We start from the raw sequence: 72,089 nt of genomic DNA, 5'->3' as shown, positions 1-72,089 counted from the left end.
GCAGTGAGTTATGTTTGTGCCACAGTACTCCAGTCTGGGTTGACAGAGTGATACTTTAATCTCTAAAAAATTTTTGAAAAATACATGAAGAATGAGAAAGGTGATATCTATGCAGGTTTTGCAAATATTAAAGGGATATTACAAACAACTTTATTACAAAAATTCGACAATTTAAACAAAATATATCACTTTTTTTGAAAGACACACACACACACACACACACACAAAAAAAAAAGATTAAGGAAAAGAACATAACCAGAATGCTCCTATTTCTGTTAACTACAGTGATTTTGTAGCAAAAAAAGAAAAAAAGGCTTTCAGGCAAGGAAAATTTCAAGTTCAACTGGCTTCACTGGTGAATTGTATAAATTATTTAAGAATGAAATGACAATGATTCTACACAAGCACTTCTGAAAACTTGAAGAAGAGCAAATACTTAAACATTTTCCATATCCTGAGACCAGAATTACCCTAATATCAAAGCCATTGCAGCCGATTATTAAAGACATCACAATAAAATAAAACTATAGATGAATATCATTCATCATCAAAGGTGCAATTTTAAACTAGATAACCAAATTAAAGAATATAAAGAAAGATAATAATACACATAACTAAAAATGAGGTATGCAAAGTCATTTTAATATTTGTAAATCAACTGATAAAATTTATCATATTAATTGACTAAAATAATAGAAAATCATGTGATAGATCTTAATGAAGAAAAATAATTAGACAAAATTCAAGGCATACAGGCTGTTTTAAAATTAAAAAGTCAGACTGGGTGCAGTGGCTCACGCCTGTAATCCCAGCACTGACCAATATGGTGAAACCCTGTCTCTACTAAAAAGAATACAAAACTTAGCCAGAGATGGTGGTGTGCATTACTAGGGAAGCTGAAACAGGAGTATTGCTTGAACCTGGGAGACAGAAGTTGCAGTGAGCCAAGATCATGTCACTGCACTCCAGCCTGGGCAACAGAACGAGGCTCCAACTCAAAAAAAATAAAAATCAATTAATGTAATTTATCATATTAAAAGACAAAAATGATGCTAAATCATATAATGGATCTTAATAGACACATAGACTAAATCCAGGATACATACCAAATAAAAACTTAGGAAAAGAATTTCCCCAGCCAAATAAAAGCATCTACAAAAATAAAATGGGCATGGTGGTTCACGCCTTTAATCCCAAAACTTTGGGAGGCCCAGGTGGGCAGATCACAATGTCAAGAGATCAAGACCATCCTGGCCAAAAGGGTGAAACCCCGTCTCTACTAAAAATGCAAAAATTAACTGGGCATGGTGGCACTAGCCTGTAGTCCTAGCTACTTGGGTGGCTGAGGCAGGAGAATCACTTGAACCCGTGAAGGGGAGGTTGGAGTGAGCTGGGATTGCACCATTGCACTCCAGCCTGGTGACAGAGTAATACTCTACCTCAAAAATTAAATTAATTAATTAATTAATTAAAATAACAAATAATACCATCATACTTTACAGTGAAATACTGAATGCACTTTTCCTAAGATCAAGAGCAAGACAAGATGTCTGCCCTCACTGCTCCTATTTAACATTATAGTAGAGGTCCTATCCAGTTTATTAAGGCAAGAAAAAGAAGGGAAATGTACCCGGATTAGGCAAAAGAAAGTGAGAATATGTTTATTTGCTGTCAGCAGGATCATATATATAAAAAATTAAATGGAATTTATAAAAAAGCTACTAAATCTGTTAAATAAGTTTAACAAGCTTTTAGAAGAAAGTATCATGTATAAATATTACTTTTATGTCTATATGTTACTGTGAAATTGAACTAAGCTTGAACTAAAGCTGCTTCCATACATAGCAAACTGTAACCTCACTTAATGCATACACTGCAACCTAACCTGAGTGTATACTCTCCTAACAAGCTGTTGAGTTTCAATCAAACGTAGCAGTCAAATGTTAGCCAATCATAGGCTGAAAGCTACAAACTATCACCAGATAAGACAAGTCCCAAACTGCAGCCTATTAAGCTGTTTCTGTATCCCATTTCCATTGTTTTAGCTGCAAAATTGTCTGCTCACTTTGTGGGGCAGAGCCTTTGAACAGCTTTTGATCCCAAATTCTATCTGGTTCACAAATTTTTTTCTGCTCAATTAAAATCTGTTAAATTTAACTTGTCTCAGATTTTTTTCTTTTACACTAGCAGAAAGCATTTGGAAAATAATGTGGGTATGTGCGTGTGTGTGAGGGAGAAAGAGAGAGACAGATAATTACTATTTTGTCAGACATTTTTTTAAAAAGACCATCACTACTTATAAATATTAAACAGATATTTGGCTCTAAATGTATAACTGAAAGAATAATGCCCCTAGAAATAAACAGAATGGAGAATATCTTCATGATTTTGGGTAAGCATTTTTTAAAACGAATAAAAATCCCTAACCATAAAGAAAAAAACTTATATATTGGTCACAAAAAGAAAAGTGAAAATAAAAAATAAAACAGTAAGTTAAAATATAAAGAAATAGAGTCATCTCATCAAAGGATTTGCATTCAGAATATATAGAGAATTTCTTCCTTAAAAATAAAATGAAGGGAGCCCCTCCCTGCAGGAAAAGAGGCAAAAGACTTAAACTGGTATCTCAAAAAAGCCATCTGAATGGTCAATAAGCCATGTAAAAGGGCTTCATCTAATAATTCATTAGGGAAATACAAAGTGAAGCAACAGCATGGTGCCACCAGACATTTACTAATATAACTACAATTAAATATAGCTATATTCTATGTTGGTCAGGTTGTGGCATAACTTCAAATGTTACACAATGCTGATCAAAGTGAAAACTAGTGCATATGCTTTGAAAAGAAATTGAAAATATTGCCTGTTTGATAAACGCATAACCTAAGATCCAGCAGTTTTATCCCAAAATATATAACCAACAGAAATCTGTAAGTATATATGAAATAAAAGGCTTGTATAAAAATGAGAATAGCAACACTGTTTTAATTACTGAAAACTGGGAACAATCCAACTTCACATCAATAGTACCATGATGATATGGTTTGGGCTGTGTCCTTACCCAAATCTCATCTTGAATTGTAGCTCCCATAATTCCCACATGTTGTGGGAGGGACCTGATTGGGGGTAATTGAATTATGGGAATGGGTCTTTCCTGTGCTGTTCTCATGATAGTGAATACATCTCACAAGATATGATGGTTTTATAAATGGGAGTTTTCCTATACAAGCTTTCTCATTGTCTCTTGTCTGGCACCATGTAAGATGTATCTTTCACCTTCTGACATGATTGTGAGGCCTCTCCAATCACATGGAGCTGTGAGTCCATTAAAGCCCTTTTTCCTTATAAATTACCCAGTCCTGCATATGTCTTTATGAGCAGTGAGAAAGCAGATTAATACAGTAAATTGGTACCAGTAGAGTGGGGTATTGCTGTGAAGATACCCAAAAATGTGGAGGCAACTTTGGAACTAGATAAGAGGCAGAAGTTAGAAAAGTTTGGAGGGCTCAGAGGAAGACAGGAAAATGAAAAAGTTTGGAATCTCCTAGAGCGTGGTTGAATGGTGTTGACGAAAATGCTGATAATGATATAGACTATGAAATCCTGGCTGAGGTGGTCTCAGATGAAGATGAGAACTTACTGGGAACTGGAGTAAAGGTGATGCTTCCTACCTTTTAACAAAGAGACTGGCAGCATTTTGCCTCTGCCCTAGAGATTTGTAACTTTGAACTTGGGAAAGATGATTTAGTGTATCTGGGGGAAGAAATTTCTAAGCAACAAAGCATTCAAGAGGTGACTAGGGCACATTAAGTTTTAAAAGCAAAATAGAGAATAAAAGAAAAATTTGCAGCCTGATGATGCAATAGAAAAAAGAAAAACACATTTTCTAAAGAGAAATTCAGCCAGTGGCAGAAATTTGCATACATAATGAGGAGCCAAACGTTAATCACCAAGACAATGGGAAAAACATCTCCAGGGCATGTTATAGAGACCTTTGTGGCAGCCCCTCCCATCACAGGTCCAGAGGCCTAGGAAGAAAAAATGGTTTCATCAGCCAGGCTCAGCACCCCCTACTGTGTGCAGCCTTGGGATTTGATGCCCTGCATCCCAGCTGCTCTGGCCATGGCTAAAGGAATCAAGGTACAGCTTGGGCTCTAGCTTCAGTGGGTGCAATCCCCAAGCTTTGATAGCTTCCATGTGGTGTTGAGCCTGTAGAAGCACAGAAGTCAAGAATTGAGGTTTGGGAACCTTTGCTTTGATTTCAGAAAATGTAGGGAATGCCTGGATGTCCAGGAATAAGTTTGTTTCAGGGGCAGGGCCTTCATGAAGAACCTCTGCTAGAGCAGTGTGAAAGAGAAATGTGGCATGTAAGTGCCCACACTGAGTCCCCACTGGAGCACTGCCTAGTGGAACTGTGAGAAGAGGGCCACCATCCTCCAGACCCATCCTCCAGAATGATAGATCCACTGACAGCTTGCACTGTGTACTTGGAAGAGCCACAGACACTCAAAACCAGACCATGAAAGCAACTGAGAGGGAGGCTCCACCCTGCCAACTCACAGAAACAGAGATGCCCAAGACCATGGGATCCCACCTCTTGCATCACCATGACTTGGATATGTGACATAAAATCAAAGGAGGTCGTTTTGGAGCTGTAATATTTGACTGTCCCACTAAATTTTGAACTTGAATGGGGCCTGTAGCCCCTTTGTTTGGTCAATTTCTCCCATTTGGGATGGCTATAGTTACCCAATGCCTGTACTCCCATTCTAAGAAGTAACTAACTTAGTTTTGATTTTACAGGCTCATAGGTGAAAGGAACTTTCCTTGTTTCAGATCAGACTTTAGACTGTGTATTTTAAGTTAATACTGAAATGAGTTAAGACTTTGGGGAACTGTTAGGAAGGCATGATTGATTTTGAAATGTGAGTACATGAGATTTGGGAGGGGTAGACACAGAATGATATGATAGACTTTGGGGAGGGTGTCCCCAGCCAAAGCTTATCTTGAATTGTAGCTCCTATAATTCTCACATGCTGTGGGAGATACCCAGTGGGAGGTAATTGAATCATGGGGTCATGTCTTTTCCGTGCTGTTTGCATGATAGTGACTAAGTCTCACAAGACCTAATGGTTTTATAAAGGGGAGATTCCCTACACAAGCTCTCTCATTCTCTCTTGTCTACCACCATGTATGATGTGTCTTTTACCTTCTGTGATAATCATGAGGCATCCCTAGTCACGTGGAACTATGAGTCCATTAAACCATTTTTTCTTTGTAAATTACCCGGTCTGTGGTATGTCTTTATCAGCAGCATGAAAACAGACTAATACACATGGACAAGTAAGTTGTGGAATATTCACATACACATAATGGAATGCTTTCAGTCAATCATAGATTTTCAAATGTTATAATGAATCAAATTCACATGGAGGTCTTGTTAAAACTCACATTTCTGAATCCCATCTCCATAATCTTTGACTCAGTAGGTCTGGAATAGGGCCTAAGATTTTGCATATCTAACTAGCAGCTTTTGCTCTGATCTTGGGATCCGACAGGCTTCATCAAAGAAAACAAAACAAAAATAAAAGAGCAAGCATGACAGTGATAGATCTCACAAATATTATGTTGAATGGAAGAGGCCAAATATTCGAGAGTATATACTTTATAATTACAGACAAAAAAGGCAAAGTAATTTATGAAAACATTCAGGATAGTGATTATCTTTGAATATAAGGGACACTGACTAGAAGTATGCAGGAACAGAGCTTCTGGGTGCTAGTAATATTCTATTTTGTATCTGTGTGCTGATTTCATGGGTACACTCACATTGTTAAAATTCATCAAGATTCATACATAGGATTTATGGGCTTTTCCATCTAAATATTACACTTGAATTAAAATTTTACTTTAAAAATTAAAAATAAATTTTTAATATATAATCATATGCAATTTATAACCTGTACCCAATTATAAATTTATATTGTAAACTACAATTAGGCTAAATGATGAAGAAGCAGTTCAGGAGTTATTTGATTATCTGCTGTCTAAAAGCAGCTAACAAAAGTCAAAGGATTTAGAGGATGACAGGCATATCTGAGAAAAGTAGACAGGTTCTCAGTGCTTGGGCATTGAGTGTAACCCCTAGCTACAACATTGGTGTCCACTGGTGTTACTTTGATCTGTGGGATATAGAAGTCACATTATTTTGCAATAACTTGTCTAAAGGTTGCAAGCCCTTACCTTGTGTTTCTGCATAATTGTTAAAAAAAAAAACATTACAACACAAATAAGAATTATTTCTCTTTAAAATTTTCTACCTTACAGGTATTCTTCCAAAATGAAGAAGGGAGAAGTTGAACAGGCAGGTGTGTTTTCACTAATCGAGGAGACTGTGTGTTTTTCAACTGCTCAATACCTACAATCACAAAAAAAAAAAAAACAAATTACCATATAAATGTGGAATTATAAATGTGATTTACACTATAATCTAAGACTTTCTAAACCCCAATATATGGGTTAAATGGCTATATGGCTTTATATATTCTTCAAATCTACACTGAGATAAAAAATAATAAACTCTGGTAAGGCTATTTTTTTTTTGCCTGTGAGTAACATAAGACTATTATCTTCATAAGTGCCTATAATATCCTCAGATCTAACACCTTCATGAGGCAGAAAAAGCTACAGGTCAAGGGTCATAACATCTAGAATTTTTCTTCATTTATATTCTTCTGTTTCTCATTTACAATATGAGAAAATTGCACTAGAGGATTTCAAAATCCCTTTCCATGTCTCCCATATTTGAATTCTAACATTGAACTAGGCCATAAATCTGATGGCTATTTTTTTTTAATTTAATAATGCAAGACCATATATCTGTGACTCTTTTCCTTGAGTTTGTAAATATGAAATAACTTATAGTATATATGATTTGATACTGAATCAAACATTGAAGTTTGTCTATATAATAATCACTTAATATTTAAACATTGAAAACTTCCACCTGTCTTTTAAAGAAAACATGCTACATGCATTAAAATCTTCTCATGCATATACTACCCTTGGATGGAGAAAGAGTATAATATGCTTATTGGCATAGTCAGATTCTGACTCGTCCATTATAGATGCTTATGATTCAGTTGTCCAAGCTGGCTCTATATCATTTTCTATCATTACTCTCCAGGCATCATAAAAAGATAGGAGAATTTACTCCTATAGTGAAAAGAAACATTAAAAATAATATTTGTGAGTCCAGGAATTATAAGTTCCATGAAAGACACTCACTTGTATATTGCATCCCATTTACATTTCTCTGCATCCCCATTGTTAAAGATCAAATCCAATATTTCACTGATCCATGTTGTCCCTAAGGGAAGAAAAAATTAACAAAACTCTCAACTTTTCTGTCAAAAAGAATATAAGAGAATCAATGGACGTAGAGAAGATGTGTAACAATATCTAAAACAAAAATGTGCTCTTTATTTCTACTTCCGTTCTCTCTTCTCCTCTTTCCTAGGAACAATCCTTATCTATCTTTTGTTTCTATTTTTGTTTTTTGAGATAGAATCTTACTCTGTTGCCCAGGCTGCAGTGCAGTGTCACAATCATGGCTCACTGTAGCCTCAGCCTCCTGGTCTCAAGCAATTCTCCCATCTCAGCCTTCTGAGTAGTTGAGACTACAGTTGTGCACCATCACTCCCAGGTAAATTTTAAATTTTTTGGGGCAACTCATTATGTTGCCCAAGCTCTTATTTATCTTGAACATGTACAGATGTTTTGTGTGTAAAATCTGATTAAAATATCATACAAATAAGACCCAAAATAAAATAGAAAGTGTTAAACAGGTCCTAAGTAATGATAACACACTCTCCTGGGTAAAACGGGTGGAGGAATAGCCAACTTCAATGAGTCTATCAATTGTAAATTTCCTATTAATATCAAAAAGTTTATTGGAATTGAATTGCATTTCAGGTAAAAATGCTCTAGATTTGGTGAAATGGTGAAGAAGGAAAAGAAAAAGAACTTGGCAATTTTCCATGCAATGACCAGTGTGCCACTCACAAACAAAAGACAATAGATTCTAATTGAGTAGAGTGGATCAAGCTACTCAGACCATTATGATATTGTATCTCACCAGTCATTTGAGAAATGTATCTAAATCATATGTGCCTATGGTGTACTTAATTGTACATTCAACAATCAGGTTATTGAGACATTGCCAAAAAAAGAATTATAAGACATAGGAAATAGCTGTCTCCTTAACTGTTCCCATTTTCTTCAACCTTACTGAAGATATAATGATAAATTAAATAATAGGAGGCAGTAACTAAAATATTAAGTTAATTCGTTAATCATTTGATTAAGCCATTCACACAGCAGCATTTTTAAAGCACGATCTATATGTGGATACATATTTGGATTAGACCCAGATACTAGAGCATATTAGGCCCCCTTTATGATCTTTGCTTGTGGTCAACTCTTTCTTCTTCTTCTCCCTAAATCATGAGTACCTGTACTAGGCAATCTCCTCAATCCTATCACAGACAGATTTCGCACTAAAAAAACAGAAGAGCCAAATCAGTACCAAACTTGAACATTTTGCTGCTTGATCTGGTTTAGGCTTAAGCAATGATTCATGAATTAAAAGACAGAGAGAAAGAGAGAGAGAGAAAGAGAGAGAGACCTAAATTTCAAAGTACAATGTAACACATTTTGTCTCTTATTAGGGAGTGGTTTAAATTATGGCCCTTGAAGTCTGATTGAAATAACTAACAATTTAGCAATTTTGTATGTTTTGTAATGGAAAAGTTTGTAGACTTTGGGAGAAAAAAAGAGCGCATGGTTTAGCCCGTCTAAGGAGACGTTAACTTGTATCTGTTTTAATAAAATTAATAAGGCACTTTTATATTACTAATTTTAAAACTTTAAGACATGTTGACAATAGTGTGTAAAGGGAACAACAATGACAACTTATCAAAAAGAATGTCAAACTCTATGTATACTTCTCTGGAGAATTCACAGAGAAAAAGAAAATTAAAATTAAAAATAACCCATATGTAGCCATTTAGCCCGTACTATATTAGAAAAAGTTCAGCTTCAATGAGCATCTTTGTAGATGAGCTATTTGTATAATGGTATCTTTAAAAGTTATCTTAATGGTTTTCTTCTTTTGAATATATCCCAAAATAGCAAAAATAAAAGGGCATAAACATTCTCGGTGACTGCCTTCCCTCTCTAAACACTCCTTTCAACAATGAAATGAAATGTGGTTTTGGTCTTAAACAATTTGGGTTTTAACTACTCAGAAAGCAATGTAAAGTAGTAAGAAAATAAAGATGCTTTATCAAATCAAGCTTGTTTTTTACATGTATAGAAGTCTGTATTGTACATTTGTTTATTTCCTAGCAGAAGCTCTTTGTTCTCGTACAGGTTTTTAATTTTGGCAGATTAACATCCCTCAAATTCAGGGCTTTCTTCCTGAGACTTGTTACACATTACTTTAAATAATTTTGATATACCTAATATAAAATAATTAGTACTCAATATATTTAATAAAAATGTATTTCTTTAAGAAATGAAATAGAAATATTAAGAGAAGTTGACTTTAGAGAGTTTGGTAATTATGAAATAGTTCATTAATTATAAGTTCAAGTAATTTAACAGAACAAAAGGCTAGAGAGAGCCTCATCTGTTATATTTCTCTGTACGACTATCACTGGGTAAATCAGAAGATTTTGTCATGGTGGATATGGAGAAATAAAAATTGTTGACTCTTAGTGAATCATCTTAAGTTTTCATAAGATTGTATACTGAAGTCAGCAGTTGTTTAAATGTATAAACAAAATACTGTATTTAAATGTCAAAATGTATAGAAGATATATATTCTAATATGTCATATATGTGTGTGTGTGTATATATATATATGAATATATATATTCTAATGTATCTAAATCACATCAATATATAGTTTTAATAATTTGCATTTGAATTTAAAAAGAAAAGAAAACTATTAATTTTTTTCTCAGATGTATTCTCTATTTAGTTTCTAGCCTTTCAGAATAGAAAGTAAATTAGTATAATTTAAGACATAACTCTCCCAGCAACCACCAGAGGGTTTTCTCAAAAAACGTTTGATAATTTCAGGTTAGACTTAATAATCTGCAGGTCAGTGGGTTTACACATATGGATCACTATCAAATCATTGAGTAAAAATAAAATGAACATGTTTTACCAGATTTGGGACAGGTAAAGATCAGAATATCATCTGATCAGGCCTCAAATTATTCTACTTGAAACCACTCTTCAGCAATGCTCCAGAAAAGAGGAATCCCCGAAACGTTCACTAACTCCCTTCTGAAGACACTCTGCTCATTGTCCATTTTGACAAAACTAGACTTTGACCAAAGTGTAGTATCAAGCAAATCAAACAATAGTTTAATATTTTAATAGTATTATTACTCTAGATCCAGCAGTATTAAATTTTAATACTATATTTTTTGTGCTATTCATTTATTACATAAAGCTAGCATTTTTATTGGTGAAAATGCTTTTATAGCATTTCCTCAGGCAAAATTTTCTGGGATACACAATAAATTTACTGAATTTTAGAGTCAGGAGAAAAGTGTCTTTATATATATATATATATATATATATATATGGTTTTTTTTGGTTTTTTTTATTGCGTTTTAGGTCTTGGGGTGCATGTGAAGAACATGCAGGATTGTTGCACAGGTACATACATGGCAATGTGGTTTGCTGCCTTCCTCCCCATCACTTATATCTGGCATTTCTCCCCATCTTATCCCTCCCCAACTGCCCACACCCCACTGCCCCTCCCCTAGTTCCCCCCCACAGAAGTCAGTGTGTGATGCTTCCCTCGTTGTGTCCATGTGTTCTGATTGTTCAACACCCGCCTATGATTGAGAACATGCAGTTTTTGATTTTCTGTTCTTGTGTCAGTTTTCTGACAGTGATGGTTTCCAGGTTCATCCATGTCCCTGCAAAGGATACGAATTCATCATTTTTTATGGCTGCGTAGTATTCTATGGTGTATATGTGCCACATTTTCCCTGTCCAGTCTATCGCCGATGGGCATTTGGGTTGGTTCCAAGTTTTTGCTATTGTAAACGGTGCTGCAATGAACATTGGTGTGCATATGTCCTTATAGTAGAATGATTTATAATCCTTTGGATATATACCCAGTAATGGGATTGCTGGTACAAATGGGATTTCTATTTCTAGGTCCTTGAGGAATTGCCACACTGTCTTACACAATGGTTGAATTAATTTACACTCCCATCAACAGTGTAAAAGTGTTCCTATTTCTCCACATCCTCTCCAGCATCTGTTGTCTCCAGATTTTTTAATGATTGTCTTTCTAACTGGCATGAGATGGTATCTCAATGTAGTTTTGATCTGCATTTCTCTAATGACCAGTGATAATGAGCATTTTTTCATATGTTTGTTGGCCTCACATATGTCTTTTGAAAAATGTCTGTTCATATCCTTTGCCCACTTTTGAATGGGCTTGTTCATTTTTTCCTTGTAAATCTGTTTTAGTTCTTTGTAGATTCTGGATATTAGCCCTTTGTCAGATGGGTAGATTGCAAAAATTTTTTCCCATTCTTTTGGTTGCTGATTCACTCTAATGATTGTTTCTTTTGCTGTGCAGAAGCTCTGAAGTTTAATTAGGTCCCATTTGTGTATTTTGGCTTTTATTGCCATTGCTTTTAGTGTTTTAGTCATGAAGTCCTTGCCTATGCCTATGGGCAAGGTTTTGCCTAGATTTTCTTCTAGAGTTTTTATGTTGTCAGGTGTAATGTTTACGTGTTTAATCCATCTGGATTAAATATTAGTGTAAGGTGTCAGGAAGGGGTCCAGATTCTGCTTTCTTCTCATGGCTAGCCAGTTTTCCCAACACCATTTATTAAATAGGGAATCTTTCCACATTGCTTGTTTTTTTGAGGTTTGTCAAAGATCAGATGGTTGTAGATGTGCAGCATTGCCTCCAAGGCCTCTGTTCTGTTCCATTGGTCTATACTGATTGGGCAAAAACTGGAAACATTCCCTCTGAAATCTGGCACTAGACAAGGATGCCCTCTCTCACCACTCCTATTCAATATGGTATCGGAAGTTCTAGCAAGAGCAATCAGGCAAAAAAAAAAAGAAATAAAGGGTATTCAGTTAGGAAAGGAGGAAGTCAAATTGTCTCTATTTGCAGATGACATGATTGTATATTTAGAAGACCCCATCGTCTAAGCCCAAAATCTCCTGAAACTGATAAGCAGCTTCAGCAAAGTCTCAGGATACAAAACCAATATGCAAAAATCACAAACATTCCTATACACCAATAATAGACTTAAAGAGAGCCAAATCAAGAATGAACTGCCATTCACAATTGCTACAAAGAGAGTAAAATACATAGGAATACAACTAACAAAGAATATAAAGGACTTCTTCAAGAATAACTACAACCCACTGCTCAGTGAAATAAGAGAGGACACAAACAGATGGAGAAACATTCCATGCTCATGATTAGGAAGAATCAATATTGTGAAAATGGCCATACTGCCCAAAATAATTTGTAGATTCAATGCTATTCCCATCAAGCTACCAATGACCTTCTTCACAGAACTGGAAAAACCCACCTTAAACTTCATATGGAACTAAAAGAGAGCCCACATAGCCAAGTCAATTCTGAACAAAAGGAACAAAGCTGGAGGCATCACACTACCTGACTTCAAACTCTACTGCAAGGCTACAGTAATCAAAACAGCATGGTACTGGTACCAAAACAGAGAAAAGTATCTTAATTGCAGTGCCATTGTGGCAGGAAGGTCTTTCTAACACAGGCCTCCATAACAACTGCTTCAGCACTAAATGGTTAATTTAGATGTTAAAAGCTGATAGACCCAATGTCCTTATACAAAGGTTGGAATGTAACAAAAGCCCACCAAGAGTTTTGCCTCGGTCTTTCCTTGACCTTGAAGCATGAGAAGATAGCAAAAGAATTCTTAACAGGACTCATTTAAGATTAAAAAAGCTTTACTGGGGTTCTGAAGAAACTCCTAGGCCTCCACAAACAAGTTTACTGGGGGTCTGAAGGAACTCCCCAAACCTTGATGATTACCCTTACTTAACAAGGTAAGGGTAATCGCCCCCAGCACCAGGACCCATTTAGATTAAATAAATTTACTGAGCCTGCAGAGGAAAGTCTTCAGGATTCAGATCTTGGACATAGATTAAAAGAAGTTAGTCACTTATCTCTTTAGATCAATGCACACTTACATGTAGACATACAGCTTAGAAAGTGTATAAGCTCTGGAAAAACTGAGGTTTTGAGTTGGTCTGGCAATAATTTCCAGGCCTTCTCCCTATAACTGGTTACCTGAATAAAAACTATTTCTCTCCAAGTTTATATGTATCTCCTTATTGGACCATAAGAATAAGCAGTCCAAACCTCAGTTTGGTCTGGGAATACCATCAATTCATCGCAGTGGGAACTTAAGTTCTGTAACTGAATGGATCTTCTTAACTATAAAATCAAGGGCGGCCTAATCAATACTTCCCTCCTTTAAATTATAGATGGACCAGTGAATTATTCTATCTGAATTATCCATAACAGACCACAAGTGTGAGAGAAAATGTTCATTGGGTTGGGGCAGGGTCTAGCAAACAAATTAATGACAAAAGGACAAAGTTAAAAAACAAGTCTGAGGTAAGTGAAATCTTGGAGAGATAATGAATACCTTGCTAAGGGTTAAAGAAAGAGGAAAGAAACATGAAAGGTGGCTCAACAGTCAGACAGGTTTATTTTGAAGGAATAAATCTAGAAGGGTTTCTGGCCAATTTCTGTCAGGAGTCCTCTTTCTCACAGACCAAGAGTATTTTGTAGGGGTTCAGTCAGGGTGATGGGAAGAGTTTTAAGAGTAATTATGAAGATAAAGTTATAGGAAATAGTCACAAACCTTCTTGGAAGGCCGGGAGGTTTGCATAGCCTCAGTATAAAGGAGGATTGCCCTTTACCTTGAGTTAAGAGCAGAAAAGCAAATAACAAGGGAATGTGGGAGAGTTTATCTAAATCACTTGTTTACTCATGGTGGTCCTAAAACTAACCTTTGATCATTCCCAGGCAGGATGGCTCTTTCAGCAGAGGGTGACCAGGTTAATTATCCTCTAGCGGTGTTGACTCAAAGCCTTTGTCATTTATTGTGTGTTGAATAAATGCTGACGAGGCCAGCTAGTCAGGGCCACTGCAAGTGCTACACCACTTTTGGCCAGTGGCCTGGCCCCTTGGTCTGCTCTTTCACTGAATATCAGTGTCTGAGTACATTATTCATCTATCGTGCAGCTGGAGTCTGCCAGATGGACCCCAGCAATATTTACTGATAATAGAGCTTGGAATTTTTCTGTGTAGGGGAAAAGTTTATGGCAGGGTTGGAATGTCTCTGGTCAGAGGAGAGGTTATCTTGGGGTTGACATTTCTCTGGCCAGAGGAGAGGTTATCTCAGAACTGGCAGATCTCTGGTTAAGGATGGGTTTGGAAGATTTCTGGTTGGAGATGTCATTTGTGGTTTATGGTCATGCTGACCTTCACCATTAGGCTGATGTCTTTTGGGTTTACGCAGTTTTTGATCAAAAAGAACTTTCAAACGACAGTGCTTGTCCAAGATAGTGATAGTTCTGCTCTGTCACCTTGCTCTGACAAACTTTTTAGCAATAATTCATGATTACCTGATGCCATCTAATATTTTTAGCAGTGCTCTAAATGAAAACATTTTTCTATGCCTTTTAACTCATATGTATAAAAAGTGAAAGAACTTGAAATGTAGCCTAAATATTACCTCAAAACATGTCCTTTGCCCCCAGTTTAGCGTGGGCTAAGTTTTTTTTTCCTCTCCTCCAAAGTTCTAGCAAATAGAGGCTAGGCTGGGAATTGTGGCTCATGCCTATAATCCCAGCATTTTAGGAAAACCAAGGCCAAGGAATCACTAGAGGCCAAGAGTTTGATGACCAGCCTGGGAAATATTGTGAGGTTCCATCTCTATTAAAATAAATAAATTTGAAAATACATTAAAAAAAAAACCAGAAACCTTGTAACAAGCTCAGTTATAAGACTTTCTGAGGCCCTGTGTGTACATTGCACGTGGTAGGTGCTTCTGTAACTATTGACCATAATACATAGAAATTATATTTAAGGCTTTCAATAAAGTAAATATACTAATCAGTGTGTCTTGTGTTTGTATATATATATATGCACGCTTTAATATGTAATTACAATATAAATGTACTGCAATATGATCTCTTGAAATCATCTGATATAGTTGACTATATTTCATCTGCTGGGTTTAGATTTTTTAGCACCATATGTAGGTCATAACCAGACTTTGATTCTGGCTAATCCATGATTTAGAATTCAAAAATAATCACAAATTCATAGAAAAATAGATTTGGAAGGGCTCTCAGACAGAATGTATTTCAATTTCTCATTTTATAAACAAAGAAACTGAGAAGCAAGAGGTAAACTGAAATAGTTTGCAGAGGTGAGAATGCTTTTTACCCTACAGGCAAATGAATTTCTTTTTTAAGAGATGAAGGGTCTCACAGTGTTGCCTGGCCTGGACTCAAATTCCTGGGCCTAAGTGATCCCTCTTCTCAGCGTTCTGAGTAGCAGGGACTACAGGCATGCGCCATTACACCTGGCCAAGAATGGCAGTTTTTCTACTAAGTCTTTGCAAACATTTCACTCAATGCAGATATAAAATGTGTCGCATAAACATTTTGAGATATGTGTGACATGAAATCATACCTACTATTTGGAAGAGCAGATTACACATCAGAAAGTTGCATTTCCATTTTTTTATAGACATGCAAAAACTCAAAAGGAATGGTTTCATGTTGTTGCTAGTGAATTTTCTACAAAAGTTTACAGTTAAGTTAGTAACTATAAAATATGCACGTAAATCAAGATGATCTATATATTTGTTCATTTATTTTTCAGTATTTATAAAGCATCTAATATGATGAGGCATTCTGTGCCTTCTGAGCATCAAAGATGATCTTAATATGTTCTATTTCCTCCTTCTGGAAATTTACAATTTTGTAGGAATGACAAATTTGTATACAAATACTGTAGTTTTCAATAAATTCCGTAGTGAAAGTACTTCTGATATGCTATGAGAACTCAAACTGGAATGGGTCAAACGATGAAAACCTATAACTGTCTCAGGATTGAATATTTAACTAGTTCAAATGTTTAGTTATTATTTGTGTGTTTTATTTTCCCTGATATTTGATTTAGTGCCTCTAACATTAGATTCTCACCCTATCATTCACTATATAATAAAGCAATTAATGTCAATTATAATTAAGCAAGCAAATGCCAAATGACTTCCCCCCCAAAAAATCACAATGGCATTATTTAGTTTATTTGGACCTAAGCATTTTTGACAGATCATTAAGATCCCTATTCAAATCTAGTATTCTCAAACCTCTAAATTATAAAAATCCATATATCTTAATTTACACTTTAATTCTGTCTATTCTTTATTGCTCAGCTTTTTCAAGCATGGAAATTTACCCCCAAAATGTAACTTTTGTTATTGCATAATATGAATTTTAATTACAAAAAAATACATAAATAAAAATGTTAGAATAAAAATGTTTTTAACATTATTACTACAGAAATAATACATAAATAAAAATGTTCTAATAAAAATGTTTTTAACATTTTTATTTATGTATTATTTGACATACAGTCTACATAACAGTCACAATGCTTGTTACATAGTCTCTCAAATCAACGTTACAGAAACAATGTTATATTATCCCATTTTAATAAGTGCTAGCCCAAAGTAGGCCACAAATCTAGTATTCACACCCAAATCTGTCTAATTCCGAAAGAAAAACTGGACAGTTGATGAGAAGATGGAGCAGTGAATCGACATAAACAGAGGTAACAATTAGTTCAAAGATAAATTGTCCAACTTAGGAAAGGGGTTAAGAAACTTTCATTTTATTCTGCTGGCATTTGAAGCATGAGTAAAGGTTTTTAAGCAGTAAGCTAGGCCACTAGAGGCTGCATGGAGGATAGATGTGAGGGTAATGATTAGAAGCACAAGCAAAATAGGTAATTGCTACAGTATTACATGTAATAAATGATAAGGTCTTCAAGAAGGGTAGTGGTAATAGAACAAAAAGGCAGGTGTGTTTTAGAGAGATATTTTAATTTAATTAAATTTATTTATTTATTTATTTGAGACAGGGTCTTGCTCTTTCACCCAGGCTGGATTGCAGTGGCACGATCTGATCTCACTGAAACCTCTGCCTCCTAGGTTCAATCAATTTCAATTCTCCTGCATCATCCCCCCATAGTAGCTGGGATTACAGGCATCTGCCACCACATCTGGCTAATCTCTGCGTCTTTATAGAGGTGAGACTTCACCATGTTGGCCAACCTGGTCTTGAATTCCTGACCGTACGTGATCCGCCTTGGCCTCCCAAAGTGCTGGATTAAAGGTATTAGCCATCATACTTGGCTCAAAGAAATATTTTTAAAATACAACTGGTGGACCTGGTGATCAATGCAATGCAGAATGGGGAAAAAGGGAGGAGAAATAAGTCCCCAGTTTGTTGATTGGTTGTATGTGTAAATGAAAGTTTCATTAATCTAGATAACACAGTACGAATTACATGGATAAATCAGCATATGCAATTTTCTGATGTGCAATCTACTCTTCTAAATGTCTCACATACCTCAGACATATCTGTGACACACTTTACATCTGCATTGGGTGATATATTTTCAAAGACTTGGTAGAAAAAAATGCCATTTTTGGCCAGATGTACTGGTGTATGCCTGTATTTCCTGCTACTCAGAAGGCTAAGAAGAGGGATCACTTAGGCCCAGGAATTCGAATCCAGCCCAGGCAAAATTCTTGGGCAACAACATCCATCTGTTAAAAAAGAAGTCATTTGCCTGCATGGTAAAAACTGTCCTCACATCTGAATACTATTTCAGTTGACCTCTAGCTTCTCAATTTCTTCATGTCTAAAGTGAGAGACTGAAATATATTCCATCTGAGACCACTTCCAAATCTAATTTTCTATGAATTTGTGACTATTTTTGAATTAAAAATCATGGATTAGCCAGAGTGAAAGTCTCGTTGTGATCTACATTACGATGCTAAAAATTTAAACACAGCAGATGAAATATAGTCAAATAGGTCACATGATTTTTCAAGAGATCATATCACAGTACATTTATGTAGCAATTACATAAGAAGGTGTACAAGACACACTGATTTGTACATTTACTTTATTGAAAGCCTTAAATATAATTTTCTACGTATTATGGTCAATAGCTATTGAAGCACCTACCGTATGCCATGCAAACACAGCTATTGCTTAGTTTTGTAAGCTCCGATCTCAACAAATGTGCAATTCTTACAAATAAAAATGTTTGTATGCCAAAGATAAATGGATTTATGCCTCACAAAATAGAACAATACAATTATAAAAATTCGAAGAAGAAAAGCATCTAATTGGGGACATATAAGAAACCTGAAAAATTGTGATAGCATTTGAAATCAGGTGTCAGCGATTGCTAAAAAGTTACTAAGCGTAGACACTGATTATTCCTGTAAGTGTGCAATACATGAACAAAGGTAAAGGAGAACAAAAGTGTGAAAAAAATGTGGGGTGTAGAATGAGTAGATCATATTGACTAGAGCTTACTACTTGTTTAGAAGTGGAGCTCATTCATTCATTGTTAACCTCAATAATATCTGTAAGTGCCAACTATGTGTCAACTATTATTCCAGCATAAGACAGAAAGATTCTGACTACATAAAGTTTGCTTTCTAGTGGGTGATCAAATATATGACTAAAAAATTGTGCCCATCGTGGACAGTTGTGAACGTTGTGCTTCGAAGGGCTACTTAAGATTTTTGAACAGACAAACAATATGATTTAACTAGTAAGGAAATGTGAGAAAGGGTTAAGAAGGGATGAATGTAAATAAAGAAACATGAATATCCTCATAAATTCTCAATGCCCTTGCAATGTTAAAACAATGTAAACAGTAAAATCCATATTTGTCTCTATATTTATATAGTATTTGACATTTTTGACCATGTATTTTCCTTGGAACTCTCTTCTCCTGATTTTCATGTTAGTACATTCTCAATTTCCCAAAGGACTATTTCTAATTATTTAGGCCAGAAATGTTATTTTTCCTTGGAGCTCCAACTTGGCTCTTCTAGCTTACTCTACATACTTCCCCATGGTTTTAACAACCATCTAGAAGCTGGTGTCTCAAGAATGTAGATGTATCTTTAGTTTTATTTTACAGTCTGAGTTCTAGACCTATGGAGCCAGATACTCTTGCCCATTTTCCCTAGAAATTCCCTGGGCATTTCAAACTCAGTAACACAAATGTAATCCATTAGCCTTACTCGCCACTGAACCAGACCTTGTCCCAGTTTTCTGTGTACTTAATATTTTAGTGACACCATATTTACCAAGTCATAAATATATAAATATTTTTAGAATCTTCCACATTCAACTGAATCACAAATTTAATTGTTTTTATCTTCTAAGTATGCTTCAGAATAGCAATGTTTCTTAGTGAACTGGCTTAGTGGTTAAGACTATAAGGTCTGTAGATTCCGAGTTTGCATGTTAGGTCTGCCAACCAATGTGATTCTAGACAAATTATGAACCTAGGTTTCAATTTCCTAATCTTAAAACGGAAGTAATTATTCACTTTATAGAGCTCTTCTGATAGAAAAATAAGACAATGGGTTCAGTGTGTATGTTGATAAAACATGATAAATGACAGCCATTATTAACATTACCATTATTGTTATTGCCAAAATTAATCTGCCTTAACTGATTTCCTTACTATCATCTATCGTGTACTATGGCAAAGGTCTTAAAATTAGTCCTCCTATTCTCAAGCTTAGTTCCTCCCCTTTCCCATTGATTGGGGTCAATGAGACCTTCTTAAAACCTGATCACAACACCATAATCTAAATGATAAAATTTACAGATCTTTACCATGGATTTTACATTTAAACTTCTCTGACTTTCTCTCTATTTGTCTCTAGCACACCTAGACATTAGCCTCCAGCAAAAAGGTAACATTTTTTTTTTAAGAAAAGCATAGCCACCTCTGTGACATTGAGCTGTTGCACTCGCATGTCTTGTGTTCAAGCTAATACCCTTACTTCTTTTGTCTATCTAGAAAATTATTCATTCTTTAAAAATCTTTTACAAGTCACATCCTCTGAATAGTATTCCCAATGGTCCACAGGCAAAATTAGTTATTCTCTTTTCTCCATTTGCATATCTTGAATATGATGCTATTCTTTTATGTATTTCACTGTGTTGTTATTACTTATTTAATCTGCTTTTCCAATTAGAGTTTAGATTTCTTGTCCTAGAATTGGGACATATATTTGACTTTCTAATCCAAGACCTATACTTAAGATAAATAAATGTATATTGAAATGAAGTTAAACTTCTCTAATACACTAGATGGAACAATCAGGAATTAAGTTATTTATGTTTACCATTGTATAACAATTTTGATCATCAGGCTACCATTTTAGAATATACTGGGAAGTATTAGTAAGCGCAGTGAATTCTTATAATTTTATGTTGCCTCTGCATCCATTTTGAATATAAGCCGTACTTTCTCATACCAGAAGCAGTAGGCACCTTTGACAGTTTCCAGTTCTCTGTCCCCTTTCAGTCCCTCAGTGTGGTTGATCAGATAACTGCTTGTACAACCACTTCCTGGTGACCACCTCCCTATGGGGCAGCAAGAGACAAACTACTTACTCACCCCACTAATGTCCACATCCTGCATAGACTGCACAGATTAGCTGCAGGAACCATCTCTTAGTCACAATGTGCACAAGGAACTTGCTCTTGCTTGCCATGAATCCACCAATTAAAACTTCCTGTGGGAAACCTGCTTGGGTAAATCCCTGAATCCCAGTAAAGGATTTGGCCCACACCTCCCTCCCTCTCTCTCTCTTGCTCCCCACCTGCAGATTGAGCACAAGTGTCCTGGACAGCTCCCTCCTTCCCTTAGGCCCTGTGTGGCATACTGCCTTCTTCTCTCTGAGTTTGTAAGTGATACACTATTTCAGTTATGTGTTTTGTTGAGTTGCCCCCTCCACGTCTATCTTACTGAAACACCCAAGTCTAACTTCTTTCCTAGTTAGAGCTCTCACAGATAATAGTTACCTTGGTAGGAAAAAATTAGGCATTGATCAGATAAGAGGCACGAGGTTGTCTGCCGGTATAAACAAATTTCCTATGAGCGAGACACCTGGTCTCAGGTCATATCCTTAAGCATTAGATTGTCCACCATAATAAAAAACTATCCTGTGAAAATCACATTGTAAACATCCACATCCAAATGCTCTGGAGTCCCATCAGGGCATGGCTAAAATTTACAGCCATTCTCCTGAGAGAAACCTCAAGACCAAATTAAAAAAATAAATAAATAGACATAGTCCCACTCAAAAAGAAGTTTATGATATTTGAAATGATTATTCAAAACACACACAAAGGTGCATATATTATGTTTTTAATTCTCATTTAAAATTATACTAGGTTTAGTTTTATTTTTCCATTTTAAGGCTATTCTGTCAACAAGTGGCAGAGTGAATTGGATTTGAAACAAGATAGTTTGATGCTAAGACCTGCAATCTTAATCACTATTCTACACTGTCTTATAAACATTGAAAAGATAAAGAGAAAATATATGACATTACATAAGAGAAGTGCCAAACTATGGTGTAGTGGTTGGGAGAGGTATAATATAGGCTTTGACCATGAAGTTTGGTTAAATGAAGATAGAGAAGAATATTCTAGATTGAAAAGATAGAAAAACAGTATCATATTTTGCTCAATATCACATACAGTGAAATGCATTATAAATATATGAGAGTGTATACTCATATGCAAGGGATATACTACAGAGCGTACTAAATAACTTAGAAAAGCTGAATCACACTAATCGTTTGCTTTAATAATATTTGTCTTCCTTTAGTAGTCACATATTTTATCTGATTATATAAAATATAAAATTTAATTTGGAATCATTCTGATGGGAATAATTGTACATTTTGAATCTTGTTTTGTGTGTGAAAACCATTGATTTTAATTGATTTATCTACAGTTATTTATAACTTTATTTGTTACGAATAAAGTTATTTGTAATTTTATATATACAGTTATAAAACCATTATTTTAATTAATTTATATACAGTTATTTGTAACTTCTAAAATATATATTTTTGTCAACTTATGGTGATTATGGAGCACCCCTGGAAAGGGAAAAATCAAATCTACATCTTTTAATATTTCCTGAATCTGATCTAATTTTTGTATATGAGTTCAATATTCTAGATTAGCATGATTACCCCTAAAAGACCCACAACCAAAGCATGTATGGAAAAAATGTAGTCAAATTAAACTTACCTTAAATTCCTGAGAGCTTCAAATGAATATTCTCAGATGAAGAATCAAAGCCAAAAATTCATTAAAATGATAGGGTCCTTGAGTGGTATGTAACAAATATGTGAAAGAAATTGAGTTGTTGAAAGCTCAGAAAATATTGAAAGAAGATTATTGTTTCCCTTGGGCCTCTTATTTGTTTACTTCTCTGAACATGTCCCATGAAATATAATGTCCTCTGGAGGATAATTATAAGACCTTGGGAACAATATAATACCGCATATGTTGATAACAGTCAGTATTAGTCTATGTTAACCTGAATAAAACTACTGACATGCATATCCATTAGTGAGTTAAAATAAGCCATCGTGCATAAAGATATTATGTTCATTAACTATAAAAAGTGAATGCTAAAGTGAAAATAGTCAATTTTATTCTCCTAAAAATGATATTTTGATATTCAACAGATCCTTGACATAGACAGGACAGGTTTTATTAACTCCTTTTTAAATATGTAAAAACTAAAATATTTTAGTAGGAATGCTGTTGATTTCTGAGGTTCCTCTAGGCATAACATTGAGAGCCCGAAAAGTTGCATTTGGGTCTAGCTCTTCCAAAAACCAGCAGTGTGACCCTAAGCTAGGTATCTCATATTACTGAGCCATATTTTACTTGTCAAAAATAATATGAGAAATGTATAAAATGAGCACTTCAGCTTGTTTTATTTCTAACATTATATGAATTTAGGTAAAATGAATTTTCTTTGATTACTATATTATATGCTTTAATAAATCACAACAGCAGAAATAAGAAACAAAGAAAAAGTTAAACAGAACACCCCTTTAATGCTGGAAAATTCCAACAGGATATCATCAGTTAAAACACTGTTTTGTAAAAACTCAAAGTTTCCATAATTTATAAAAACTTAAAAGTAATGCAAATACTATCCTATGTTTTTCACACAACCTTCAGCAGTTTGTCACTGTTAATAAGTAACCCAATTTCATATCTGATGATTCCTGTTTGTTTGATAGTTTGTTGATACCTAAGAATAAGGCTGTATTATTTTCCATATACTATACCTTATAAATAATCTTAGTTCACATTAAGATTATCAGATTTGATTGGCATAAAACAACATGAAGCAATATTAAGACATACATACAATGGGGCTAGATATGAAGGCAGGACTATTCCTCCCTTATGCAGCCAAATTACCTATCATTTAGATATCCTTCACTTTTCTTCACTTTTCTTCTGTCATTTAATGCTGGAGACAGTTTCTCTGTGAAGATCTGTGACCATCACAGCTAGATTGTTCCATCCTGACAGATACCTTCATTCATGTGTCTTTGATCTCAAGGCCTCAGCAGGTTGCTCTCCTTCCTAGCATGGGAACCTCAGGCTACCCAGCTGTCACCGACTACTTTTAAGTGCATTAAACAATGTTACCATGGATATATTACAGCTATGACAGGAAAGTATGCTTTAATTCTAATCTCTTGGTTTTCATTTCATATTTTCTGTCATATCAAACAAACATAATTTAAATCTTGGGGGATAAATGGGAAAGAAATGTGAAAAGCTCATCACCATTTCATTGAGGTTTGATAATTAAATCCTGAGAAATCATAACTGACATATCAGAACTATATAGTTGTAATAGGCTGTTAATAATGTATAGTTGTTCACTAGTGAACTATTCAGCTTGAATAATTTGGAAATGCCAGAATGGTCCTTCTATGCTCTGGATCAATATTAATCTAGCCATAGCAATGGAAAATAACTAACATTTACATATTACTTTTTATTAAATTAATATCAATTCGATCTTTTGTAATTACTATGATGTTGTTGGTAGACAACAAAGCAAATAAGGGTAACTCATTCATTTATTCTAGCAGTGACTTTTAAGGTAGGTACTATTGTTACCATTTCACAGTTAAAGATATTGAGGCTCTATGTTAAAACTTCCCTAGTCTTCAGGAACAGTAAATAAAGGAGCCAATGGTGGCTCACACCTGTAATCTCAGCACTTTGGGAGGTCAACGCAGGATGGCTTGAGGCCAGGAGTTCTACACCTATCTAAGTGTGCTAGATGAAAACAGAAGGAAAGTCAGAATTTTAAATGTAAAGTTCATGGTAAACGTCTTTAAACATTATCATTTAGATTATGGTGTTGTGATCAAGTTTTAGGAAGATCTCATTGACCTCAATCAATGGGGAAGGGGAAGAACTAAGCTTGAGAATAGAAGGACTAATTTTAAGACCTTTGCCATAGCACACGATAGATAATAGTAAGGAAATAAATTAAGGCAGGTTAATTTTGGCAATAATAATAATGGTAGCATTAATAATGGCTAACATTTGTTGTATTTTATCAGCATACACACTGAACACATTATCTTATTTCCCTACTACAAGAGCTCTATAAAGTAAATCATTACTTCCATTTTAAGATTAGGAAATTGAAAACTAGATTCATAATTTGTCTAGAATAACATTGGTTGGCAGACCTAACATATGACCTCGGAATCTAGAGACCTTATAGTCTTAACCACTAAGCCAGTTCACGAAGAAACATTGCTATTCTGAAGCATACTTAGAAGATAAAAAACAATTAAATTTGTGATTCAATTGAATGTAGAAGATTCTAAAAATATTTCTGTATTCATGACTTGGTAAATATGGTATCACTAAAATATTAAGTACACAGAAAACTGGGACAAGATCTGGTTCAGTGGCGAGTAAGGCTAATGGATTACATTTGTGTTACTGAATTTGAAATGCCCAGGGAATTTCTAGGAAAAATGGGCAAGAGTATCTGGCTCCATAGGTCTAGAACTCAGACTGTAAAATAAAACTGAAGATACATCTACATTCTTGAGACACCAGCTTCTAGATGGCTGTTAAAACCATGGGGAAGTATGTAGAGTAAGCTAGAAGGGCCAAGTTGGAGCTCCAAGGAAAAATAACATTTCTGGCCTAAATAATTAGAAATAGTCCTTTGGGAAATTGAGAATGTACTAACATGAAAATCAGGAGAAGAGAGTTCCAAGGAAAACACATGGTCAAAAATATCAAATACTATATAAAAATAGAGACAAATATGGATTTTACTGTTTACATTGTTTTAACATTGCAAGGGCATTGAGAATTTATGAGGAAATTCATGTTTCTTTATTTACATTCATCCCTTCTTAACCCTTTCTCACATAGCCTTACTAGTTAAATCATATTGTTTGTCTGTTCAAAAATCTTAAGGAGCCCTTCGAAGAACAACATTCACAACTGTCCACGATGGACACAATTTTTTAGTCATATATTTGATCACCCACTAGAAAGCCAATTTTATGTAGGCAAAATCTTTCTGTCTTTTGCCGGAACAATCATCGGCACATAGTTGGCACTTACACATATTATTGAGGTTATCAATGAATGAATGAGCTTCACTTCTAAACAAGTAGTAAGCTCTAGTCAATATGGTCTACTCTTTCTACACCGGACATTTTTTTCACACTTTTGTTCTCCTTTACCTTTGTTCAGGCATTGTACACTTACACGAATAATCATATTGTCTGTGCTTGGATACTTCTTACCAATCTCTGACACCTGATCTCAAATGCTATCACAATTTTTCAGGTTTCTTGTATGTCCCCAGTTAGACACTTTCCTTCTTTGGAATTTTATCATTGTATTGTTCTATTTTGTGATAATCCATTTAGTTTTAGCATATAAATATTTTTATTTTTAAGAATTGCACATTTGTTGAGATCAGAGCTTACAAAAATAAGGAATAGTTATGTGTGCATTGCACATGGTAGATGCTTCAATAGTTATTGACCATAATGCATAGAAAATTATATTTAAGGCTTTCAATAAAGTAAATGTACTGATCAGTGTGTCTCATATATACATATGCACACTTTCTTATGTAATTGCCATATAAATGTACTGTGATATAATCTCTTGAAAAATCATATGATCTATTTGACTATATTTCATCTGTTGGGTTTATATTTTTAGCATCATAATGTAGATCACAACCAGACTTTCATTCTGGCTAATCCATGATTTAGAATTCAAAAATAGTCACATATTCATAGAAAAATAGATTTGAAAGGGGTCCATCTCCATCTCTATACAAAATACTAAAAGTTAGCTGAGTGTGATGGTATGCACCAGCAGTCCCTGCTGCTCAGGAGACAGAGGGGATGAGGTAGGAAGATCATTTCAAACAGGAGTTTCAGGTTACAATGAACTGTTACCATGCCAACCTGGACCCTGTCTGGAGGGAAAAAGAGGAGTCAAGAATTACTCTAGTCTCTGTACTGTGAGCTATTGACAACAGTGTTACGGTGTTTACTGTCTACAATCACTTTTATTCATCCCCACCTTGTTTTCTGGTAACTTAATTACATAGGCTTTATTCTTTCTAGACCCTAAGTTATTTGAATGTGGGATCCATTTCTGATTTAGCTTACTGCCCCCCGACCATTGTATCTGTCATAGAGAACTGCTCGACATGGGAGATGTTCAGAAGAATATGTATTGCACAAATAAAGGCAAAAGTGAAAAGAATGGTCCTACAAAATTAACGTAGAGCAGAGGATAATGTTTATTTTACTTTTTGACAATTAAGTGGCCCCAAAAGGCCATGTTGAGTATATCCATAATTCCTTGTGGAATTGTGATGTTGTATGAGGAAATACAGCAGTTGCTTTGATGCTATATGTGCCTAGGTACAAATTATGGTTCGGCAATTTATGTGGAACCCTAGGCATAATACTTGGGTTTCCTCAGTGAAAACATTGTATTATGTTTTAGATGAGGGCTATGATACCAGTGAACATTGTTGATATGAGGATTAAATGTAATAATACGTAAAATACCTAGTTTCATGTTGCTGCATGGTGTACACTCAACATCTTGGTATGAAAATTGTTTTCAAGCCTAGGCAGTATCTCCAGTATTACAACAGAGTGGTCAGAAAAGGTGTGCTTTTGGAATACAATGTAACTTCCTAATAACAGACATCTTACTTATGCAGATAACTCAGGTAGAATTTCCATGCATGATTGAAGTTGCTAAGGAACTTACTGTTTGGTTCCTTCCTAAACAATTGAAGGCAACTATCAATCTGAAATTCTGTAGTTTCTTATGCAATTTACACAATGCCAAGAGGTAAGACGAGAAGCTTTGCCAACAGGCAAAGGAACAGTGGAGATCAAAGTAGATTATAAGCTTAAGTAACACTTGGCTTCTCTTGCCACTTTTCCACTAATAATTTACTGAATATTAACCATAGGCAATGTATGACCAGTTCTCTCCACTCTTTCACAGTCGACCTACTTGTAGGAATTTATATTCCTGCTTCCATATCACTTTCCCTAAGAAGTTTTCCGTTAATTTGGGTATGTATCTTTTATGTGTTTCCAAAGCATCCCATTGCCATGCTCAATGCATATGACTAATATTAAAGTTAATTATTTAATTTATGTGGGATTACATTACACATTCCATAAACGTGGAACTGTGCATGTCTTATTGTCCTTGCATGCTCAGTACTGAATACTTTGGTACAACTGGACTTAAATAGGGAGGGTAATTTGAACTGTTCTGAAAGTGTTAGAAACAGAGAAAGATAGACAATGCATCTATTTGGAGAACTGGAAGACTCAAACTCAATTTATGATAAGTGGTAATAAAGGCTATGATTGGGAATGTAAGGGAGATAAAGTCGAAATAATAATAAGGAATAGTGACCAAGGTACATTATTAAAGAAAATAAATGGGTCAGGCGCCGTGGCTCATGCCTGTAACCACAGCACTTTGGGAGGCTAAGGCGGGTGGATCATCTGAGGTCAGGAGTTCTAAATCAGCCTGGCCAACATGAAAAAACTCCGTCTCTACTAAAAATACAAAATTAACTGGGCATGGTGGCACATACCTGTAATCCCAAGTACTTGGGAAGTTGAGGCAGGAGAATCCCTTGAACCTGGGAGGCAGAGGTTGCAGTGAAGGGAGATCACGCCTCTAGCCTGGGCAACAAGAGCAAAACTTTATCTAAAAAAAAAAAAAGAAAAGAAAAGAAAAGAAAAGAAAAGAAACATAGAAGATAAATATTTACTGAATATCGATTGCTAGATATGATTTCCTTATCATATACTAACATTTCAACCTAATAATAGTTTTGAAATTCATATTATCATTAGAAATGTTCAGTTACCAAATATGTATCTTTGGGCAAATGAACTTTGTTAATGAGTAGAGGATTCTTCATTTTTTGTACATTTTTTAAAATTATTTTTTATTGCATTTTAGGTTTTGGGGTACATGTGAAGAACATGTAAGATTGTTGCATAGGTACACACATGGCAGTGTGGTTTGCTGCCTTCCTCCCTATCACATATATCTGGCAATTCTCTCCATATTATCCCTCCCCAACTCCCCACCCCCTCGCTGTCCCTCCTCTATTCCCCCTGCACAGGCCCCAGCATGTGATGCTCCCCTCCCTGTGTCCATGTGTTCTCATTGTTCAACACCCGCCTTTGAGTGAGAACATTCAGTGTTTGATTTTCTGTTCTTGTGTCAGCTTGCTGAGAATGATGGTTTCCAGGTTATTTTACTTTTATTTATTTATTTTTGCATTGACTGGGTTGTTTTATAGAAACTAGGCTGTGTTGCCCAGGCTGGTCTTGAATTCCTGGCCTCAAGCTATTTTTCCTCCTTGGCTTCCCAGTGTGTTCAGGTTACAGACATGAGCCACTGTTCCTGGCCTAGGATTCTTTATCCTAGTAGATTCTTCATGGAATCATTGCTATTGTGTCATCGTCATTGTTAAAATTTTATTAAAAAATGATTTAACGTGTAAATATGCAGTATGCTGTTTGCCCTGTAAAAATTACCCAATATAGCTTAATTATTACTAAAATTATTACATTATCACCATGTATACTATCAAAATCTAAACGTTCACTCCTTTTTAATTTCAATACCGCCTTAAAACAAAAGATAAAAGCCATTCTCAATCCTCCACTTAGTACCATGTAAAAAAAGAGACATACTCCCACCAACAGTGTAAAAGCATTCCTGGTGGGGGAGAAGGGGAGGAATAACATTAGGAGAAATGTCTAATATACACGACAAATTGATGGGTTCAGCAAACCACCATGGCACATGTATAACTGTGTAAACAAAACTGCACGTTCAGCACATGTACCCCAGAACTTAAAGTGTAGAAGCTTTTTAAGTAAAAAAAGAGATAATGAGTTTAAATTTTTATACAAAAACCTAGTCAGTCTTGAGCAAGTCATTTATCTTATAAGTGTTTGCCAACTTTAGACTTTAAGTGGAAATAATTGCACTTGCTTGTTTTCATTATATAGAGATATTCTAAGTTAAAATACACCTTGTCCTTTTGTGTCCTCAGGTGCAAGTGTAGTCAAGAAGTAGGATACCATTTGCTACTAGGCAATCTTTTATTCTCAAGGTCTCCTAACATAGGTATTTGATGGTGAAGAGTCAATTATACTCTTTTCCACCTGGAATCCAAGGGGCCTTATAATATTCAGAAAACAGCTCCCAATGAAAGAGATTGGTTAGATCATTACCTTCCTTCCTGAGAGCATATAAAACTGATTCATAATAGACCTTCTCGCTTCGTTTTGCAGTCAAAATGAAACATGCTTCAAAAGAAAAGCATATATGTTTATTAAAAATATAATTTTGTATATATGTGTTTGTGTATCTGTATTAATTTATTTTGTCTCTGTTTCCTTAATAATGTTGTTTTCCCGTCATCATGCTCTTATCATGATGATATTGTTTTATCTGAAATTTTAAGTTGGAGATTGAAATATCAACAATATCAAACTGTCGGTTATAAAACAATTAGCCAAAAGTTTCCTATTTTGTAAATAAAAACTAGGTCAAGGTTGAGCAAAGCATGGTAGCATGTATCTACAGTCTCAGCTACTTGGTAGGCGGAGGTGAGAAGATGACATAAGCCCAGGAGTTTGAGGTTGCAGTGAGCTATGATTGTGCCACTGTATTGTAGCCTGCATGACAGAGTGAGACCCTCCATGTCTCCAAATAAAAGTAGGTAGGGGTTAGACAGATGCAGAAATTGCCATTTATGGAGCATCTACTATGGGTCTGGGACCAGCTTTGCACAAGGACTTTTCCTGTGTGATTTTTGGATAATTTATGTAAATTGTATAGGTTTTCTTTGCCATAATGTCATTATTATTAAAATGGGAATAATTTTACGTTCTATTGTATTGAAGAGTTGTGGCAATGAAATGAGTAAAGCATTTGGACAATCCCTGACACAAAGCAATGATCGATAAAGTATTAACAATAATTAAGTTTTTTTGGCTTTTTCCCTGAAGCAGATGATAAGAAAAAAATATTAATCAATATCTTTTTATGGAGTCAAAGAAAGTATTTAGGATATTCAAGAAGTATTGGAAAGACCCGCTCCCAATATATCAATGTGGATTCAAGGTCTCTCAAAGTAATCAAGTGGTTGGTGAAAAAGGAATAACAGACAAAGAAACAGTTTTTCTTAAAGCTGGGCCCAGGGGAGAAACCACATAATGCTGCTCCGTGGATGTCTAAAGTTCCCCTGAAAACCACAGTTTTTTATTAGACTCTTTCAGTAGGGGAGGGGGAGTGAGGCTACACAACAGTGTGGAAATGATCATACAAAAGAATACATTTGCAAATAGTGGTGCACAAAAATCACAACTTGATATTATAAAAGCAGGACAATGTAAAGATAACTTTTCTGTGTGTCAGCATAGAAATCATACACCTTAGCAAGAACAGAGGTTAAACATAAACTTATGATTATCAGCAAGAACACATTGGGCTCACAGCTGCAAGGGGAACAGGATCTGACACAGGACAACCAGCCTGACCACAAAGCTGCAGGAGAAGGGGGCCTCCATGCAGGCCTGGAGGAGCAGTGGGAGAAGAAAGACTTTTATATTCTTTTCTCAACTACAGAGGTTTTTCCTCATGACAGATGCCCCTAATGCATCTGTTTATAGGCTCTCCATAGGGGTGGCATTCCCTTTCCAGGGCCATAATCAGTATGCCTTTCCTGGGAAAGGAATCTAGGTAATAAGCCTCTCCATTACATGTCTGTTTATAGGCTCTCTGCAATGAGAAACTTATTACATACTGTCATCTCTCTCTGGCAGTCAAGCTAAGCAGTTTGTTCCTTACACAGGGTTTCTATTTTTACAAAAACAGCTCAGCAGAGCCAAAGTTACAAGTTACAACTTCAGCAGAGCCAAAGTTACAAGTTACAGCTCAGCTTTTCACATTATTCTTCATTTTCTCAAATATAATCGATACAGTAAGTAACAAGCATCAGAAAGCAAATAACTCATTTCAGGGAAAGCAAATTCTAAGAGAATTTACAGGTTAAAAATCAACAACAATTTCTTCTTATTTCAGATAGGTAGGGTTTTGCCAATTCTTCCAGAAGCTTGGGGTTGCTCAGTCACCACCAAGGGGTCCACAAGGTTTCCAGCAAGGAAGAATGAAGATACAACTATATCTTCATATTTTGTTAAATGAGAGTTTTCAACTTCAACTTCAAATTCATTATTGTACAGATTGATAAACTTGAAAATTTAAAAACATTGCCACTTGTCAGCATCGTAATTCAAAACCTAAAGACAAAAAGTAACCACATAATAGAAAATATATTGGTTATATGAAAAATTATAAGAATCTCAAACCAGTTATACATATATAGTAGAGGTGGGCTATCACTATGTAGCTCAGGCTAGTTTTAAACTCCTGGGTTTAAGTGAATCTCCCACCTAGACTTCCCAAAGTGCTGGGATTACAAGTGTAAGCCACTGCTTCTGGCCTGTTTTTAATATTTTAAGACAGGTAACATTACCATTACTAGGTGACTTTTCTTTTTTAATGTTTCATAAAATTCACTGAAGTCATCTAGGCTTTGGGAATTCTTTTCCAAGAGAATTTTATTATATGTGTAATGGTTATAGGACTATTCAGGTTATCTATTTCATCTTATAAGAATTAGGTAGTATACGGTTTTTGAGGAATTGGTCCATTCTTTCTAAATTGTCAAACTTACTACCATGAATTTTTTTTAAAGGCATTTATTCAACGTCACAATCAGACTATTACATTTAGCAATAAACAGCATGGGTGCAAAAAAAAAAAGAAAAAAATCTATATTACAACCCTATGTTGGAATGCTTTACACTTTCCACAGAATAGAAACTAAAATAACCTGTCATACAATTAGTCACAAATGCAGTCCTCGAGTTTTTTGCCCACACATATTAGTATTTGTCTAAATCATGTCTTCTTTGTAGCAGCTAGGCCCTGCCACCACTGTGCTTGGCTGAGTTCACAAATCTGTTGTAACCTGTAGCTTCCCTGTCACTTCTCTGGCTCTCCTCTCCTGCTAAGCTTTGTTTCCTAATTAAAATCTTCTGCCACTGCCATAGCTACTGCTGCTACTGGAACCACCATAGCCACCTTGTTTTCGTGGTTTGGCAAAGTATTGGCTGCCACCACCATGGGGGCTAACCAGGGCCACCTCCTCTATAACCACCATCATTACCAAATCCATTATAGCCATCCCCACTGCCACCATATCCACCACCACCACAGCTGCCACCAAAGCCACCACCACCACTAAAGTTTTCTCTACGACCAAAGTTGTCATTCCCACATAAACCACCTCCACGACCACCACCAAATTTTCCAGAACCACTTCAACCTCTTTGGCTGGATGAAGCACTCGCCATCTCTTGCTTTGAAAGGGCTTTCCTAACTCACAGTTTTGGTCATTCACAGTATGGTATTTCTGAATGACAATCTTATCCTGGGAGTCACGGTCATCAAAGGTTACAAAGGCAAAGCCCCTTTTCTTGCCACTGCCTCTGTCAGTCATGATTTCTATCACTTCAATTTTTCCATACTGTTCAAAATAATCTCTTAGGTGATGTTTTTCAGTGTCTTCTTTAATGCCACCAACAAATATTTTTTTCACAGTTAAGTAGGCACCTGGTCTTAGACTTTTCTTATTATCCTTTCACTGGTTGTAGAATCTGTGGTTCTATTTCTTATTTATTGCAGACTTTAGTGATTTGTGTTCTTTGTCTTTCCATCTTAGTCAGTCTTTGTAGAAGTTTATTAATGTTATTAATCTTTTTTTTTGAGAACTAGCTTTTGCTTTCATTGATTTTCTCCATTGTTTTCCTTTATCGAGTTTATTTCTGTTTTTATTTTTAACTTTATTCTGCTTACTTTAAGCTTATTTCATTTTGGTGAACTGAGAAGAAAATTTTTAAATATTGGGCCAAAATCCTGAAAGAATTCCAGCGAGTTAAATCTTACTATTCCAATGAAGATATTTTTTGATTTCTCAGAAGTTTCCTGAGAAGTGGAGCAGAACTTTTCAGAATCACTGGCTTATGAAGATAAAAGTTAAACTCTAGACGCCAGCAAAGGGAGAAGGAGGAGGTCTTTTATGACGCTGTACTTTTTATTGAAGCCTGAAGACATCAGACCTAAAAATAAGTGAAAATTCCTTTTTTCTTTTCTTTTTCTTTCCCTTTGTTCCCTTGAAAATGGTAGCATGACAAGGGGCTAAGGAGTTTCGGGGCCTAGCAGACAGAAGCATGCCTGGAGAATGTGAAAGTGGCAGTGAGACCAGAGGTCTGATAGGGAGCAGGGTGCAGAAGGTGATCAGTTATATACAAAAGGGGAATTACCTGACTGAGGCAGGTTTCTCCACTCTAAAGTTACTCTTCCTCTCATACAGCACCCTTCCTCCTTTATAAGAAAGTCCCTATATAAATCTCACACTTAAGGAATTGCACGGGAAACTGTACACAAATAGGTGAAATTCTTCTGTATGGGATATTTATTTACTGCATTTAATTATTTAACTAATCATTTATTTATATCAACATATACTCTTGTATATTTATTTTATGCTGTGGGAACGTCCCATACTATAAAGTTTTTATTAAAGTGTTTATTATATTAAAGTATAATAAAGTAGAAAAAAATAGTAGAAGAAAATAATATAGTTACGTCCCCAATTTGTAAATCTTTCTTTCTTCCAGTCTTCAAAGTTTATGTAACATATATATATAATTATATATAATATATAATTATATATTAATATTAATTATATTAATTATATAATTATATAATTATATAATATATTATTATATTATATAATTATATATATATTATATGATTATAGATATATAAAATACTTATGTCATACTAAATGGAAAAATCAATCACAAAAATAATTTAAAATGCTTGTTTATTTTTAATACAGCTCTAACAAGATGAATCATCTGTGTTACAACATTATTCTTATAGGTTATAGTTGTGCATAATATTTATAAAAAGTAGAAAAGAAGAGGAAGCAAAAGAAAAAGAAATAAAACAAAATTTAAGAGATGATAGTAGGAAAAAAATTTTCTTATTTTTTGTATATACGTACAGCTCAATAATCATGTAACCTGGGCCAGGCATGATGGATCATGCCTGTAATCCCAATATTTTGGGTGGCTTATGTGGGAGGATCACTTGAGCTCAAGGGTTTGAGACCAGCCTGGGCAATATAACAAGCCCCTATCTATACAAAAATAACAATAAATAAAAATTAGTTGAGCATGGGACTGTGGGCCTGATGCTGCAGCTACTTGGGAGGCTTGAGCCCGGGAATTCAAGACCAGCCTGAACAAAATAGTAAGACCTCATTTCTAGAAAAAAACTTAAAAAAAATAGATAAGCATGCATATACATGCCTGTAGTTCTACCTACTTGGGAGGCTGAGGTGGGAGGATCATTTGAGTCAAGGAGATCCAGGCTGCAATGATCCGTGATTGTGCCACTGTACTCTAGCCTGGGCAACAGCATGAGACTCTGTCTCAAAAAAAAAAAAAAAAAAAAATCCTTAAACAAAAATTTAAGAAGAAAATGTCAACCTAACTCTTGATTATGTATTTTATAGCAATCCAAAATAAGAAAAAGTGAAGAATAATAAAATGAAATACTTAATCAGATATATTAAGAAAGGCCTTCTTAGATCTCAGTTCGAAATTTCAGTGTAGATTCCTTCATTTGCTGATCATAATTTTTATCAAATTTTTCATTCAAGGCTACCGTAAAGTGATTTTTCCAGTCCCCTATAATTCCTGTAACAAAAAAGAAAGTACAATAAATATTAGGTCTTCACAAAGGAATCATTAGTTTTGCTAATCTCATCAGTTTCATTAACACCTAATCAAATATTATACTTGTAATTCTCAATTTTAGGAATCAAATGTACACCATTATTAATATACTTATTTGATCTTACAAAGATGGATTTGTCTTAATTGGTTTAAAAATAGCAAATTTAATTCTCTGATTCTTTCTTCTTATGCCACTTACTTTATCATTCTTCTCAAGTGTCACCTCAATTGTTGGGGCTCCCAGGATAAGGTCCATATTTTACCCACTCTTAAGGTGTTAAATATCATCTTAATGCTGATAGCACTCAAATCCAGACTTATGCTTTATATACAACTGCCTACATGACTTAGCCACCTGGAAGTTGTCCAAGTTTTCCAAATTAAATTAGTTCAAAAATAAATTCATCTTATGCCTTATCATATTGTAGTTTCTCCAATTACTTTTTAATGACCTGTGTAGCGGCAACAACAGGTATCCAAACATAATCTTGGATGTTATTCCCTTAACCATAACATCTAATTTATTATTTATATTCAGGCTATCTTTGTATCTACTGCCTCTTAACCACTTTTCCTGCTACTGCCAGCTTTAGAATGTTCCCCATCTGGGTAATTACGGTAGCCCAGAAAGGTTCACCTGTTTTGCTTTCCATCACACTTCCAACACTCACCTTGCAGAAGGGAGCCACCTTCTTTTTTAGACTAGTCAAGAGTTCACTTGCCCTGTAGCTCAAGGAGCTCTAAACTTTCTCACTGAAATAACCCAAAACCAGAAGAAAATGTGTATCCTAAAACATCAGATAGGGTCTGAGAGCATAGCAGCAAGCCACTGTTTGCAAGTATGACAACTGTTTTAAGTCCTCTGTAATATTTATATGTAGAATTTTGAAAAAGGAAATAATCAAAAGAATACATAATTAAAATATAATTTGAGAATTGATTCCCTTTCCAGTGCCAGGTTTGCTATTTCTGTTATTTTAGAATTTTCCTGACTCTCTCACTGACGATATGGTTCAAAGAGTAAGATTTGTTTCTATTCTGTTGGTTTTTGCTTCCTCACAGTAAACATCTAAGTGTCTTACATGCCTTTAAATTTGTTAACTGGCTGTGTCTCACCGGGCTGTGCCTCCTTCCAAACAGATTTTTTTTCTCCTTATATGTTGATATTTTTGCTAAACAGAGCTATATTTAAATTTCTATTTTTTGCCACTTACTCTTGAAAGGTGTTTGCCACTTGCTAAAAAAAAATGTTGACAAACTATTCTAATCTTATTTCTTCAAATCAAAAAGAGAAAGAAATAAAATCTTTCTGTGGAATTTCTGGTTAGAACTTAAAGGAACTATACAATATATGTTTTAGCACTGAGGCACACAGTCTTGGTAAATGACAGCTAATAGGGTATGGTATTATTTCCGGCACTGAGATTGAGGTGTCTGCTGGTTATTTTTAATACAATATGATGCACATACTAAATAATCAATAGGTAATTGCAGTATAGTAGAAGTGTAACTTAAAGAGGGTATTCAAATGTAAGAGACTGCTGAAGGAAACTTAAGCTGGGTCCAAAGGCATTAAAATACCTCACTAGATTTTTGCCTATAACTGTATCACCTTGTGCCTTCCTCTAGCATCCAGGCAAACTGCATGACTTTCTCACCCTTTCTCATGAAGGGCGACACTTTCTGGTTCATTATTTCATCTGGAAGAGTTGTGTAATTTGTGGATGGATTGTTCTTCATCTCCTGGAATGAAGTATGATGTATAATCTTGTCCACAAGCTCCTCTGATGGCTTCCTCTCCAGGAAATGTATCAATTTTATCACCTCTTTTCTGATATCCTAGGGAGAGAAAATGTTCTGAGAAGTAAATTGCTAAAATTGCTAAAGCAGAATAAATTGATATCAAAATGAAAGAGAGAAAATAACCCTTTCTCTGTTCTCCTACTGATATTAGAATTAGATTTATAATGAAGAAAAAAAACACAGTCTTTGGGGAATTTTATAAAAGCCATTTTAAAACTGAAAAAAATAAAAAAAAACTCTGCTAATTTCAAATTATCTGCTCTACCTTATAGTTTTCAAAGTTAGGTATGTATCCCTAGACAACATATAATTTGGTTTTACCTAACTGATGTATGTTTTTGAAGTGTATTCCCTTTCATTACAATATAATATATAATTGTAATACAATAAAATAGATTATATGTTGATTCTTAGGTATATGTATATCTGGGTTGTTTTCGATTTTTGTGGTTATGAAGAATGCTACTATGAAAATTGTTGTATATAAAACCTAATGTACATAAGCCAGAGTTTTTCTAGAGTGTATATTTAAGAGTAAAATTTCAGGGTCTTAAACTTCAGGTATGTTTGCTTTTGCTAGATAATGACAAGTTGTTTCTGTTTATGGTGCTATCAACAGTGGGTTACTTTTCACTGATTCACATCCTAATATTTCTTACTGTCAGATTTTTGAACTGTTATCAATGTAGTGGGTGTAAAATGGGTGTCGCATAGTGATTTTTATTTTGAATTACACTAACAAAGAAAAATTCTATTATGAGAAAATTTTAAGTCCATAAAAAATGTGTGTATTGATATCTCAGCATTCTCTTTATATTCGTCTTCTGGAAGTTTAAGTTGATGTATGTGAGACCTTATCACTGTATCTTATATACCAATCACTTTCTTAATTTTTAAATGCTAATACTTAGTAAGAACCATTACTTGTCATCATATAGTCTATTTATCTCACTGTTCTACCTTCTACGGAATTTCCTTAGCTCCATCTTTTACTTCAATAATTCTCTAGGTAGCCATGTCTAATCTATTATTAAACTCATATCTTAATTTTCCATATTTATTTTTTAAATATTTTGAGAAATTCTATTTGGCTATTTTTTCAAATCCACTCTGTCTATTTTAACAGCTTTTGTTTCTTTGTAATTTTTAAAATGTCATCCTTTATTTATTTAAACATATTAAACATGGCTATTTTATAGTACCTATCTAACAATTGCAACATCTTTACATTTGAATACCTGTTAATTACTTGCCCATGTTGATTCCTCATGTGTGAATGTGTGGTGTCTGTGTGTGGGTGTTGTTATTGCTTAACGAACTCAAGTTCTTTCAAGTTTTGCCTTTGAAATTTTTGAGGCTTGTGGTTTAAAATGTATTCACTTTTGGAATATTTTTATTTGCTAGCTTCAAATCTATGTTAAAGTATCTGGATTATTTTGGTCCTTTTCTTTTAAAAATTTAGATGGCTATCAACATTTATTTAAAGGAAGATTTTTGTACCCCAAATATTTTCAAATGCTAACATCTTAGAAATTGCCAAGTTGCTTATACATTTCCAGTTCCTCACCTCTTTCAGGTCTTCATAAAAAAGAAATAGTACACGTGGACTCTTTCCCTTTTCCCACCAAGATTTTACATGTTTATACCAGGAACCATAAGGAACTAAAATTAAAGAGAAAAACAATGTAAAAGTGGTATCATCTCTATAACTGCTTGAAAACTAATGTCCAAGAAAAAAAGCAACAAATAAATATAAATAGGTGATCACAAAATAAAAAATAGATAAGCTGTGTATCTTAAGCAAAGTTCTCTGCAGCAAGAGAGGCAAAGTATGTTAAATAATCTATGTATGCAAAAATAATGTGAATTTTATCATGGACATAGTTTATGACAGAACAGAGTAGTGAAAGTTCTGTCAACAATGTGATTTAAAACTTATGAGAAAATTGTTGAAACTGATGTGTAGGTATGTGTGTGTATGTGTAAAATCAAGTTGTTAGTGAAGGGAGTTAACTTAGTGAAACAATCAGTGGTCTGAGAGAAAAGTATAGTTCTGGTCTCCAATTTATCATTTACAAACTAGACTGGCAACTGAAAATAGTAACCATGTATTTATTACACTATTAGTTTACATGTTAAGGCGTGTTCTCCTAGGCACTCTTATATCATTCTCACCCCAGGAAATTAGATTTTAGAAATGATGTGATATAACCAAATGCTATCTCTTACTTTTTCTCTTCCCTCACTCATACTAAAAATGTTTCACAAAATATAAAGCTGACAAAATAATATAATGTTGTATGAGTCAAAACATTCTGCTTTGCCTTAAATCATTGTGTACCTCCTCTGTTCTTGGACTCCATTAGGGAATTTTTTGTTTAAAGAAAAAGTTCTACAATGAAATTTGTAGTGATCTCATTTATCCCTTTGTAGTGATGCAAAATTATGTTTCTCTGCCATACAGTGAAGGTCTTGACAATCTTAAGAAATATATTTTATTCATTATGCTTTAGTAAAAATTTTCCCAAAATGTAGCAGCAAATACAAAGCACACATATACCCTACTTTATGGAGTCAATATTATCATCTGTGGCTATAAAAACACATTATTATTTTTCTTTATAATGGTTACTACATAATCAGAATGACTTTTTTTTTTCTATTTTCTTTGCTGCCCCAGAAAACTATCACCAATATGAAAGAATGGCCTTCTTTAGTGAATACTAGACAAGCACATATATACCTTACTTTACTGAGTCAATATTATCATCTGTGGATATAAAAACACATTATTATTTTTCTTTATAATGGTTACTACATGATCAGAATGGCCTTCTTTAGTGAATACTAAACTATCCTGCACCCTTTCTTCCTCAAATCTAAACACTTTAGTCACAGTGTTTAATAAAAAGAAAAAATTTCCCAGAATATCTGCTCAAGTAATTCTTGACAAACTTGAGAAATCTGGCTAAAATATTCAGATTGCACACTGCATTGAATGAGGAAGAGTTTTTGTAAATAGTCAAACTTCTTTGTGAATTCCAGATTCATATAGAACCTGACAATTTTATTGGAAACAAATGAACATTCTCTCTTCTCTAATCTTTCCCTGACCCCTTGTTCAATAGAGCTGTAATAACTTGATGTAAAATACTTTTTTTCTACTAAAAATAGACAAGACAGAAAATCAGACAGTGAGTCTCAATCGTGGAGAGTAAAATTGCTAACCCCTGCCCCAAAACATACTTCCATACATTTATTTTTATGTGTTGAACCAGAGTGCTCAGATTCTGCAATTTGCCATCTACATCTGGACACCTTATGCTTGCTCTAAATCTCAAGGCGCCTTTAGAATTTCTGTGTTTTAAGTATGAATCATGGAAGAAAACATACCAGAACAAACAAAAACTTTTACCCAGAGATGGCATTTGTCTTGTAGCATCTTGAAAAAAAAATTCAGAGTAAAGAAGCTGTTCATACCCTGTCCTTGCATGAATTTCTCCACAAACTCTGGAAAGGATCCAGGATTTGGATGACCAGCCACCATTAGAAAAAAATAATAAAAGGAAACAGCCACATCCTTTGCATTCCGGCAAAGGTAGATCATCTGAGAGGATGAAATTGTATATTAAACCACTTAATATTTTTTCAAACACACTCATCAAGATTTTTAACAAAAAGATTTATATTTTCAACTATAAACATAGTACACATTCATTTTACAAAATGTATAAAGCACATAAAATTATGTATGAAGACATCTTCAGTAACCTGAGGTGACAGTGGTTTTAGTAGTGTTGTGTTCTGTTTGTTCTCAAGTTTTGTCTTTATGCCATTTTCACAAATAATACCTCATTTGAGTGTAGTAAAATTCATCAATATTAATTAAGCCAGTTAGATTATTTGTTATTCCCAATTTATAAGTGAAGAGACTGAGCTGAAGTTTAATAACAATACAGCATTGAGACTAAATCAATGAGAATAAAGCATTTGGTTTATCAGTCAATCAACTATACAGTGCTCTGGTCTTTATACGACCACCACTCTGCATAATTAAAAAAATAGTTCTGAGGTCTCTTCACTTTCAATATTGCAGGAAAAAAATGTTTATGAAGTTTTATTTATATGCACACTGAATTCAGTGAAAATATAATCTCTGCCAACACCTTGTTAGTTTCCATTTTACATGCAGAATAAATACCAACAAATTAGTTATCAGAAAGAAATGGTTTTAGTTTCCAGTTTTGGCACTAAGAATACAAAGTACCAGCAATTTTGGACCTAAATATTTTCTTTACTGAACAAATGATTTGGGTCACATTACCTGTGGTCTACTCTAGGTCTGATACTGAATGCTGCATGAAAAGATCTGCAAAAGTAAAATCCAGTAACCATGTGGTCTCCTACTTAGGCCCTCAGGCACCTAAATAATGTCATGAAAGACTACTGTTGAGTCTCCACTGTTTATGGAATGTGATTAAACCTACTAAATTGTCTTACTGAAGATATCTTCTAACAGTTTTATAGAAATCTAGCTTATTCTTAAATGTATGGCTCTCATTTTTATGGCCCTCTTTTAAAAGCCTCTAAATACTAGAGAATAAAAGTGAAATTTTTTCATATAAAATTCATCATTAGTGAATTTGAACTTTTCCAATCTTAATTATAACTCTTCCTAGTTCTTTTCATTTATTGGCTGAATGGAACCCTTTGCCAATATATGCATTAATTTACTTCAGAATTTTCGTCCCTTCTTCTTTGTTCTATTCTCTTATTCTTGAATGTTTTCTGTTTCTCAAAATGAGATTTATATTTTATAGCTTCCTTCCACTTCCTCCATGAGGCTTTTTATTTTCCCAGATAGAAAGAAGTGATCTCTCTTTCCCTAACATCCTATTAGTTTATAGTATTTCTTTTGGCAGATCTTATTCAATACCCCAAACTTTTTACTGTACATACTCATTTTTCTGTCCTCAAGGGAAATCTAGCTCTTTTCTGAAGATAAGACTTGCACTACATCCCTCTTGAGTCAAAGTTACTAGCTTGCCAATGATTCACTTGTGATTATAATCTATCTTAAAAATTCTGCACTTTAAAGTCCCCTATTCCTATGATACTTTCTATACCTCTTCAATATGATGCCATTTCTAAGCTTGCAGACATTCCCTTGCTTTAACTGAAAATTTGAACACCTGTCTCATGGTTTCATGCTCCATTGAAATTCTTTTCTCATCTGTGTAATTTTAGTGTCTGTATGTGTGATCTACTTGATTATCTATGTTCATATAACCACTGATCATTACTTCAGACAACCACTTTTGTAACCAAATACCGAATCATGCCTTCACTATGAAGGTTTCACTTTTGAAGCATTATCCTGAGCCATAATCTTTTCTTTCAAGAAATCCTGCTTCTTCCTTCTTCCCCATCAGTTATTTCACATACCTCTCCTATAATCACGCCAAGGGCTCAAATCCGCTGGCCTCAGTTATTGATATTATCTACTAATCTGTTACTTTTTGTCACTTTCTTCTCTTTGTCAGTTAAGGTCTCTGCTCCATCACCCCAAATATCCTTTATCTACTTGGAAAAGGATATTTACAAATATCCTCCATCTATTTGTTTTTTTGTTGTTGTTGTTCCTCTGTAAATCACTCTGGAAATACTCCAAACATGAATCCCTCTATCTCCTACTCTTTGATAACCTCTGAAAAATAGGCAGCTTTGTGAAGACTTGGACTATTATAAATGTATGGTACCTGTTTCTATTTGAGAAGTAAGGAGTTAACAGCAAGCCCACCACCTATCCTCCAAAGGGAAAAAGTGTCTTGGTCAAATCTCTTAATAAATAATAATGCCATATCTCCTGGAAAGTACATAACTGGTGTTTACTAATGAGACAGCCCCTACATGTGGAATAACTTCAGCAGGATGTATATGGTCTATCTAGGATTGCTAATGATAAAAACAAACTAACATGGAAATCTTTGAAATTTTTGTCTGTAGATCTCTAGGAAATGTCAAATATGCCATGTATCAGATTACAAAATGACCATATTTTATGACTGGGATATATCCCCTTTTTTGTTAGTGATATTTGCAAATAGTGCTATAAGATCTTGAAGAACAGCCCTGATGGTAGAGAGGTCTTGAAGAACAGAATTGGTGGTCTCAGACTTCATGTTTCCCCTGTATTTTGAGGTTATGTATAACACTATTTTTAAAGAGCAAAACTAATAGTATAGGTTATAAGCTTAGTATGTCTATAACTCCTCATTACCATTAAAATGAAAGAGTCCAAACGTCTTAACTTGACTTTCAATATTTTTTATAATCAATTTCTAGCTAATCTCCTTTTACCTTTTAGCCAATATGTATACTTAATCTTCTCGCCAAACTGAAAAGATTTCAGATGCTCCCTCAGATTATCTCTGAATTTGCATCCTCCTATACATCATTCAAATATCAGCTGAAATGTTGCTCCTGGATGCCTTCACTACCCCTAGAGTCTGAGTTAAATTTCTCTCTTACTTAACCTATGATACTTCTTTCACAGTCCACTTGTCCTTTTACTCCAGTGGACTATGTCCATGAAGACAAGGATTGCATGTGTCTTATTGTTAAGTCCCTAACACATAATAGGTCCTCAATACATAGTTATTATACAATGCTTATCTGATCTATCCTTTTCTGGTTCATTTGCATGCCTAACAACACCAAGCACAGTATTTTTCAAAGGGAGGAAATTCAATTACAATTAGTAATAACAACAAATACAAAAGTAGCTACCATATAGTTTACAACATTCTAGGAACTATGTAAGGCACTTTATAAGCATTATCATTTAATCCTTATAACAACTCTATGAAAAGATGTTATCTTTCTTCTACAGATGTAAAAACTTAGTCTTAGGGAGTTTAACAGGACTTTTTAGAACCACATCTGGCAAAAGACAGAGTTGTATTCTATATTTGTTGTATTCCACACTTGTTAAACATCTATAGAATCAATGAAAAAACAAATAAACAAGTATGTATAACTGATGAGATCATTCTATCATTTCTTGGAGTTGGATGAAGTTTTGAGAACACTTGACTCCAGTTACCTTACAATTTTTTTCCCAAAATGAGACTGGAAGAAGTTCAGGTGGCAAATGAGTCTTCACAATTCTAGGAGAATTCATCTCTTCTAATTGTTTTACTCCTGATTTTTACAAAAGTAAAGGTTAGGCAACGTCAAAAATTATAACTATTTATGCAGATTTATATAGATATTTATATTGTAATTAGATTTTTTGTAACATGAAGGATAAATTATTGAGGGAATGGATACCCCATTTTCCATGGTGTAATTATTATGCATTGCATGCTTATATCAAAACATCTCAGGTACCCCAAGCCCATATTTACATCTAATATATTTTCACAAAAATTAAAAATTTAAAAAAAAATCTATATTGTGTCCATAATAACACTATGAAAAAAGAAACACAGATAGAGAAAACTACAGAGAAAAATATAAAATAAAATAAAATTTCATCACTTGGGAGCAATCATTAATATTTTGCCAATCAATCTTCTGTGCAAATCTACTTATATCCTCAAATTTACAGCCATCACAATACCATGCACACAGATAAACATTTTTGATTGCTTCTAATTGTTTTTTTCTCTCAGTATATTATATTTACACTGCAATATCCAGAAACATCCAAAAATTTTTAGCAATTTTATGCTGTTATTATACAATATTTATTCTTTTGTTGATTTGCATTTAGGTTGTTTCTAATTTTCCACAATATTAAAAGAATCTGAGGTAAATATATTTTTGCATATATCATTGAAAAAATTTATTAGTATTTTCTCAATATTTAAAATATCACATTCAGCCCACAGAGAAATAAATGTTTACATATTGTTAAACTCTGCTGAAGGCATACAAGAATTGTCTTTATTCACTCTATTGCAGACACATGCTATCCATATGCTATAATACAAAGCCTGCCAAAATTTAAATTTAAATTTATATGCTTTCTTACGTAATAGACCTTATACTAATTGTCATTATTGCTTATAATCTCATTGCCTGTACCATCTACATACACACCTTAGAATATATGCAAATAGTTTCTAAAATAAACCTGAACATTACCATTCATGACGCTTTCATTTCTGCATTCCAGGAAAGGTATTCGATTAAAAATTACATCTTCTTTGCACTTTTCCACATCACCTTCTTTATAGATCATATACACGATTTCACAAACCCAGGTTGTGCCTGTAAAAATTAAATAAACCTGAGTCTCCTGCTGACCATGCAGAGTTGATGACAGGAGTGCTGAATTTATGGATGGATAAAGTAGAAAGGTACCAATGCAATACTATTTAAAGGGTGTCTGAATAGCCAGACTCAAGAAATATTTTCTATAATATTTTATGTTTAGGACACAAAAATAACTTCAAGAGATAAAGATAAAAATTAAGTAAGGCACACCTGAGACCTGTGTCCAAATTTGTTCATGATGAATTGTGACATTGTATAAGCTGATAACAGTTTTGGACTTTAATTTTTATATCTAAAAATTAAGAAGGCTTTAATAATAGGTGATGCATACAAACATGCCTTCAATGAAAAATTTTACTCACGGCATATTAAGTCTCAGATTGGGTCCTAGGTCAGAAAACTTAGCAAAAGATAAATCTGGTTCCTGTCCTATGGGAGCTAAAAGCCCTTTGAAAAGTCACTGACATTGTTCAGTAGTGCCAATACTTTCTGTTTTTATTAAGATGCTGTTGTATAAGATGGCACAGGGATTTAAATAACTTCTAAGGAGGAATATATAAGTCAGTGTGCTGCTGCCATGACATTTTGAAAAGAAATGCCTTTGAGAGGATGTGATCATTGAGCTTAGCCTTAATAATTACTGGCATGAATTCACCAGTTGTGGGAGGTAAGAGACAATTCTACCAGACAGAAGTCCAGTCTCTTTTTAATCTAAAGTTGGTACTTAAGAATGGGATAGTGGTTAGGAAAATAATTGGAAATAGACTATAAGACCTAAATCAAAGAGTCTATCTGAAAAGAGGAGTTGGGTCTCAGGCAAGCAGATATAGCAAGCCTTGTAGTTCATACTAAAGAGTCCAAGTTGTTTCTATAAAAATCATTGAAAAATATTGACATATGTTAAGCAGAAGAGCAAGATTATCAGGATTGTGTTTTAGAAGATTTTTTCTAGGGCTAGAATAAACACAGTAGTGGAGTGAGGGATCCATAGGAAGGGAGATAAGAGACCTGTTAAGAGGCTGTAAGACATATCTATCAGACTAAATGGCAAAAACATTTTGATTGATTATAAATGGCAGATGAAGAAGCAAGAAGGATTGAACTTAGGATAGCTCACAGGTTTCCTCTTCAGATGACTGGTATTGTGCTGCCATTGATTCCAGTAGGGGAGAAAATAAAGAAGCAGATTTAGAGTCAAGGTAGCGAAGGGCATATTTAGTATTTCACTTTATTTCTAAGTAGTAAGTGGAACAACCAGATAGAGAAATATTAATTTAGACTAGCCTAATTTCTAAAAGTCTATAGTTGTAAAGCTCCAAAACTATGCTTATGGATAGACTAAATAGCTGGTGAGCTGAAAGAGAGTTTTAAAATATCTGTAAATTTGGTGGTCATACTCTGCATATACAACAACATTAATGGCATAAGGTAAACAGTTGGTAGTTTTAAATTTTCATTATGGGATGAATACAGGTTCATTACTATACATTACGTTGGTTTTGGTTTCTAACTGTGCTCAACAACATCTATTTGTCAATGTGCTATTCAAGTTATAGCTACAAATTGTGGTCAGGGAATAGAGTGACCTTTTCTATGTCTATATCAAAACTACTTCATATAGAGAATGAGTGTGTATGATGTGAACATCTTAACATTTACGGTGAGTTTATTATTATTTTTAGGTGACAAAGAGTAACAAATAGATTTACCAGATTTAGGATAGGTGGCAATGACAACATCATCTGGTCTTGCCTGGAATGCTTCCACATTATCCCAATATTTGGCAAAATCTTTATACATTAGAATCCCATGGACTTCTTCAAACTTTTCATAATAGTCAAATTCAGAATTCATGGCGGTACACTGAAAAAAAAGTGCTTTATATTTTGTATGTATTTAACAATATTTCCCCATTAACCACTATATATATAATGAGACCCTCCTACATATGTAGCACTTCTTAGTTGTTGCACATATAGGGCAAAAACAATAAAGTTACACATGAAATAGTTTTGGTGCTTTAAGAATTTTTTTTAATTGTAGTTTGGGCTCTGATGTACATGTGCACATCCAGCATCCTGCAGGATTGCTGCATAGGTAGATACATGCCATGGTAGTTTGCTGTCTCCATCCCCTTACCCCATCGCCTACATCAGGCATTTCTCTAAGTGTTATCCCTCCCCATCCTCCCTGCCCTCCACCCTCCCACCTAGCCCAGTGAGTGTTGTTCTCTTCCCCGTTCTCATTGTTCATCACGCGTCTATGAGTGAAAACATGTGGTGTTTGGTTTTCTGTTCTTGTGTCAGTTTGCTGAGAATGATGGTTTCTAGATTCACTTTTTTAACTGTATTAGAAAGATGTCTGACACATAAAAGAATAGGAAAGCTCAAGTGATTATGAAGTAAAATGCTTAAAGCTAAATAAAAATGTGGATATACTTGATATTTCTATGATAAATGAAAACCACAGAGCCTCCAATTACTTTAAAAATTGCTGGGGCATATAAAAAGACAAAGAAGTCCAGAAGTACAAAATTTTAGTAAATTATCCAATTATGTATACATTAAATAACAATAAAGGTTTGATTATTTATTATTATTATTATTTTGATTATTATTGCCAGATATCTAAGTCAGAGATTTTTAAGTTCTTGGAATATGTATCATTTTATGAAAATAATCCAAATGCTTGATGAATATATTTAAAAGAAAAGAAGATGAAATTAATGACACTGTCATGGAATCTTAAGAGTATAAAGAATTCCTTTGTCACCTTTAAAATTGCTTTTTTCCCCATTTGATCAATAAGGTATTGGTCACTCCCATTATAAGTTTAAGCAAGATGGTTATCATTTCCTAATTCATCTCCTGATCCCATGATAATCTACTTCATGTTCAGGTTTAGTAACAGAATTTTTAATTAAGCAAGCTTTCTTTCATCAGCTTTCAAATTCCTTTGGTATTGTTTTCCAACTGCCAAACTTAACTTATTTTGAATTTATGGCATAGCTTCTCAACACATTTTGTCCTTCCTGACATTACCCTTTCTAGGTTTTCCTCCTGTTCACATTTGCCCAAAGAGCTGCCTGATAAATTCTTCTACACACATAATTACCCTAGCCCTTAGGGTAATCTCAATCTTTTTAAAATCTTGCTCTAGGTCATATCAAATATGTCATCAAAATTATATGATTTCTATTTCCAAAATACAAATTAGTCTTATCAATAAATTTCTTTTTCCCTAAGCTTTCTCCTTAGTCTCAGAAAATAGATCTTTCACTGTAAGAAATGTGTATAAAAGGCACCACCACTTGTCCTGCCTGTTGATTTGTTTATTCATGTGTATTACTTTCTTGGTTTTCAGCCAAGTTTGTAAGAATTGGCATAGTCATCCGGGAGTGGTAGATGTATCATTAAGCAGTTGGCTGACTCCCAGATACCCCTTCATAGTCAATTTTGGTCTGAGAGGCAAAGTAGGTGGCATGTAATAAAATATCTTTTCTCACTTTATTCCTTTTGCTAAATTGTCTCATATTGCAATGTATGGATTTGCTTTCTATGTGCCCCCCTTTTTCTCAAAAGATATATTTCAGTTAGAAATTGTCAGTTTCATATCATAAGTACATAGGTCAGTTGTTCAGAAAGACACATCAATAAAAAATTGTTAAATATTAAACTCCTAACTCTACGTACATAAAAAAATTAAACTCAGAGTTTATCTTTCCTCTCTCCTTCTTTTTCTTCCTCCCTTTCTGTGTCCTCCCCTCCTGCATCTTCCAACCTGTCTTTTATCTAGCAAATACTCCTTACGTGAATGTCTACCTGTTCCTAGGCCCTGTGGTCAGTGCTGCAATACGGTGGATATAGAAACATAAGGTTCTCACAGTCCTCACCCTCAATCTTTATTCTACCTGCTTCTACCCTGCTTGCTTTATTTTCTCGTCAGTAAAATGGAAAACCTGTCCAGCATTCAGCACTTTTAAGGTAGCAATACTACTGTAGTTTTACATTAAAGCAATAGGCAACAGAACACTACATAAACAGACTATGTTTAACAACAAGTTATTTTAAAAGGTTTTAAATGTTTATATCATTAAATAACTAAAGTATCAACAAAGACTTTGGTCTTTCTATATTTTATTTTTAACAGCTTTGTGATACATAATTTGCATTCCATATTTTCTATATCTAAAATCTAAGTATTCATATTAATAACAAAAAGTACAACCTGTTTAGATGATCCTGTGAAAGAAATTTACCTAGTTGAGGCCTCTTCAAATACCAAGGGAGATCTTAAGCTGCAAAAAAAAGATGAGAACCACTTCTGCATTTGGAATGTTTCTGGTGAGTTTATATTCTGAATGCCAGAAAAGGAGGCGGAGATTAACTTGAGGGGCTTGGCTTTGTGAAGCCCATGATGCAATAATTAATGTAGATATTAATACATACCTGCATCTTCAGCAACCACACAGAATCATGTCCATTCATAGGGATGTAGAAATATTCTGCTGTTATTTTTTAAATTATTTGGCTCATATTCAAATTCCTACATGTATTTTTTTGACTCATATTCAAATTCCTAAGTCTGCCGTCAGGGGTTTGGGAAGAAGGAGAAAGAAAAGGAAAAGATGAGAAAGAAGAGTCCTGGAGCTAAACACAAAAGAGATTGGAAAGGGAGAATCCCTTATTCAATTACTGATAAATGATAACATGACTACAGCTAACTTTCAAAAGAATAAACTTACTGGAGTGAGGAGAAAGAAGTCAATGACAGGAAAGAAACAGGACAGTGAGCACCTTCAATCAGACCTTGCTCTGTTTACTAAGACCTGCCAAAGGAGCTGTTGTAGTACTTGGGTTGTGTTCTAACATGTCAACTGGAAATCACCTATTTAAAATCTTTGCCTTTAGCTCTTAAGCAGACATGAAAATTTTAAAAAGCAGATGACAGCTGAAGAAAGAATGTAAATATCACTCACCTTTCGATTATTATTTCAGAAACCTGACTTCTCTCTGTTCCCAATCACAAAATGGCATACCATGAATTTTTCAGGTAATGGTACCTACCAACGCTTGGAATTTAGACAAGAAATTAGAAAAATAAGTGGCCAGGAGTGTGTGGAATCCACAAGTACATTGCCTTTCTTCTTTTCATTTTTCTGCACTTACTCTGTTTTCACTTAAGAAAATTCTCCTTTGTTCCACCCCATCAACACCTCCAACCCTGTTACTTCTTATTTCTCTCTTAATTACAATTAGATTACATTTCCTTTGAGAGACTGTCTGACTTTTACAAGATTCTATGTTCCCTAAGTGACTTTTAAACTTGGCACTTTCTCCTAACTAGCATTTATTCTACTGTGTTGTAATCAATGATTACTTGTCCAGAGTACTTTTCAGATAATAAGTAGCTTGAAAAAAAGCTTTTACTCTGTAATTAGCATTTTTTCTGGCATATAGTAGGCTAGGCACTGAATATGTGTTTACTGAATAAAAGTGGCTGATTTATTCAAGAAATATAAGAAGTTAAGGGGACCATTGTTTTTACAGAAAGCAGTATCTAGCCTTATGCAAAATAAAAAGTGCTAGGTGGTTTCTGAAAAATGGGCTTTTCATAATAGAAAATCAAGGCAGAAAAACAGTAACCAGGTTTCCAAATTTAGATTTTGTTTTTACTTGATTTTATACAGTCGTATTATTTGAGTTAAATAAAATGTGTATTGAAAACACTTAATCATTAAATGCACAAATTTAATCATTCATACACCTACAATATACCCATAAAATTAAGTGTATATGTATATATATATATACATACACACACACACACACACAAATTTAACACATAAATTAAGTGTGTGTGCGTGTGTGTGTGTATATATGTATATATATATATATATATATATACACACATACACAAATTTAACACATAATAGAATTTTTAACCTTGTGACATGGCTTTACCTTAATTTTTTTAATGACAAGAATCTATGAAGTCTCCTTTATTGATTAGCAAAAACATTCTTTATTCTAATCAGAGAATGAGTGCAAGGTAATTTAATATAAACAGATTTAATATAAACAGATTTAACCTCAAGACATCTGTTTTTCACTTGTATGCAATTGGTTGCAGAGATGTCACAAATGCCCCTGACTCATGTAATTCTGGCAACCACAGAAGTTCAATACACATTTCTTCTTAGAAAATCTTTCTAATGTTAAGAATTTACTTACTGATAAAAAAAAAAAAAAATAGGCAAGATGGCCCTGAAACCTCATTCTTCTTCATGAATAATGGGTACAGACTGAGTTACAAAATATTTGAGTCAATGCTAAAAAAAAAACTAGATCTCAGATAAGCACCATTTTTTAATGTTTATCTTGGCCCTCCGAATTTGGACAGATATAATGTCAAACAAAAAGAATGTGGGCAGATATGCAGACAAACATACTGCTGTTTTACTCTGAAACACTGAAAACAAATGTAGAGCTGGCATTTCTGTGTCACAAAGAGTTCCCAAAACAATGACTATTTCTTATTTGTGACTATTGGGCTTTTTCTTTTTCTTCTGTATCACACACTTTCTTTGGATCAAGATTAAGGGTCCTATAGAGTCTGTTTTATAAATAGCAAGATTTTAATATTAATAATGTGAAAATAAGTTGCATTTTCACCTAAGGCTTTTAAAATTAATAATACTAAATTTTAAGTTTAAAACAGTTTTAGATTTACCCCCCCCCCAAAAAAAAAGAAAGAAAGAGCATATGGAAAATTGTTGTGTATCGCTTCTCCCCAGCAATTTCCCATGTTATTAACACCTTGCATTATTGTGGTAGATTTCTCTCAATTAACCTGTAATCCCAGCTACTCGGAAGTCTGAGGCAGGAGAATCGCTTGAACTCAGGATGCAGAGGTTGCAGTGAGCTGAGATGGCACTACTGTCCTCTATTCCAGTCAAGAAGCCAGACCATGTCTCAAAAAAATAAAGAATAAATATTGATACATTAGCATTAACTAAAGTCCATAGTTTACATTAAGATTCACTTTCTGTTGTATACAGTTCTATAGGTGTTGATAAATGCATATTGTCACACATTTGCCAATACAATACCATACAGAATAGTTTCACTGCCCTAAAAATTGCTTATTCTAAACCTATTCATCCTGCCTTCCCTACTCTGAAACTCTAGCAGTGACTGATCTTTTTACTGTCTATAGTTTTGCCTTTTCCACAATGTCATGTAGTTGGAGTCAAACAGTATACAATCGTTAACCGATTAGCTTCTTTGACCTAACCATATATATTCAAGATTTCTCCACGCTTTTTGGTGACTTAACAACTCTTTTTTTTTTTTTAACTGCTGAGCAAAACCCCATTATGTGGATATGCCACATTTTGTTTATCCATTCAACTATTAGAGGGTATCTTGGTTACCTTCCCTTTTTGACAATCAGGAACAAAATGGTTAAAAAAAAATTTGTGCAGGTTTTTGTGTGGACACAAGTTTTTACCTCATTTGGGTAAATATCTAAGAGTGTGAACACTGGATTGTATGGTAAAACAATGTGAAAAAAAAAGCCAAATGCCAAAATGTCTTCCAAAGTGCCTGCACCATTTTGCATTCTCACCAGCTATGAACATGACTGCCTGTTGCTCCACATTCTTGAGAGCATTTGGTATGGTCAGATTTTTGGATATTATCTGACGGCTGTGTTTAACATTTGCTATAGCTGTACTGTCATGGGTTTTCAGTTTCTTCAATTTCCTTGTATTTGTCTCTTCTGTTTTTCTAGAAATTCCTCTTAATCTTTGTAGTTCTTTTAGCTGTAAGCCACTATTATTATATAGAAGCCCTGTTGATATACCAGAAAGGCATTTTGGGTGGAGGTTCTAAAATCCTGTTATCAAGTCTCAGCCTTTCATGGACTGTGACCCTCACACGTGCTTCTCAGCAACCCACCACACATTTATGTCAAACAAGAAGTCTAGATTGGCGCTTAGTTGAGTGCTTCCCTTCTCCCAGGTGTCAGGAAAGTTTCCGGTAATGGGGTGTGTGTGTGTGTGTGCGCGCGCGCGTGTGTTTGTACGAGCATGCCCAGTTTTTTGCCGTGAAGAATGCTCTAGGTTTATTTCAAAATGGTTATTTTGCCTCTCCTTGTCCCTGAAGCACAGAGGATTTTTTTTCTGTTCTTCACTGTGATTACCTGATGAGGCCTCTGAAAGTAAAACTCACAAAAAAATGAGGCATCTCTAAGACTGGACTCCCAAGAGTTTTTAACTCGCAATTCCCACTTAACCTATAGTATTTATTTCATCAATTACTATTTAATTGTTTCTACCAGTTACTGGCTCCAGTGGCTTCTGCTCTCCATGTGTTCTCATTCTAGGTATTTTACTATCTCTGCAGTTTTAGAGCTATTGTCTCTGTAGTTCATCCTGTGACCTCAATTCTCTGATGGATCTAAGAAGATCTATTGATTCTCAGTTTGTTCAGTGGTCTTCTTGCTGAAAGGATAAGAGTAACAACTCACATTCTCTTTACATGTCAGACTTGAAACTGTAAGTTTCACTTGTGTTAATGAATTTTTGTGGCTTCAGTTGTTAATATTCCATGAGTCTTAAAAGTGACTATATAGTTTTCTTTCACTCATGGAATTCCATGAAGGTCTTATCAGAAAAGAAAGACATAATTAACTTTATAGTAGCATTTATTTAAGCACATAGATATTGGGAATTCCAGATATTTTAAATGTCAAGTTTCGTAAAAATTCAAAACTTGTTATCTTTGTTTAATTGTAATAAAAGAAAGTTCAGATTTTGTCAACTACAAATTTAATAGTCTGCCTGTTTATTGTCATTCCTACCAGATATATTTTTGCCATCCAATTGTTAGAGTAAGTTTTAAAGCTCAAAATCATAGTCACTGACATATAAATTGTACTGTTAACACCAAATTAGCCTCACCCAATCATTTTGACAAATTTGGTATGTTTTAAAATAATCAACGAATGCAAAATAGACTAGAATTAATATTACTTTACTTCATAGGTAGTCACATAATTACTGCAGAAGCATACTTTTATACTTTTTTAAATGCCATTGCTAGTTTTGTAAATACTTTGGAAAATCCTCATATTATGGTTCTATATTTGTGTGGACTTATATATTTTGTGGATTTTTCCCTTGAATTTAAACTAGGATCAACTGGTCAGAAGATTGGGAAACATTATTTTTCTCTCACTGTTTTGATTACATTTCTTTTTGTGATGACTTATTTTGTGTGTTAACTTAGTTGGATTAAAGGATATCCAGATAGCTCATACAGGTTGAGCTATCCCCAAATCCAAAATTCAAAATGCTCTTAAAAAAAACTTTTTGAGCACCAACATGACACTAAAAGGCAATGCTCACTGCAGTGTTTCAGATATTAAAATTTTGAATTTGGGATGATCAACTAATATGTATAATGAAAATATTCCAAAATTTGGAAAAATCTGATATATAAAACACATCTGGTCTCAATCATTTTGGATAAGGGATGCTCAACCTGTAAAATATTATTTCTGAGCATGTCTGTGAGAGTGTTTCTGGAAGAGATTAGCATTTAAATTAAAAAATTGATTTAAGAAAATCTGCACTCACCAATGTATGTGGGTATCATACAATCCATTAAGGGCTAGAATAGAACGAAAAGGTAGATGAAGAGGGATTTCTCTCTCTTTCTTCTTTCACACCCATCTTCTCTTGCCCTTAGACACAGGAGTTCCTGGTTCTCAGGCCTTCAAACTTCAGGACTTATACCAGCAACCATCCTCCTACATCCCCCTGGTTCTCAGATCTTCAGACTTAAACTGAATAGCACCACCAACTTTCCTGGTTATCTCACTTCCAGACAGCAGATAGTGCTACTTCCCGACCTCCATAATCACATAAGCCAAATCATCTTATATTAAATCTCCTCTTTCATCTATTTGTTCTGTTTCTCTTAAGAACCATGATATAATTTGTATATTTGTTCCCTCCAAATCTCATAGTGAAATTTGATCACCAATGATAAAGGGTAGGGAGACCTGGTGGAAGGCGTTCGAGACATAGAGTCAGATTCTTCATGAAAGGATTTGTTCTATCCTCACAGAAATAAATGTCTTATTGCTCTATTAGTTCCCATGAGATCTAATAATATTAAAAAAAAAAATGACACTTCCCCTGCTTCTTTACTCCTTTCCAGCTATGTGATGCCTGCTTCCCTTTCTCTTTCACCATAACCATGGACCAAATAATTCTCTTTTCTTTATAAATAACCCAACTTCAGGTAGTCCTTTACAGTAACACAAATGGACTGAGACAAACTTTGACTAATACAGTATTTGGTACTGAGAGTAGTTATAGATGAACACAATTATAAGAATCAATTTTCTGAATTGGTCCTGGGGCTTCTGGAATTAGCTAATCTGATTAAATTTATAGGCACCAATGACTTTATTTTCAGTAGTAAAGAGAGCGCTAATAGTCTATGATATGATCTATTGGTAAAGATACTCAAAATATCTGTAGTGGATACTCTAAATCAATCAGTTATAAGAAGCAAGGAACAAAGTGACTCTATAAATGATAATTTGGAACATTTTTTTAACCTCAGAAGTTTAATGTTAGGTGATTCCTTGTAATGTTACTGGAAAAAATGGTGAAATAAAAAGGTGAACTCACAGATTCAAATTTTCAGTTCTAGTGCTGAATAAATGATGTAAGAGCTTCTAGGTGTTTCCTGATGGAGACCCATATCTCCTGTAACAATAGGGCTGAGATTGCTGAAAATCAAATATGGGACTTAATCTTGCAACCAAACTACAAACTAAGTTGGATAGACTAAATTACAACCAAAGTTTAACTCCCAGCTTTACAGAGTGTCTACTGTCAAAGTGAGGATATTGATTGGAAAAGAATTGACATCCTGTAAGTTGGGAAAGCTGATATGTAGAAAGCTGACGAAGCTGGGGTCATTGAATCCCTAAATTCTGAAGTCTTTTTGTCAGTGAAAGAGGTCTCTTTACCTTCAGCAAAATTTTCCATCGTGCCCAGCAGAAGTTGTCTTTCTACCCTCAGTGGAAGAGACATTCCCAACCCCAGTGGTAACATGGGAAGCCTTTCCACTTCTATCTGATGAGATTATCACAGAATTGCCTAAGGAAGCTGTAATGGCCCCTCCTGAGACAACTGTCCTGCAAGTCAATGATAATTCTCCTCAAGACCCACTCTACAACCTCCTTTGCTTCTAGACTCAAGTCTTGGCAGACATCTAAAAGTGAGGTAAAAAGTGGGACCCTTGAGGAGTTGTGCTATACTTCAAACAGCTAATTGAGTTTTCTAATTCATGCAAGCAGAAACATGGGGAACATATGTGAAAATACACAATAACAATGTGGAATAATGGTGGAAGAAGCATACAGTTGGATCAGACCAAATTTATTAATATGGCCTCATTAAGTCAAGATGCCACATTTAACATTGCATCCCAAGTAGCTAGTAAGAACCCTAAAAATTTGTTTGGTTGGCTGAAACAGGTTCTACATTTACTGTTGCAGCTCTGGGTGATAGAAAGAGCTTTAACATGTTGTTTGGTAGGCTAAAACATGGGCTATAAGAAGATCCACCACAATTGGATTGGAAATGCCCAATCTGCCTTTGTATAAAAGAGATTCAAAGGTTAGAGAGTTTGGAATGTTAAGAACAGATTTTTATTTAAGACCTCAGCCCTCAACCTGGGAGGATTGAGATGATAGATTTTTACTACACTCTTACCAAAGATATACATTTTAATTTATGAGGGGAGCTCTAACATCCTTGAAGAGCTCTGTGATTGCCCTTCTCTGTATTTCAGACCTTTCAGTGGAAACCACAGTCACTCAACTGAAAAACTTAAATGCAATGGGTGTAATAAAGTCCCAGGGTGGCAACTGCTAAATGGTGGTACTCAACCACCAAAGGGAAGGTGGGGTACAGTTACCATAATGGAGAGCACAGTTAATCAGAATCATATAAGCCTGCAGCATTGGCTAATTGTGGTATTCCAGAAGCGAAATAGACAGGAGGCCTACAAAACTTTTACTTGACCTGTATAAAAAGAAAACTTCTAGGTCAAGTGAATAAAAATTATAAAAACAGAGAGCTGTTAGTTTGGAGTGCCATGCAAATTAAGAGAAGGCTCTGCAAAATAGATCTAAGTTATTGTGCAAGCTGCTCTGCAACTTACATCTTATGATCCAGCAGATTCATAGTACCTGAAGTCTCATTGGTAGAAAGAGATGCTGTTTACCTCCTTTGGCCCCAAAAAGTTAACTGCAGCAGAGGCCCTCCCATCATCTGCAGATAACTACTGTTATTTTGAGAGACAGATCTTGGACTGCTACTGAGTCTCAGTAGAAACTGAATGCTTGATCATGGACCACCAATTTATCATGCAATCCGAGCTGCCTATTATTAACTGGATGTTACGTGACCCACCTAGCTATAAACTTAGGCATGTGCAGCAATACTCCATCACCAAATGGAAGTGGTATGTGGAATGTGACTGGGCACAAGTAAGTTACATGAAGAGGTAGCTCAAATGCCCATGGCCCCTACTGCTGATATACGGTCTTCTCTCTTCCAAACTATATTTATGGCCTCATGGGGAATTATCTACAATCAGGTGACCCAGAAAAGAAAACTCTGGCCTAATTTATAGACATTACTGCACAATATGCAGGCATCACCTGAAGGTAGACAGCTGCAGCACTACAGATTACTCCTGAGACGTCCTTGAAGGACAGTGGTCAGAACTGTTAATACTCCCAGTGGTCAGAACTTTAGACAGTGCACCTGGTTGTATACTTCCTTAAGGAGAAATGGGTAGGTGTGTGATTATATGTCAATTTATGTCTGTAGCCAAGGGTTTGACTAGAAGGTAAAGGAGTTGAAAATGACATAATTAGAACATTTGTGACACATAAATATGGGGAAGTTGTATATGTACCAAGACCTCTCTGAATGGGCAAAAGATGTAAAGATATTTGTGTTTCATGTAAATGATAACTAAAGCATGACCTCAGCAGAGGAAGATTTTAGTAATCAAGTGGAGGGGATAACTTATTCTGTGGATACCAGCCAGTCTCTTTCACTAGTCACCTCTGTCATCACCCAATGGGCTTATAAACAAAGTGGTTATAATGGTAGAGATGGGAAGTTATGCAAAGGCTCAGCAACATAAACTTCCACTCACCAAGGCCTACCTGGATACAGTTATCACTGAATGCTCAATCTGCCAAACAGCAGAGACCAACATTGGGCCCTTGATATGGCACCAATTACAAGGGTGATCAACCAGCTACCTAGTGGCAAGCTGATTACATTGGACCACTTTAATCATGGAAGAGGCAGTATTTTGTCCTTACTTAAATAGACACATATTCTGGATACAGATCTGATTTCCTGAAGGTAATGCTTCTGCCAGAACTAACACCCATGGACTCACAGGTGCCTTATCTCCAGTAACGATATTGCACACAACATTGCTTCTGATCAAGGAACTCTCTTCACAAACAAAAAAGTGTGGCAAGTGGCCCATACTCAGAGAATTTGTTAATATTACCATGGTTCCCACTATTCTGAAGCAGCTGTCTTGACAGAACTGTGGTATGGCCTTTTGAAGATTTAGTTTTAGCACCCGCTAGATGGCAATACCTTGCAGGGCTGAAGCAAGCTGCTCCAGAAGACTGTATGTGCTGTGAATCAGCATCCAACATAATGGTGCTATTTCCCTGATGATGAGGATTCAAGAGTCTAGTCATCAAAGGGTGAAAATGGAAGTGATACCACCCAACATTATCCCAAGTGACCCACTGGCAAAACTTTTACAACCTGTTCTTACAAGTTTATACTTTGCTGGATTAGAGGTCTTAGTTGCAGAGAGAGAAATGCTTCCATAAGGTGACACCACATTGAGCTCATTGAATTAAATTTAAGCTGACATCTAGGCATACTGGGCTCTGAGCAAATAGGCTAAGAAAGGAGTAATGGTGTTGAATGGGGTGATTAATCCAGACTACCAAGGGAAAACTGGACTACTATTTTACAGTGGTGGTAGGAAGAATATGTCTGCACGACAGGAGGCCCCTTAGAGAATCTCTTAGTGCTTTGCTCTCATGATTTAGGCCAATGGAAAACTACAACAACCCAATCCAGAAAGGACAAAGAATAGCCTCAATTCTTCAGAAATGAGGGTTTAGATTATCCTACTAGGTAAAGAACTATGACCCACTGAGTTGCTTGCTTAAGCAAAGGGAGAATGGAATGGGGAGTAGAACAGGTGTATAAATACAACTAATGATCACTGGCCAGTTACAGAAATAGGGACTGTAATTGTCATGAGTATGTCCTCCTTATTTTTTATAAGTTTTTATGTATATGTACACATATTAAGTGTCTTTGTTTTCTTTTTCTCTTAACCTTTTATCATGTAACATAAGATATACAGATCATATATTCGTATTTCAGTATTGTTAAATTTACATTATACTATTTAAATTATGGGATATCAGAAGAAGAGTAAATATCATTCAGGAATACTTCTTTTCTGGGAAAGAGATTAGTGCATTTTTGGTGGTATGCAGCATATTTATGCCATTCTGAGAATTAAGACTGTTATGTCTGTATTTGGAGATTACACACAGTTTAAGGAGACACAAATGGGTATCAAGTTGACAAAGCGTAGACTTGTGATGGTTAATGTTTTTTTCTGAAACAAATTTTATTTTCCCTCTGTGAAAAGAAAATAAATCTTGAAGCCCCAAAAGCGCTAAGCTAAAAGAAGTCAAGCTGGGAGCTGCTTAGGGCAAACCTGCCTTCTATTTCTATTCAGACATTCCTCTGCTCACTGAGATAAAAGCTTTTCTGATTGCCTACTTTGGAAAGGCCAATCAGAAGCTCAAAAGAATGTAACCATTTGTCTCTCATCTACCTATGTCTAGAAGCCCGTCTCTGCTTCAGTTGTCCCACATTTTCAGGTGGAACCAGTGTACATCATACATATATTGATTGACTTCTCATGTCTCTCTAAAACATAAAAAACCAAGCTGTGCCCCAAGCACCTTGAGCACATGTCATCAGGAGGTCTGAGGATGTGTCATGGGCATACATCCTCAACCTTAGCAAAACAAACTTTCTAAATTAACTGAAGCCATCTCAGATATTCAAGGCTCACATTTGTTAACCACATTTGGAGGGATTCTGAGTGGCCTTTGACAAATCTCCTATTGGTGCTTGGTACTAGCTTGAGCTATCTTTATGTTTCAAACCTGACCTTTGACAAATCTGACCTTTGACAAATCTCCTATTGGTGCGTGGTACCAGCTTGAGCTATCTTTATCATTTGAATCAATAGAACAATTTGCTAAGGCCTGGAAGCATCCCTCCAGAGAATCTCTGATCTCCCCAAATTTGGTGAAGGTCTAAAGTTTATGTTGCTATACAACTCCTTTTCTTGGAGTTTCACTGGCTTCTAACACAAGGAAGGCAAGTTTTTTCTGCTTCCATGATAATGGAAGTGTTAGGGACAAGCTGCCTCAGAAAACCCTCCATGTAAACTGACCTCTTCCCCCCACTCTGATTGCTCTGCAGCTGCATTTCTGAACTCCTATCTAGGCACCACATCGAGGGTGCTACAATTAGGCAAAGCCCATTACAGCCATCCTGGCAGCTTGGGGGAGGACAGGGAAAACACAGTTTGTTATCCATACTTGTAAATTTCTGCTTGACACACACCTGTAAAATCCTTTAAAAAAAATAAAACTGCTGCCAAAAAAGTCACAGGATAATGTATTTTAAATCTGCCACGACTTGAAAAACTATCTCTGTGCCTATTACAAGCTGATAGATTACCTCAGTCCTGAAAGTCCCTTATGCCCCTCTCACCCCATTTTGTAAACCCCTCATTTTGTAAGCTCAGGGCTGCTTCTCTGATTGTTATGGTGCAACCCTGCAGGTTAATAAAACTTGTTTGATTGACCTTCGGTCTATTCTCCTTTCTGTTGGGTAAATTTACATTATTAGTGCCAAAACCCTGGAGGGAAAGGCTCTGGCCAGTAGTCCTTAAGGGACTCTCTCTCTTTCTCTCTCCCTCCCTCCCTCTTCTATCACTTCTCTCCCAGCCACCCTCCCCTTCCCAAACCTGTGGGAGACCTGGAGGATCTTCCATACTCTCCAGTGCTGGCGACCTCATCCACCATCAGAGCCTCCACAAGGATGAGTAAGAGAGACGTCACTGTTTACTTGGAACCTTTGATCATCTCTGCCTTTCCAAAAGACCCAGGACTGGGACAAGGGCTTTCTCCGGCCTCCAGGTCTCTGGTTCCTCCATTTCAGGAATGCCTGACTTGGCGGCTACCTCCTCTATTCCAGACAAGGCCCGTGGGACAGGGGATGCCCTCTCCCACCATCCTTGTCAATCGGTAGTCTATGCTTCTTCCTATTCCTCTCTGCTACCATGCCAGTCCTTGACTCCCTCCCCAGTATCTACTCCCTGTTTCTCTTGTTAATACGATAGTGCAGGATACCACTACTTCTCCTCTAGCAGCTCAGCATGATTCCATCAGAATCCAGCTAAAAGATTCCTTCAAATTTTCTAATGTCTCTCATTAGAAAATTTTATTAATTTCTCATCCCATTTTATTAATGCATCTAAAAGGCTTATGTCCCATCATAAACAGACTCCTCTCACAAGGCCTCCTTAGGCCCACTCATTCTCCATGCAATACCCCAATACTCCCTGTCACAAAAGCCAATGGTGCCTATCAGCTAGTCCCAGATCTCTGGGCTATCAATGAGGCAGTCCTTCCCATCCATCCAGTAGTTCCCAACCCCTATACACTCCTTTCCTTCATCCCTCCAGATACAACCCATTACACTATAATAGACCTAAAAGATGCCCTTTTTACCATTCTTCATCCTGACTCCCAAAATCTCTTTGCTTTCACTTGGACTGACCCTGAAACCCTCCAGTCACAACAACTTACTTGAACAGTCCTTCCTCAAGGCTTTAGAGATAGCCCCCATTTATTTGGGCAAGCTCTAGCTCAAGACCTCACCTCCCTAGACCTCTCCCCTAGCCGGCTCCTCCAGTATGTGGATGACCTCCTTCTCTGTAGCCTCTCCCTAGAGGACTCTCAGACTCATACCATTACCCTTCTAAACTTTCTTGTTAGTAAAAGATATAGGGTTTCCCTGTCCAAAGCACAACTCTCCACTCCAACATGATGTACTTAGAAGTCCAGCTTTTGCCTGGAGCCTGAGCCATGACCCCAGCCTGGACAGCACTGATAGACATTCTGCCCCCACTCACCTCTAAAGGTAAAATCCTTTCTTTCCTAGGACTAGCAAGTTTCTTCAGAATATGGATTCCCAATTTTGCCCTCCTAGCCTGCGCCATCTAAGAATTAGCAAAAGGCCCTCTCGGTCGGCCCCTAAATCCTTCATACAACATAATCCCTAGCTTCCACAAACTTAAAGCTGCCCTTATAACTGCTCTTTCTCTCTTTGCTTGACATCTCTCAGGCCTTCATTCTCTACATAGCCGAAAACCATGGAATAGCCCTTGGTGTCTTTGGCCAACAAAAAGGAAGTCCTCCTTCCTTCACTCCTGTGGCTTACCTATCTAAACAACTAGACAACACTGCCCGAGGGTGGCCTATCTGCTTCAGAGCCCTAGCAGCAGCCACCACCCTAGCCTTAGAAAGCAAGAAACTAACATTTGGTCAAGACGCCATTGTCTACATCCCACATAATCTACAAGATCTCCTCTCCTCCCAAGCACTGAGCCCACTTTCTTCTTCTCATATCCAACGACTCCATGCCCTCTTTCTTGAAAACTCTGAGTTCCGCCTCTCCAAAAGTCTTCTTCTTAATCCTGCATTTCTACTTCCAGTATCTTCCTCCTCTCCCACCCCCTCCTGTACTGAAATCCTTGATCACCTACAGCCTCATTTCCCTAATATCTCACCTGAACCTCTCCCCAATCCTGATGACCAGTTATTTATAGGCAGCTCCTCTTCCAAGTCAGTTAACTCCCATAAAAACACTGGGTATACAGTCATCTCTCTTGACTGAGTAATTGAAGCTAAACCCCTAACCTCAGGGACTTCCTCCAAAAAGGCAGAACATATAGCTCTCACTAGGACCCTAACCCTCTCCAAAGGCAAAGGAGTCTACATTTTTACTGACTCCAAATATGCCTATCACATCCTTCATTCTCACACTGCCATCTGACAAGAGAGAGGATTTCTTACTGCTGAAGGAACCCCCATCACTAATGGCCCCCTTATTTACCAACTCCTCCAAGCTGCACACCTCCCAGCTAAAGCAGGAGATATACACTGTTGAGAACACTAAACAGGGTCAGATGAGATCTCAAGAGGAAACAGAAAGCAGACAAGGCCACAAAAGAAGTTTCCCTTTCTTCCGCCCCTGCCCCTGCCCCTTTCCTCCTCATTATCCCCACCATTCGGCCACAATATTTCTCCATTGAAAAAGCTTTACTGCTACAACAAGGGGCCTCCTTCCAAGGGAACTGGGTAGTCAAAGATCAAAAACTGATCCTCCTCCAAGCACAAACCAAAGAATTCTAACATCTCTTCCCCGGTCTCTCCATATCCTTTGCACTTATTTTTCTTCCCCCCCACCCATTTACCTCACTGAAAGACATAACCTCAAACTGTCATATATGCTCTGTCACTTCCTCTTAAGGGGCCCTCCACTCTCCTCCTATTCCTACATATCAGCTAAGAGTAACACTCCCAGGGGAAGTGTTACTGGCCAATAGACTTTACCCACATGCCTCCTGTTAAGAAGACCAAGTTTCTTCTTACTCTTATAGACACCTTCTCTAGGAGAGTGGAAGCATTTCCCACATCCACAGAAACAGCTGCAGTAGTCTCCCAAATTCTTCTAACAGAAATTTTTCCTAGATTTGGTCTGCTGTGCTCCATACAATCAGACAATGGCCCTAGCTTCATCTCACAAATAACCCAATAAGTCTCTCAGTCCCTTGGTGTCCAGTGGTGCCTCCGTATCCCATGCTGACCTCAGTCATCAGGAAAAGTTGAAAGGGCAAATGGGATCCTTTAACCTCAGTTAACCAAACTTACCCTTGAAGTCCAGAAACACTGGACCTCTCTTCTGCCCATAATCCTAACCCGCATCAGAGCCAGCCCAAAAGGACCTACCTTCCTCAGCCCATTTGAGTTAATGTATGAATGTCCTTTCCTCTTACAAAACAGGCCACCTTCTAACTCTCAGCTAGGAGAATATCTCCCAACGCTTTCCCTCATTTGCCATCTCCTCCGTGAACAAGCAGACCAGGCCCTCCCAAAGCCCCACAAAGGCCCCATCAACCAGACCCTCCTACCGGGAGAACATGTCTTTCTAAAAACTCTTAACCCAGCAAGCTTTAAAGCAAAGTGGGAAGGTCCCTTTCAAGTTCTTCTTGCAACCCCCATTGCAGCTAAACTCTCAGGACATATCTCTTGGTACCATCTTTCCAGATTAAAAAGAGCTCCTGAAGCATCCACTGACCCACCACCTGCCATCCTCTGCCAATTCTCCAGTACTCTTCTCAGCCCAACCAAACACCACCTCACGCCTGTTCTCGAAGAAGACCCATTGCTGTCTCCCTCTTCTTAAAAGCCATACTTACTTCCCAAATCCCTAAAGAAACTTAAATGCCCTGCCCCTGCCTATACTGGCACTTCACCCTCTTCCGCTACTCTGTCTGTGAAGACATCTCCTGGTTTTACCCCTGAGCTCCCACTCTTGCCTCTCTTTTAGAATGGGTAAATGAACTACTTTTCCAAGGTACTCTGTGTGACTTCTCCCCAGATGAAACACAGCTGTTTATCTTTTTACTCACTCTTTGCCTATCTATCCCTCCTACTCCCTTGGCTGCCCTGCACCACTACACCCTGCTTCCTATTATCTCTAACTACCTCTATAAAACCCTCAGCTTAACCCATTCTCTGCTGAACCAATCCAACCCGACCCTAGCAAAAGACTGCTGGCCATGCCTCTCCCTGACGGAACTACATATACTACCACTCCTCCCCCTGAAAAAACCTGGTTTTTACCAATTTAATCTATCATCCCCAATATTAAATGAAAAGCCTCTCCCAGCCCTTAAACATGCAGTCGTTAGCCAGGTTTCCCATCTCTGAAACAATCAAAAATACCTTGACAGGATACACAGTACAACTTCTGCGTTCCTATATTTCCAGTCTCACCCAGTACACAGACAATAATAACAAGCCCATACATGGCCCTATAACCATAAATACAGATTTAACTATCCAAGCCCCAAATTGCTTTTAATGCATTCTGACTTCAGGCCTACCCCTGGGGCACCTACTGTCCCATTAATGCAAATATACTTTACAGTTTCAGGACCCAACCAACTATCAAAACTTTCAAGTCTCCCAAGATTCTCCGTTTAGGCAGCCTGTTTGCTTTTCAGGACCCCCTAAAGTCATTAGTAACTCTCTACTTAACAAACAATCCGGATTTTGCAATGGGAGGCATACCCATTGTATGACTATACACCCATGGACCACTTGCAGTGCAACCCTCACCCCTGAAGAATGTCTCCTTATACCCACATTTAACCACTCTTCTAGAAACAAAATGGTTTTTCTTCCAATGGGAAAATAAAACACACAGAGCCACTCACCTTTCCCCACTAACCCCTTTTCAGTCACCTACTAGAGCTGCCCTAGCTAGCACCCTAGGCATGTGGGAAAATGAGAACAACAAACTCACATACCTTTTTCACATACACAACCAGTTATATCTGCCCAGCCAAGGTTTATTTTTCATGTGGGGGACCTCAGCTTACCTATGCTTCCCCACTGATTGGACTGGCACCTGCACCCTAGTCTTCCAAAGCCCCAACATAGACATTACCCCAGGGTACCAAAGCCTACCGGTCCCCAACAAAGCTCAAGTCCGCCAGTGCCAAGCCGTGCAGTGAATACTCCTACTAACGTGACTTGGAATTACTTTGGCCACAGGAACTGGAATAACAGGGCTGTCCACCTCCCTGTCCTACTATCGCACTCTTTCCAAAGACCTCTCAGACAATCTGCAAGATATAGCGAAATCTGTTCCTACTCTTCAATCCCAAATAGACTCTCTAGTAGCAGTTACACTCCAAAATCGTCAAGGTTTGGACCTCCTCATCGCCAAGAAGGGAGGACTGTGTACTTTTTTAGGGAAAGAATGCCGTTTCTATACTAACCAGTCAGGAGTAGTAGGAGATGCAACTTGACGGTTAAATGAAACATCTCCTGAAGTCAGGCAACGCCTCTCAGACTTCTGGGCTAATCTTTGGAGTTGGGCATCATGGCTCCTCCCACTAGCTGGACTACTTGCTTCTACCCTCCTTCTAGCATTTGGCACCTGCCTGTTACGACTCCTCACCCCAGTTTTTACAGAACTGTATTAGAGCTTTCACCCATAGGACAATACAAGATATGACGTTTCTCCAAGAATACCCAAAGTTCCAAGAATGACAATCCTTATAATCTAGCCTCTCCCTAATGTCATCCCTATCCAGCAAGAAGCAGCCAGATGGTAATGGTGCTTCTCCTTTATGAGGCTGGAATGTTAGGGACAAACTGCCTCAGAAAACCCCCTTCATGCAAGCTGACTCCTTTTCCCAAATCTAATTGCTCTGCAGCTGCATTTCTGAACTCCTGTCTAGGCACCACATCAAGGCAGCCAAAGGTGCTACAATTAAGCAAAGCCTGATTACAGCCATCCTGGCAGCTTGGAGGAGGACAGGGAAAACAAATAGTTTGTTTTCCATATTTGTAAACTTCTGCTTGACACACACCTGTAAAATCCTGGGGGCTTTGTTTGTTTGTTGGTTTTTATTTTTTAAACTGCCACCACAAAAGTCACAGATTCATGTATTTTAAGTCTGTCACAAGTTGCCAAACTATCTCTGCGCCTGTTACAAGCTGATAGATTACCTTAGTCCTGAAACTCCCTTATGCCCCTCTCACCCCATATAAACCCCTGGTTTTGTAAGCTCGGGGCTGTTTCTCTGATTGTTACGAGGCAGACCGGCAGGTTAATAAAACTTGCTTGCCTGACTTTGGGTCTATTCTCCTTTCTCTCAGTTAACCTTACAGGAAGACAGGTAACTCTGTTATGGAGTTTGAGCTTGCTTTCAACAGTGAAGACAAATCTGAGATTTTTCCTTCTTCTAGAATGTTAAAGAACAGTCTTCAGCCTGATACCAATCCCTAGGTAAATAATTGAGTTGGGATTTGTCTTGCCTAAAGTTAGGATTAACAATCAGCTGGTCTTACTTTCTCTTTACCATTAGAGTACTCAGTTATCATGTAAGTTGTGCCATCATTTGTTTTGCTCAACTGTTTTTTTATCTGTTACTATTGTTTTGGTCTTTTCCACATTGGGTTGATAAACTCTATTCAATTTGATCAAATCCAAAGGTAAGTCCCAAATTAAAGGGAACAAGGCCTCTGAAGTGTCTAAATTTCCACCAAAAACAAACACCAGGCCAAACTCAAAGAGCAATGGCTCTCGCCCTAAGGGTCCATAGCTAAGGGTTCTGCCTTCCTTTCCCAAGATGACAGCTTGGGCTTGGTTCCTAAATCAAGCCCTTTCTGTTTTGGTACTTGGTGCTTCTGAAACAGCAGCAATTTATTCTAGCTGAAATATGGTAATGAGATTTTAAAAGATTTTTTTAAAGGAGCTCATAGTTAAAAGTCAGCTTAATTAAAAGCTAACATCCAAGATTTGTGTGTATGTGAGTATGTGTGTGTTTGTATTTAAAAGGCTTTCATGTTTTGTTTTGTTTTTTCTTCTAGGACCTTATTTTTGTTTGTTTTTGAGCAAAAGTTTTTTCTTCTCAGTTGACTGGTTTCTGTTTTTGTCGTTTACTTCTGTTCTCTCTCCTGTCTCTTACACCCTCTGCTGCATGAGGGACCTAAAATAGTATACAATAGCCTGGGGTTCCTTAAATAAAATGGAGAAGGTGCCAGACTCCCTTTGGAGGAGAAACCTGTTTTTCTTTATGAAAACAAAAGAGTGTAGTTCATCTCAACTCTTAAACTGCTTGTTTTTTTGTATGGTATTACCTGATTTATTTAGTTAGTTATTGCAACAGAGGCTGCTCATGGGTTTTTAAGGAAGAGTATAGCTTAAGAACTTAGAATTGTCTTTGTTTAAAACAATTTAAGTGCATTGTACAAGCATCACGTGGTCTAGCCTCATAATAATTGTCCCTTTTTAGAGACCCAGGATTCAGTGTGGGTTCTGCCCAAAGCTCAGAAATCCAGTTAAAATATAGGTAGTTGCTATTTAAATAAAATTGGTCCCCTCATACAACCCTATGAAATTTCTATAATTTTATGTTTGATTTTGCATCTGTCTCTAATTTTCCTCTAGAACCACCAGACTTTTTCCCTCTGTACCTTGAGATGTAAATTTTGCTGTCTGATTTTGTATGTAAGAGTTGTTTCTTTTGAATACCAAGATTTAGGGCTATTTAGCTGACAACTGCCAGGATAATGAAACAGATTATTGGGAGTTTGCAGTCAAATTGAAAAAAAAAAAAGAGAGAGAAAGAAAAAGGAGATCTTGGGAATCTACAAGATGTACTTCTATTGGTATGCCTAATACATTTATGTATTTATGTGTTGTGTGCACAATGTTTTTATACTAAAAATACATAAAAGAGTTCTAATAAATTGGCTTAAAGAAAAATAAAAGTACTTGAATCAAGTATTTTATCAGAAAAAAGACTAGCCAAGCACTTTTTCCTGTTTATGAGACTTAAGTAAAATATTTAATAAATAAGCTAGGTTTATTATTACTTTACCAATAATTAAAGTAATATTAGAGATGTCTCAAGAATTGTCAGCATACCTTTTTGTTTCCATTTATTAATCAAGCAATTATATGCTTTTTCCTGACAAATACTGTAAGCTGTCAAAATTTGGCATAGGGGTTACAAAACTATCATCCCAGCCCAAAATGGAATGATCTTCACTTATGTAATTTTTAATAAATAAGGTATTTATATTGGTTTAATGAAAATAGCTGCATCTGGAATTATTTAGTAAAATTACCATAACTTCTAATCTTGTAGTTTTAGGTGGTCTACTCCACAGGCAGGAAGGAGGTTGGTTTTGGAAAAGGATAGTTATCATCTTTGTTTCCAAACTAAACTATATGTTCCTCCCAATTTAGTTTGGCCTATGCCCAGGAATGAATAAGGACAGCTTAGCAGTTAAAAGCAAGATACAGTCAGGTCAACTCTTTCACACTGTCTCAGTTATAATTTTGGAATGGTAAGTTTCATAATCTTAAATTATGATTATCACAGTTTTCATAAATAATCTTGGTAAACAATTAAAATAAAATATTAGGTAAATGTAATAGAATAAATACTTGTAGCCAAACTTGTCATAATTTAGAATCTAAAGTTATATTTAATTAAATAATAGATATATCACTATTTGAGTATTTTTCAATAAAAATTGTTATAGGATAACATTCTTCCTAAAAAAGATGTTTTTTTTAAAACAAAAAGTGAACAATTTTTGTCTAATTCAAAGCTTACTTAAAGGTTATATATATATATTATATATATATATATATATTATATATATATATATATTATATATATATATATATATATATGAAAGGAAAAGGAACCAGGAAATAAGAGAGATATAAAGAAAATTATAAAGTTAAAATGTTTTGGGGGGGATAAGAAAGGTTAAAGAGAAATAATTTTATATGAGAAAGAATCTTCTATGGTAAATTTAGTCCTAGAATAAAATGACTGGTTGTTTAAGAAAAAGCAATGTTCAGGACAAACCAGAAAGGCCAAACATGTCATGAATGATCTATGGAAGTCACAGTAAGAAGATTTATAAGAAGAAAAAAACAAAAAACTTTTATATGATCAAATTGTCAACCGTTAAAAGGAAATTATAATGGTCTTTCTAAATATTGGGCTGAATTAAAAAAAAAAAACTTATACGCTAACAAAAAAAAGCTTCTTAAGGTATTAATTTTTTCTTAATAAATTATAAGAGATTTTAATTTTTTTAACCCAAAGCTCAACTTTTATTGTATCTTGCCATTTTCAGTTTTCTCTCTTCCTTTTAAAGGAAATGAAATAGTAATGCTCTCTTTCAACTCATTTTCAGCTCATATAAGTTTTTTTTTCCTCAAATTTTGTTTGTTGTGGCCTGATGCTAGCAATGTTTTCTTAAAGTCTGTAGGAAATGATATTTTCCAATGTAATATTCCATGCAATGCAGAAGGCCTTTTCTTTTGCATCTTGATAACTGGCCTAACAGATTTTACAGTTTATCAAAACAATTCCTATATCATTATTATTAAGTTTTGGTTTGCCTAAAGAAAAGATTTTTTTTTTTTAATTAAGGTTATTACATTTGTGTATCTTTCTGTATGTGCTTTTAAAGTACTTGTGACATAGAATTATAGGGCTTTGACTTCTGGCTCTAAAAAGGACACCAAGTTCTGCTAAATCTTAAATATTGACACCAAGTAAAGCCTCATCTTCAGGCCCAGAAGAAGATACCTATGTTGGTTAATACTGAGTGTCAACTTGATTGGATTGAGGATGCAAAGTATTGATCCTAGGTGTGTCTGTAAGGGTGTTGCCAAAAGAGATTAACAATTAAGTCAGGGCCTAGGAAGGACACACCCATTCTTAATTTTGGTGGACACAATCTAATCAGCTGCCAGCATGGCTAGAATAGAAGCGGGCAGAAGGATGTGAAAAGACTGTACTGGCCTAGTCTCCCAGCCTCTTCTTGTCCTCAAACATCAGATTTCAAGTTCTTCAGCTTTGAGACTTGACTGGTTTCCTTTCCCCTCAGCTTGTAGATTGCCTATTGTGGGACCTTGTGATCGTGTGAATTTAATACTCCTTAATAAACTCCCCTGTATGTATATGGTTCTGTTGCTATAGAGAACCCTGACTAATACAGTGCTGATCAAAATAAACTGCATCGTTGAGGCACAGAGCCAGAAATTAAAGCTATTCAACCCTTCAAGACCCAGGGACTGTTGCAGAATAGGTGAGTGAGTGAGATTGGAAGGGCCAATTTTGAGAGATAAAAAAGTTTAGTTTCTCTATAAATTAAACATTAATGCCAAAGGCACACTGATGTTAGACCAGT

The 72,089-nt window shown here is 35.7% G+C and overlaps 1 protein-coding gene and 2 pseudogenes across 4 annotated transcripts; all 3 read right to left on the bottom strand.

The window, feature by feature from the left end:
• Window positions 1-10,382, bottom strand: part of LOC108284795 — a 40,906-nt pseudogene extending 30,524 nt beyond the window's left edge.
• A 22,236-nt stretch (window positions 10,383-32,618) lies between these two features.
• On the bottom strand, window positions 32,619-34,041 carry LOC119467383 (annotated as a pseudogene). Its single transcript, XR_005195915.1, has 2 exons — window positions 33,970-34,041; window positions 32,619-33,565 (listed from the first exon to the last, which is right to left on the bottom strand). The product of XR_005195915.1 is annotated as a heterogeneous nuclear ribonucleoprotein A1-like (transcript).
• Window positions 34,042-34,799: 758 nt separating this feature from the next.
• On the bottom strand, window positions 34,800-51,160 carry SULT1E1 (sulfotransferase family 1E member 1). 3 transcript variants are annotated; one of them, XM_017501659.2, is made up of 10 exons: window positions 50,990-51,160; window positions 50,800-50,892; window positions 50,049-50,118; window positions 47,531-47,684; window positions 45,690-45,815; window positions 44,644-44,741; window positions 41,019-41,145; window positions 39,106-39,200; window positions 37,394-37,574; window positions 34,800-35,696 (listed from the first exon to the last, which is right to left on the bottom strand). In XM_017501659.2, exons 4-10 carry the CDS (start codon window positions 47,673-47,675, stop codon window positions 35,584-35,586), a joined length of 885 nt encoding a protein of 294 aa, XP_017357148.1. In that variant the 5' UTR covers window positions 47,676-47,684; window positions 50,049-50,118; window positions 50,800-50,892; window positions 50,990-51,160; the 3' UTR covers window positions 34,800-35,583. The 3 variants fall into 3 exon arrangements, with proteins under 3 accessions (XP_017357148.1, XP_037584837.1, XP_037584838.1); XM_037728909.1 differs by having other exon boundaries at window positions 50,800-50,833; XM_037728910.1 differs by lacking the exons at window positions 50,049-50,118; window positions 50,800-50,892; window positions 50,990-51,160 and adding an exon at window positions 48,031-48,066.
• Between the last annotated feature and the right edge of the window lie 20,929 nt (window positions 51,161-72,089).

Source organism: Cebus imitator, unplaced genomic scaffold (genome assembly GCF_001604975.1).
Source record: "Cebus imitator isolate Cc_AM_T3 unplaced genomic scaffold, Cebus_imitator-1.0 Scaffold283, whole genome shotgun sequence".
In the NCBI taxonomy this organism is placed as follows: Eukaryota; Metazoa; Chordata; class Mammalia; order Primates; family Cebidae; genus Cebus; species Cebus imitator.
Note: the sequence above shows the minus strand (reverse complement) of the source record. Positions and strands in the feature narration are given on the sequence as shown.

What these genes read in the sequence shown, in the direction of transcription:
- SULT1E1 (XM_017501659.2), bottom strand. Translation starts at nt 47,675, where the DNA reads ATGAATTCTGAATTTGACTATTATGAAAAGTTTGAAGAAGTCCATGGG. An exon ending in AAATGAAAGCGTCATGAATG is followed by an intron (nt 44,742 to 45,689) that starts GTAATGTTCAGG and finishes TGTAAAAATCAG; the next exon opens with GAGTAAAACAATTAGAAGAG. An exon ending in TTTATGAAGACCTGAAAGAG is followed by an intron (nt 37,575 to 39,105) that starts GTGAGGAACTGG and finishes TTCTCTCCCTAG; the next exon opens with GATATCAGAAAAGAGGTGAT.